Source organism: Peromyscus eremicus, chromosome 23 (genome assembly GCF_949786415.1).
Source record: "Peromyscus eremicus chromosome 23, PerEre_H2_v1, whole genome shotgun sequence".
NCBI lineage: Eukaryota > Metazoa > Chordata > Mammalia > Rodentia > Cricetidae > Peromyscus > Peromyscus eremicus.
This window is the reverse complement of record NC_081438.1, coordinates 19,357,895-19,429,309: the sequence shown is the minus strand read 5'-3', so window position 1 is coordinate 19,429,309 and position 71,415 is coordinate 19,357,895. Positions and strand designations below refer to the sequence as shown.

Here is a 71,415-nt window from a genome sequence, read left to right as displayed (position 1 = left end):
TCACCAAAAGGCAGACCTTTCTGGGTTAATAGAAAAGCACTTTAGGAGCTGGGCATCGTGGTGCATATTTATAATCTCAGCACTCCCAGGAGGCAGAGGTAGGTGGATCTCGATGAGTTCGAAACCACCCTGGTCTACATAAGCAAGTTTCAGGCCAGCCAGGGCTACATAGTGAGACTCTGTCTGAAAAAAAGAAACACCTTAGACTGGGCAGTGGTGGCGCACGCCTTTAATCCCAGCACTCGGGAGGCAGAGCCAGGCGGATCTCTGTGAGTTTGAGGCCAGCCTGGGCTACAGAGTGAGTTCCAGGATAGGCGCAAAGTTACAAAGGGAAACCTTGTCTCCAAAAAAAAAAAAAAAAAAAAAAAAAGTACCTTCTGGGCCAGATCAGCAGGGTAAAGGAGTATGCTGCCCAGGTTGAGGCCTGGAGTTTGATCCTGACTTCTGTAAGTTGTCCTCTGATTTCTACACATACCCCACAAAGTAAATAAATAAATAACATGAGAAAAAACTTTAGGAATGAGGCTCTTATTTTACCACATGTAAGATATCAAAAAAGAGCCTGACGAAAATGAATGAAAATGTCCTTACGTTTCAAACCCAATGATCTCAAAGCCAAATGTGATACCCAAAACTACATTCATCCAGGCTGGAGAAAAGGTTCATCGGTTAACCAGCACTGGCTGCTCTTGCAGAGGACTTGGGTTCAGATCTTACCACCCAGACCATGGGGTACAATTCAAGGCGAGCCAGCGATATTTAGTAAAATCCTGTACCCATCCACTGACACTGTTGTGGCTAGAGAGACGGCTTAGCAGCTAGGAATGCTTACTGCTCTTTCAGAGGACCTGGATTTGGTTTTGGTTCCTAGTATCCATAATGGGCTACTCATAATCACCTGTGTAATTCTGGCTTCCGGAGCTCCAGCATCCCCTTCTGGTCTTTGAGGGCACGTGCACTCATATGTGCATATCCCCACGTAGATATACACATAGACATACAATTTAAGAATAACATTCAGGGGTCTCACTGGGTAGCTCTGGCTGGCCTCAAACTCACGGAGATCCCACTGCCTTTGTCTCCTACAGACTGGGAGTAAAGGCGTGCACCACGCCAGGCCAAGTAAGTTTCTTTGTTACAGCTCTTCAAAGGTTTTGTATTGTGATAGACATTATAAAATCCAGCAAAATCCCCATCAGGTAGGGAGCATGCTGATCTATATTGTATGTAATGTTTCCCAAATCCATTTAATTTGAAAAACATTTTACGCTATTTTTATGTTAAAAATTTTATTTATTAGTGTGTGTGTCTGTGTGTGTGTGTACACACGTGTGCACGTGTGTGTGTGCGTACATGCCATGGTATACTGGAGTCGGTGCTCTCCTTACACATTTACATGGGATCCAGGGATTGAACTTAGGGCAAGCACTTTATTCTTGGAACCATCTCATCAGCCCAAGTATTTCCATACTGTTCCTGTAAGAGAGTACATCTGAAAAGATTTTGACATCATAGACCTGGTGAGACACCTCCTTTACATTTTCCTGGTTCAGGAAGCACTTTTTCCCCCCTTCACTCTAACTATCTAGTGACTCATCTTCCTATCTCACCAATGTGTGAGGTTAAGTTTCATGATGGCGGCAGGAACTACATCTGCTTATTCACTGTTTTATTTTCTTTCTTTTGTTTTATCCTTTCTTCTTCTCCTCCTCCTCCTCCTCCTCCTCCTCCTCCTCCTCCTCCTCCTCCTTCTTCTTCTTTCTTCTTTTTGGTTTTTAGTGACAGGGTTTCTTTGTGTAGCCCTGGCTATCCTGAGACCAGCTCTGTAGACCAGGCTGGCCTCGAACTCACAGAAATCCAGATCCATCTGCCTCTGCTTCCCAAGCGCTGGGATTAAAGGTACGCGACACCACCACCACCTAGCCACTGTTCTGTTTCAATGCCCAGTGGCTGGTAATAAATACTCGCTAAATGAATACACGAAAGGGTTTTAGTTTCTGTGTTTATATATTTTTAATTTGTTTTAAATTTTTATTTGTTTATTTGAGGCAGAATCTCATGTAACCCAGGCTGGCTACAGTGATAGAGAAATGCCAGACCTGCTGTGTATCTAACAGCAAGACACTGACGCAAATTATAATTCAATGAGGCAGTGTACCAGTGAACCACTAACTTGGTCTAGCAAATGCTCCAGTTCTACACGTAATTACCAGTGATGGAAGGGTTTATTATACCTCTAGTTTTATTATGATTTATATTAGACTTATCTCAAACACACAATATAATGTATTTCAGCAAAAAAAAAAAAAATGAGAGTGGCATCAGTTTTCTACCCGGTGTATACAGATGTTATTTATTTATTTTTATTATTTTTGTTTTCTGAGGCAGGACCTCATGCAGGTCCAGCTGGCTTCAAGTGTATCATTAACTGTCATCTGATACAGAAATGTCGCACAGCATGGTAGCGATACTGGTTAGGTAGTTAGCAAGGCGCTTCGCTAGGGTTGATCTGAGCCACGGGGTGGCGCAGTCTGGTTAATTCCAGCATTCAGAGAAGTTGCAAGAAAACTGCAAATTCAAGACCAACCTGAGCAACTTAAATCCTACTTCAAAATTTAAAATATAATGGGAAAAAAAAAAAAAGCTGAGATACAGCTCTTAGTCATAGAGCAGCTGGCTGCCTTGCATGCTGAAAGTTCTGGGTTCAATCCCCAGCACCCCAAACCACAAACAAACAAAAGATCTGTTTAATAAAGGTTAAACCAACCACGGTCACTTAAGACATATACAGAGACAGAAAGCACAGGGTCAGGCGTGGTGGAGAGAAGGGGAGCGATTCCAGGTCCCTTCTAGGAACATCATCCAGAAAATATGGGGAAAAGGTATCTAATAATGGGATAGGGAAGACTTTACGTGTGAAAGACCCAAGTCCCCAGGGTGACACCGGGGTAGGGATGTCTTGGAGAGGGGCTCGGCGGGCCACCCAGAACAGTGCGCTAGGAGTCCACCGGCTCCATCCTCTCCCGGGGCCCTTGGCACTCTCCAAAGACAAAGGGCCCTGGGGCGGCTCCGCCCTGTGACGCCGCCGACGCCGTCGCCGCCTGTCTGGACCCGGGAGGGAGAAGGTGCTGACGATGCTGACGATGCTGACGATCCTGACGTTGGAGCCGATGATGCCCGGTGACTGGGTCCCTGGGGCTGGACCAGCTCTGCTGGCCCCTGGCCTTTCCACTGCCCGGACGCAAAGGCTACAGCGCTTCTGGCTTCGGATCTTGAGCGCATATGCGCCAGGATGTCTGGCCATGCTTTTCCCACGTTGTCCTAGCTTCGGAGGGCTCAGCTAGACAAATCTGCCTTTCCCTAAGGGGTCTGTAGACTTCGGACACCGGTGTCTTCTCCCTCAGTCTTCCAGAGGAGTTTCTGTTCTGAGTGCCCCATATGGGTGAGCCCAGGACCTGGCGGACAGACAGCCCTTGTCAATCAGAAACCTTGCAGATGTCATTACTCCCAAGACGACAACTCAGACATAATTCACCTCATCCTGGAGCCATTCCCTCACCAGCCCCCCTCCTGCCACCTTTACGTAGACTGAAAACTAAAATATACGAAAACTCTAACCTCGGGTCGACTGAATGGAATTCATTTGTGTGTGTGTGTGTACATGTGTGTTCGTGCGTGAGCTATCGAGAATTAAGTCCAGGCCTAGGCAAGCTCTTCTCTACTGAATTATATCCCTGGTCCTTTTTTTTTAAATTAATTTTTTTAAAGATTTATTTTATTTGTATGAATCTTTTGCCTGCCTGTAATGCGTGTGCACAATGTGCCTGGTGCCTGCTGATATCAGAAGATGTCTTATCCCCTGAAATGGGGGTTATGGATCTCCACGAGAGCAAAAACCACTTTTTGTTTGTTCTGTTTTTTTGAGACAAGGTCTTCCTGTGTAGCCTTGACTGTCCTGGAACTCGCTCTGTAGGCCAGCTCAAGGTTTGAACTCACAGAGATCTGCCTGCCTCTGTCTCCTGAGTGCTGGAACTAAAGGCGTGCACCACCACTGCCCAGACAAAAACACTCTTAGCCACTGAGCCATCTTTCCAGCCCCATGATTCTTTCTTTTTTTCCTTCCTTCTTTCCTTCCTTCCTTTACTTTTTTTTTTTTTTTCCTCTTGTGAGACAGGTCTCTCTAAGGTACCCAGACAGGCCTTGAACTTGCCATTCAGCTTCAGCTTCTTAACTTGCACTCCAGGCCAGGTTCGCTACGAAGGAGTTCTTGTTTAGTTAGAATTCAGTTAGTGAATTCTCAACGTTCTTTCTCTACCTCACACCAGCCCCTCCCTCCTTTCCTATTTGCTTTGAGACAGGTTTTGACTACCCCAGGCCAGCTTGGTATTCATGGCACCCTTGTTCAGCCTACCATGTGCTGGGACTACAGGTGTGAACCACCACAGCCATGCTAAACTTAGCACTCTTTATTACTAGAATCCAATGTAAAGAGTGGCTCGCCAATTAATGCTAATTATAAACAGGTTTTTACATATTTCATCTTTGAAAAGCTTTTCAGAGAGGAACTGTCAAATACTGATCCACAAGACAATTTAACTGGAGTATGTTAAAGTCCTTGCTTGGACTGCATTTATGTAGCTCTGTAAAGTTCTTCTGTGGATGCTTGCCCTTTAAGCACGCCGTTAATGCAGATTAGTGACATTCACTTGAAGGTTAGGTGGGAGCTCATCAGGCACAGAAATGGAATTTGAAATACTGTAATATCTTTTCACTGTAGAGAGGAACCTGCCCAACTCCATTTTAAAGGCAGGGGCCATTATGCTGTATTTTTAAAAATAAGTTTCTATTTATTGTGAGAGTTGAGTTGCTCTCTGTTTCCTGGAACCTGACCTTCCCCAACTCATGACCTTGATTTGTTTTTGAGAATACCTTGACTCTCCCTAATCACATGGTGACCATATGATGTTATTTTTATTTTTCTATTTTTTTTTTTAGGATTTTCTTGTATTTCCTTATTGTCCCATTATTTCCCCTCTGTAAAACAACTCATGATTTTAGTCCTTCAAAGGGGCCAAAGAGATGTATTTGGGGCTGCTCTCTTTAACTCGACTTAGGAGGCAGTCGCTGACCATCAAGCTTGCTTCAAATTTGGCTCAATTTGTGGTAATGGTCTTATTCTCACCATTGGGATTAACATTAAAAGGCTGAAAATGCTATAAGAACTGTAGTTTGAGCTTGGAACTTGGAAATAGTCTTTATTTTAGGTGTGTGTGTGTGTGTGTGTAATGTAATGTATGCCTGTGTGTGGAGGATAAAGGAGGACATTGGATGTCCTCTCTCTCTCTCTCCACTTGCTCCCTGGAGATCTGGCCTCTCACTAAAACAGAGCTGGCTGCTAGTCAGCAAATCCCAACAATCCCCGTCTCCATTCTCTAACACCAGAATTACAGGTTCGTGGTGGGTAATGGAATCTGTCATGGGATAGAATTTTTGTAAAACTATGTAAAGACGTATTGCTTTTGTTTATGCTGCATTTGTTTAACGATGTAAAGATGTGTTGCTGTTTCACCTTGCCCGCCTAAGGCACCTGATGGGTCTAATAGAAAGGCGAATGGTCAATAGCTAGGCAGAGGAGGGATACGAAGGGCAGGTGGGCAGAGAAAAACGGGGGCCAGCCATGGAGGCATGGAGGAGGAGGAAAGCAGGATGGACAGTATGTAGATGAGGTAAACGAGCCTCAGGGCAGTATATAGATTAATAGAAATGGGTTAATTTAAGTTTTTTTTTTTTTAAAAAAACTAGCTAGAAACAAGTGAGCCGTTTTCAGGTTCCTCGTGGCTTTACCCAGCAGGTCCGCATAGAGAGGATGATTAGACCACGGGCCTGAGTGCAGGTGTCTGAGATGGTCTGCACTTGGCTGTGCTTGGGGGGAGGTCTTTTGCTCCACCCCTTGGCGTCTCTGTAAATACCCTAGGGCAGAGACAGTCAGGGCTCATTAGAATAGGCTCCAGGCCCTCTCCAGGCTATCCTTTATTTTCTGTTTATCTCCACAATCCATATCCTTCTATCTAATATTTCCTGCTGCTTGCACTCAAGAAAACTCTGGGGAACTATGGGGTTGGTGGGTAAATGCCCTGCAAACAAGGCTATGCTAAGGCCGAGTATTTATAATTAATAATAAGTCTCCGAGTCTTTATCTGGGAGCGGGTTGGTGGCCCAAAGAAAATTCCAGTGGCAGGCATCTGAGCTCAGATCCTTATGTACATGTAGCAAACACTCTTATCCACTTATTTACTGAGTCATTTCTCCAGAACCTTCTGTAACAAACAAGCATGGTTTCATAGAGCCTACAATAGCCTTGAACTCACTCACTAGTCAAGGATGACTTTGAATGTCTGGTCCTCCTGCCTCCACCTCCTGAGTGCTGGGATTATAGACATGCACCACCATGTCCTGCTTATGTGGTGCTGAGGATCAAGCCCAGGACGTCCCATATGCAAGGCAAGCACTCTGCCAAAGGTTGTCCCCCCTTCTCTGCCTTTGATAGGGGAGGGGCTTGTTCAGGACACCTTTCCTCTGGTTCCAACACAGAGAGGGAGGGAGATTTCTCCTGAACAGCGATAGCCTGGTTTTCAGCACTTGTCTCTGCTGCAACCTCAAGCTCGTAGGTACCTTTTTTCCCCCCCTCTCTCTCCTAACTGTACATTTTCTATATCCTTCTGCCTGGCTCTTTGCCCCCCTTCACTGTACCTAGACAAGCCTAGTAAAAAGTAGCCACACCACAGCCTGAATGTTCTCCTATCTTGGCATTTCCTCTACGGAACAACCAGTTCATAGTTTAAAGCTCAACCTCACTACATTCTCAGAACACTGGGAGAATGCAGCCTGGTTCTTGGCCAGAACGTCACACAAAAGCCCAAGCTCACTTCCAGGTTTTGAAAACTCACCAATTCCTGAGCTCAAAGCCCACCAATTCCCTGGCTGGCACCAAGCTCAAGACTTGAAATCCTACCAATCCCCACCCTGGAAATCTCCATCCTGGAAAACTCTACCCCCAAGAGACCCGCCTCCCACTCAGTTCTCAGCTGCTTCTTGCCTGAGCAGAGGCGGCCACCCTTTGGTGTTTTTCCCAACATGAATCTCTCGTGTGAGGCTTGTTGTGTGACTTTGTGGTATTTCTTGGCTCCCGGCTGCCAGGATGCCTTTCCGTTTAGAGCTGTGACATTTCCACTGGGGAAACCTTTTCCCGCAGAGATGTCCCATTTCCCCACACCACCTTCCACATTACTTACTGTCTCTGTGGCTGTGATACATTAGCAGCAATTTAAGGGAGGAAGTGTTCATTTGGGCTCACCGTGTGAGGTCATGGTCACCTTGCATCTTGTAGCCAAGGCTTCCTCTTTTCTGTGGATCGCAGGACCTAAGGCTAGGGAATGGCATGACCCAATTTTATGTGGTTTTCTCACCTCTACAGGAATGCTCAGAGGTCAAGCTGAGCTAGATAATACTGTACAGGCATCAACACAGGCTGATCTAATTTAGATAACTGCTCACAGGCATGACCATTGGCTCATTTCTTAGTTGGTTCTAGAACTGTTGAGTTGACAATTAATTTAAACCATTATACCCACCATGATGAACTATATCCTCAGATTGTTAGTCAAAAACAACAACAATTCACCCTTAAGGTGCTTTTGTTAGTTGAGAAAAAATAACTAATACAAGATAACTAATACAAGGGGTTTCTTTTTCTTCTCTTTTTTTTTTTTTTTTTTTTTTTTTTTGAGACAGGGTTTCTCTGTAGCCTTGGATGTCCTGGAACTCACTCCGTAGACCAGGCTAGCCTCGAACTCAGACCTCTGCCTCCTGAATGCTGAGGTTAAAGGCGTGGGCCACTGTGTAATAGCTGCAGCAGCTGATGGAAATAGATTCAGAGACCCACAGCCCGTCATTAGGCGGTGGAGCTCGAGGAATCCTGCGGAAGGGGAGGAAGGCTTGTAGGAACCAGAGGGGACAAGGACCCTACAAGAAAACCCACAGAATCAACCAACCAGGGCCCATAGGGGCTCACAGAGACTGAACTGACATTCAGAGAGCCTGCCTGGGTCTGACCTAGGCCCTCTGCATGTATGTTATTGGGTAGCTTGGTCTTTTTGTGGGACTCCTAACAGTGGGAGCAGGGGCTGTCTCTGACTCCTTTTCCAGCTGTTGGGACCCCTTTCCTCCCTCTGGGTTGAGCCCCATCCAGCCTTAATAAGAGGGTAGATGCCTAGTCATATTACAACTTAATATGCCATGTTTGGTTGATATCCCTGGGAGGCCTGCCCTTTCCTGAAGGGAAATGGAGGAAGAGTGGATGGGGGGGTGCGGTGGATAACTGCGGTCGGGATGTAATCTCTGGGGGGAGGGAAGTGGGGGGCAGGTGTTCAGAGTGCAGTTCAGAGTCAGTCAACGGCTTCCTTCTTAAGGTGGCTCTGGCTTCAGCACTCTGGAGCTTTGCTGGGAGATCTTTTCCCAGAGAAAGACAATTGTGCCTATTTCGATAACTCCCCAGTCTGTAAGGCTTTGGAAACTCCCCCAGGGCCGGGATCTTCAGCTTCTGTCCCGATAGTGTGTTCCCAGACTCCCCTTGTGAGCTTATCCCGACCAGAGGGAGCCAGCCTCCCCTCTCTTTACAGATAGGGAGCAAGAAAGGCAGACGCCAGGATAATCCGTTTCTCTCTGTATGAGGCGGTAGTCGTGTTTCTGAATCCCACAAGCTTCCTCTCGCGTTGGTGTCCAGTTGGTCTTCCAGGGTCATGGACCCCAGAGTGCGGCTCTAGAATGGATTCCTCACGGTGGTGGAGGAGGTGGCGAATGATGGAGCCTCTGCTCTGCGGTCTGAGATTCTCATCTCTCGTTCCCTTCCTCCTCCATTTTTTCCCAGAGTCTTGTTCCGCAGCCCACGAAGTATCTCAACTAAAACTTGTTAAGAGTCTCAAACTGGCTTCCAACTTTCAACTCTCTTGCCTTGACTGGGTTTAACTGCTGTGGGCCACTAAAGCCTGCGCGGGGGGTGGGGGGGTGGGGGGTGGGAGGTGGGGGGTGGGGGGTGGTGTTACTTTCCTTGAGGTTACAAAACACATTCAATTCCTGAGAAGCTGTCTTCAAAGTACCCTAGACCGAATAAATAATCAAGTGTCTGTCAATTGCCCTGGCAATGAAAACTGCGAAGTGCCTGAAATGGACCCACTGAATGGTTCCTATTTTTGTCCTAACTCCATCACAATGATGGTTGCCCTCCAGACACCATCATACTAGGCATAGGACAGAAGTGCTTTGTAATGACTCACTCTGCTTTTCTTCTTTTCAGTCCACATAACAAGATGATCAATAACACAATTTGGCAGGCACCGGGTGAAAGTCACAGCAAATGTATCCACCACCACTTTTGAATCACGGGTGTAAATTTCATCGCGGTGGAAAAGGCAACTCATATCCTAGCACTGTTAGGGGGAACAAGTGATCTCATGGGTACTCCAAAAGAAACTTAGGAATTTCTAGGGGCATGGCGATCGTATTTTGAGAAGTTCTGCTGTATATTTTTTAAAGATATTTTCTATTATTTTTAACTCTGTGTGTGTGTGTGTGTGTGTGTGTGTGTGTACATGTGGGTATGTGCACATGAGTGCAGGTGCCCATGGAGGCCAGAGGTGTTGGATCACCTGGAGCTGGAGTTACAGAGCGTTGTAAGCTGATGGATGGGGGTGCTGAAAACTGAACATGGGTCCTCTGGAGCAGCAGCAAATGCTCTTATCCACTGGGCCATCTCTCCAGCCCTCTTCTGCTCTAGATTTATGTGCTGGGAAAATACCTTTATTTCTTCAAGGCATTGGTAATGAGGCTTTTATTATTCATTTGTTATTTTCTAATCAGACAAAGTTGGTGTTTATTGGATTTGTTTGTTTGTTTGTTTGTTTTTCGAGAGAGGGTTTCTCTGTGTAGCTTTGGAGTCTATCCTGGAACTCACTCTGTAGCCCAGGCTGGCCTTGAACTCACAGAGGTTCACCTGTCTCTGCCTCCTGAGTGCTGGGATTAAAGGCCTGCGCCAACACCACCCGGCGAAAGTTGGTGTTTATTAAAACACATTTTCAGCATAGGTTTTAAGCACAAGGGTTAAGAAAAAGAGAAGCCATTGGGAAGGAAGTAAGACTCACGAGAGACCATAGGTGTGGGCTTCTCAGAGGAGAGTTGTGATTACATGACTAGGAATTAGGCTTTAATTTAATTTAATTAATTAATTAATTAATTAATTAATTAATTTATTTATTTATTTATTGTTTTTCGAGACAGGGTTTCTCTGTGTAGCTTTGCGCCTTTCCTAGAACTCGCTTTGTAGACCAAGCTGGCCTCGAACTCACGAGTGCTGGGATTAAAGGCGTGCGCCACCACTGCCCGGATGGAATTAGGCTTTTAAATACAAGCTTACATTTCTAGTTTAGCAGACTTACCATAATGTCACCAGCTGTGCAGAGGTAGTCATTCTTTAATTTGTAGTTATGTACTTAAAATTTATTTTTTCAGACAGGGTCTCAGATTGCTCATGTTGGACTCGAACTGACTGTGCTGGATAGTTTTATGTCAACTCGACACAAGCTAAAGTCATCTGAGAGAAGGGAACCTCAATCAAGAACATGTTTTTATAAGATAGAGTTGTAGGCCAGCCTGTAAGGCATTTTCTTAATTAGTGACGGATGGGGAAGGCCCAGCTCATTGTGGGTGGTGCCACCCTGGGCCGGTGGTCCTGGGTTCTATATGAAAGCAGGCTGGACAAGTCATGAGGAGCAAGTCAGTAAGCAGGAATCCTCCATGGCCTCTGCGTCAGCTCCTGCCTCCAGGATCCTGCCCTGTTTGAGTTCCTGTCCTGACTTCCTTTGATGACGAACAGCAATATGAAGTGTAAGCCAATAAACCCTTTTCTCCTCAACTTGCTTTTGGGTCATGGTGTTTCATTGCAGCAAGAGCAGCCCTATCTGTGACGTGGACTAATACTGGAAAATGACCTTGAACTCCTGATCCTCCTGCCTCTGTCTCCCAAGTGTTGAGGTTATAGACATATGTCACCAAATCTGGCACTTAACTTTATGTTATAAGAAGTTATGGAACAATCCCATTTTTAGCTTTTGAAACTATGGATTCAGTGAAGGACCGAAAATCATGACAATGGTCAACATTAAGTTTCTACTAAATACACACAGAAATTTCACATGTGCTAGAGTAAATCGTACAGTAGAACAGAGGCCATTTGTGAGAGAAACTTGTTTAACATCAAGGAAATATGAGATGAACTTACGTAGTAGTGGTGAATAATCCCCAGGTATGTCAGATGAAACAAAACCACTCTTGGTTTTTGTTTCGCCCACACATAATATTTCTTTTAAAAACATGTCTTATGGGGGTTGGAGAGCTGGCTCAACAATTCAGAGCATTTTTCTGGTTTTGCTGAGGACCTGGCTTTCCTAGCACTCATATGGCAGCTCACAAGTGTCTGTAATTCCAGTTCCAGGGCATCCAGTGTCCTCTTCTGACATCTAGAGCACCAGGCTTGCGCATGGCACACGTATATACACATTCAGGCAAGACACTCAAATGCATAAAACAAAAACACATAAATCCTTTTCAAAGGCCGCATAGTCTTAGCATCTTTGCGCTGTACTCAAAAGTAGGGTAGCGTGGCCTTCTCGGCCCGTTCTGCTTAGAAATCAGGACAGCACGCTCTTTCGTCGTACCTTAACTCCCTTGTTCTCAACTGTTGCAAATACAGTGCCTATCAGTTTGGTCCAAATCTGCAGATAGCAAGGGAGAGCACATCAGCCCCGGAGTCAGTTCAGACTGTGCGCATCGTGCAGCTGAAGCCCGGGGCAGGTAAGTCACTTGAGATTTCTGAGTCTGAGGATCTTAGATGTCTTTTGAGTACTGCAGGAGGTAAAACATCCAGCACAATGCTTGGTGCATAAAGGTGCTTCGTAAAGGAAAAGTTTGTTTTTGGATTGGTTCTGAAAGAATTCGTGTTGATTTTAAAAGCCTGTTTTCCCTTATCAATGTCCTAATTTCACCCTTTTAGAATTCTCCTTCAGCCTCTGGGTGCTTATACTCCAGCTTCAGTGGTAAGGTCCTTTGGAGCTGGAGTCATTCTGAGTGTCTTTCTTCTTGACCTGTCCCTTCCTTTTCTCATGTTCAAAGCTGTTGGAATGGAGGACTGAGTATGGTGTTAACGCATGGATGGAATATCACAGTGAGATTCACTGCTAGCTAACGCAATCCATAAAAAGACGATCTCTGTCACTCCTTGATTTGAAGCGAGTTTATCTTTCTCTTTGTTTTGTGTATTGTTTGTCAAGTGATGTTACTTTATGCATTGACTTTGTTATTGAGCACACACAAGCTTGTTTAGGATGAAAGATACAACTTCAAACGAGTCAGAAGTATGAATGGGATTCTATATTGGATTCTGTATTGATCTAAGTTAGGTTAAAGAATATAACCATTGTAGGTAGAGCTGACCAAGTTTTCTCTCTTTATTTCAGCCCTTTCAGTCTGGCATGGCAGAAAAACCAATGAACATGTCGACAGAAATGCCTAGCAATGAAGATACAGTTAAGTATATCTTTCAAACACAACTATGCATTGCGTATTTCAATAAGTAGTTTCAAAATATTGATGCTAAGTTGATTCAGGTATGGCTAGCAAAGAAGTCTTATTATCTTTGGAAATGAATGAACGTTACTACTGATTAGATTTAAATGTAAACAATGGTTTCAACAATTGTTAACATGTTTCTTGACTCATTGATCTTTTTTTTGGGGGGGGGTGCAAAAACATTCTCATTTAAAAGCAAAGGAGACTAAATCAAACTTTAAAGTCTCCCTGGAGGTGATATTAGTTTGGTATCACCGTAGCAAGGTACTTCATGGTGAAAGATGTGTAGAGATCCACTCACTGTTGTCCACTATTTGTATTGCCCCCACACCCCCCTGCCCCTTCCTCCCCAGATGAGAAAGCTAAGGAAGGGTAGGAGGCCCTGTTACAGAAGTTCAGGATCTGCCTCCCTGACAGCTACCTACGGTGGCCTCAGGGTCCCTAAGACCAGGGGATTCTAGTCAACCAGTCTCCTGTCATAGGAACAGCGGGAAGAGATTTTCTCCCATGCCATAGTTTGTTTCTTCGTTGTCAATCATTTCCTTTGCTGTGCAGAAGGCTTCTAATTTATTGCAATCCTACCCATCAATCCGTCTTCCACAGCTCTGGTATTCTGGGACTTAATTCGTAAGTCACGGTGGAGCTGCCGGTCTTAAAGGGACACATGCCTCTTTTACTTTATGTGTCACAGACCAATTTCCCACTGCAAGATGTTCTCCGTGGGTTCATATCAGATGTTTTCCATCAAGGGCAAACTGGGTCTCAAGGTTGATGCCTGCTGAGTCTCAGTATAATACTGCTGAAGGTTCCCAGTGACAAAAAAAAAATCAGGAGTCGTCGACTCTTAGAGAAGCAAGTTCAGGATCTTCCCAAGATAGCTCCCCGTTATGTCACTGTAAGTATGGTTTTGGAGAACACACAACTTCCCGAGAGCCAGATTTCTGTGGAGATCCCACAATCACTGTCTGCTGAAGTACATTTCAGCACAGCATCACTCCTGTGCTGGGTTCGCTCAGGCACGCTCTCATCTCTGACCATGGTCTCTGTGGCTGCGTAATCAGTTCTGGGGAGCCCGATGTTCCACTGTCTAAGGTCTCTTGAGTTTCCCCAAGCTTGTCTGAACTTTTTTGGCTGTTCTCCAGTTGTTTTGGTTTCACCTGCGGGAGAAACTGGTGAGTGCTGAGGTCTGCAATCTGCCATCTTGGATCTATCTAAACGTCCTTTTGCATTTCTTCGGGGTCTGTTGTAATGCATCCCTTTTCATCTTCGATTTTGTTGATTTAAGTCTTCTCTGTATTTTTCTTAGTTTAGCTAAAACACATACCAGATAAGTAAAATAAAACATAAAAAGTTCTTTGTCAGACATTTCTTCAATATCATTTTCTTTAGTAACAGTTGCTGGAGAGTTACTGTGTTCTTTTGAAATTGCCAGGTTACTTAAAAAAATATTTCCTTTTTTTTTTTTTTTTTTTTTTTTTTGAGATAGGGTTTCTCTGTATAACAGTCCTGGCCATCTTGGAACTGACTTTGTTTGACCAGGCTGGCCTTGAACTCAGAGATCTGCCTGCCTTTTCCTCCCTAAAGGTGTTTGCCATCACCACCTGGTCTTGGTCTCTCTCTCTCTCTCTCTGTCTCTCTCTCTGTCTCTCTCTCTGTCTCTCTCTCTCTCTCTCTTTCTTTCTTTCTTCAGGGTTTCTCTACACAACCCTGGCTGTCCTGGAACTCACTCTGTAGACCAGGCTGGCCTTAAACCCACAGAGATCCCCCCTGCCTCTGCCTCCTGATGCTGGGATTAAAGTGTGTGCTACAATGCCTGGCCCTGTTCCACTTTCAGCAATTGGGCTCTTGTCCCATAGTATGGTACCTGAGGTTGGGCACCGTCGGTGAAGACAGCCTCTTGGTTATCATGGCTGTTTCTAAGCTGGTTTATGCCTTCAAGGACCTTCACAGTCTTAGGGGTGCACCAGGGCCCACATCTCAGATGGCAGTGTTGCAGCCTAAAAGATGAGTCTATCCCACTGGGCCATGTCACAGAATATTATTCAGCCATGAAGAAAATTGTATCACAGATTGTCTCATGGGAAGAAACTAAATAGCCTAGAAACAGAAAATGAGAAGTGTAGTTGGAAGTGTTCCTGTGTCCCACCTGGCCCATGGTCAGGACAAATCTCTCACCTACAGTCCTGCAGCCTTTTGTAAAATAATCATTCAGAGGCTTGATATTATTTATAACTCCTTGGTCATTAGCTCAGGCTTATTACTGACTAGCTCTTACACTTAAATTAACCCATAATTCTTATCTATGTTTAGCCATGTGGCTTGGTACCTTTTCTCAGTTCTGCCTTGTCATCTTGCTTCCTCTGTGTCTGGCAGCAACTCCTGACTCAGCCCTTCCTCTTCCCAGAATTCTCCTCTTCGGCTTACTCTGCTTATACTTCCTGCCTGGCTACTGGCCAATCAGCGTTTTATTTATCAACCAATCAGAGCAACACATATTCACAGCATACAGAATGACATCCACAGCACAGAGTATTATTCAGCCATGAAGAAAAATGTATCACATATTGTCTCATGCGAAGAAACTAAATAGCCTAAAAACAGAAAATGGGAAGAAGTGGCAGGAAACGAATGTAGAGCAAACATGTATGACCAATATGTATGCCACGACAGCCAGGCTATCAACTTAGTTTTTTTTTTTTTTTTTTTTCGAGACAGGGTTTCTCTGTGTAGTTTTGGAGCCTGTCCTGGAATTCACTCTCTAGCCCAGGCTGGCCTCGAACTCACAGAGATCCACCTGCCTCTGCTTCCTGAGTGCCTGGGATTAAAGGTGTGCACTACCACTGCAGGCTACATAGTTTTTTTTTTAAAGGTTTATTTTATTTTTATTTATGTGTATGTGTGTGTGTATGTGCATGTGCATGTGCATGCACATGCTCTTGGAGGCCAGAAGAGGGCACCATTTTCCTCAGAGCTGGAGTTACAGGAACCCAAGCTCCAGTCCTCTGAAAAAGCAGAAAGTTCTCTTAACCACTGAGCCACCAGCTAGTTCCCCACTTGCTTAGTTTTATGCCTCAAATTGATTTTGTGTCACATATATTAGCATGTAATTGTTTTGCTTTGTCTTCTTTTCTTTTGTTTTGAGACTAGGGCTTACTCTGTAGTCCTGCCTGTCCTGGAATTCACTCTGTAGACCAGGCTGACCTTAAACTCCCAGAGATAAACCTGCCTCTGTCTCCCTCAAGTGCTGGGTTTGAAGGCATGTGCCACTATGCCAGGCAGTGATTTTTTAAAAATTATTTTTCGGGACTGGAGAGATGGCTCAGTGGTTAAGAGCACTGACTGCTCTTCCAGAGGTCCTGAGTTCAATTCCCAGCAACCACATGGTGGCTCACAACCACTTGTAATGAGATCTGGTGCCCTCTTCTGGCCTGCAAGGACACATGCAGACAGAACACTGTACACTTAATAAATAAAAATAAAATAATAAAGATAAAAATCTTTAAAAAAATTATTTTTCTTCCCTGCTGCCCCCCCTTTTTTTTCTTTAGGAAGCAAAGCTTCTATGTGTAGCCCAGGCTGGCCTGGAACTCGCTCTGTAGACCAGGCTGGCCTCCAACTCACAGAGATCCACCTGCTTCTGCCTCCCAAGCACTGAGATTAAAGATGTGCACCACTGTATCTGTCTAAAAAAAAATTGGTACACCCCTTTAATCCCAGCGCTTGGGAGGCAGAGGCAGATGGATCTAGCCTGGTCTACAGAGTGAGTTCCAGGACAGCCAGGGCTACACAGAGAAACCCTGTCTCAAAACAGGGTTTTTTTGTATGCTTGTTTTTCGAGGCAGGGTTTCTCTGTGTAGCCTTGGCTGTCCTGGAACTCACTCTAGAACAGGCTGGCTTTGAACAAAAAGAAAAACAAAAAATAATGAAAAATTTTTTTTTCTAAACGTGATCTCATGTAGTTAGGCTGGCTTTTAAATTACTAGGTAGTAGAGGCTGCTCCTACTGACTTCCTGAGTGTTGGGATCACAGTTGTATACCACCACACCTGCCTTAGGTTTTCTTTATATAGATACATGCTGAAGTAAAATGAAAATTTTCTTTTAACATAGCAAAGCCATTACTATTTTAGATTAATACCCCGGAGTTTCTTTCTTTTTCTTTTCTTTTTTCATTTTGGTTTCAAGACAGGGTTTCTCTGTGTAACTCTGCCTGTCCTCGAACTCACAGAGGTCCGCCTGCCTCTGCGTCTCCAGTGCTGGGTTTAAAGACATGTACCACCACCCACCAGCTTCCCTGGGGTTTCTAATGGTGCTTTACTGTCTTCCATTTCTTATTAAATTTAGAAATATACCCTCTTAGAGTGTGATCAGAAGTTGATTCAATTTATTTATAACAATGACATCAACATTTGAGTTCTTTTTACAAAAAAAAAAATTCACTTCATACACCTGCATTGAGTAGACAATGCGGGGATAACCAGTCCTGTTTTTTTATTTTTATTTTTATTTTGCATAATCAGTGTTGTCCTTTCAAAGGATGTTATTTCTGATTCTAATGAGAACGCTTTTATTTGTTTTCTCTCAGCACAAGGAAGACATCCGTTGCTTAACCACCCTTAGCCACTTTGGGTTTGAATGTTTCCCCACCCAGATGGTGAACAAATCCATCCGGAAAGGATTTTCTTTCAATATTCTCTGCGTGGGTAAGTGCCAAACACCGCATTTAAATTAGTTTGGTTTGTCTCCCACTCATTTAAACTGATACCAAAGAGCGTACTATTGATGTTAATTCAGGAATATTTCTTCATGGTTATATTGTTTTTCCTCTTCTTAGCTACATTGTTTAAACATTTAAGAACCTTTCAGCCTGGCCTGGGGACATATTTTGTTTGTTTTTGTTTTTGTTTTTTTTGTACGCTTGTTTTTCGAGACAGGGTTTCTCTGTGTAGCCTTGGCTGTCCTGGAACTCACTCTGTAGAACAGGCTGGCTTTGAACTCACAGAGATCTGGCTGCCTATCACGGCCAGGAGGACCAGCCTCCAGCAGCTCAGGGCTCAAAGGGAAGCCACTGAGTTGGCATGTACTAGACTTTTTTTTATCTGAGGGGTAAGGGAAAAGACCCTCACACATGATCTTGATGGTTTCCTTCAGATCTTTTCTTTATTTTTCTTTTGCATTCTCTGTTCTTTATTTTCCTGGTGATTTCCTTCTCTCATTCTTGATGTTTTCCTTCTAGCCCATTTTATCTCTCTCTAACTCTATCTCTATTCTTTCCCTTACAGCTTATATACCCCAGCAAAATCTTTCGAGCAGTATAAAAATTACAATGTGGTGACATTTTATTTTTCAAGTGAATGATTACAATGAATACAAGCAAAAAACAGCATGTTTTCCATATCCCTTACACAATTAAACATTTTACATATTACAAGTGAACAACAAATTATCCCAAGAACCTACATACATTCCTACCCAAGCAACTTGTTACAGATTAGCCATGTGGGCCAGCAAGGTATTTTTCTCAGTCAGGTTTTTTTTTTTTATTTTTTTTATTTATTTTTTTTACTGGCAGGCTGTGTTTTGCAGTTATAAAGAAAGGGCCAATTACTTTATTACTTATCTTGAAAGGTAATCTTATAAGGAATCTTAAAGGAATCACAAACCTAAACTTTTATATGTGAAAAACAATCAGTCAGCTGTACTTTAAATTTTTAGGGTGCATGTCCACTCGTCAATAGTTTTTTATATCAGGAGATTGAAGCAGGAATGGATATAAGTAATTAATCATCACCTTTGGTCATCAACCAATCCTAGCAAGAAAGCCACATCAGCTAATGATAATCGGGCTGCTTTGCTCTTGTTCCTTGACCTTAACAAGTTTCTCATTCAACTATGTGCCTTTAGATACCTTCTTGGGTTTTTCATCTCAAAGCTTTTTAACAAAAACCTCTTAGCCTGGCAGTGGTGTTGCATGCCTTTAATGCCAGCAGTTGGGAGGGAGAGGTAGGTGGATCTTTGTGAGTTTGAGGCCTGCCTGGTCTACAGAGCAAGTTCCAGGACAGCCAAAGCTACACTGAGAAACCCTGTCTTGAAAAACAAACAAACAAACAAACAAAAACAAAAAAAGAAAAAAACCAAACAAACCAAAAACATCTTAGTCTAACTTTATTTTCAAAGCTTTGTTTCAGCTGTTATGCACTCTGAAACTTGTGAACACATCTCCCAACATTAAGGTTAAAAGAATTTAAGCTAGCTGGGCTACTGGGACTCAATTGTTTTTCTTAATCATTAACTTAAGTTGCAGTCTATACGGCTCCTCAACAGAAGCTCATGTGTTCTAGCTGCGAGACAATTCCTTGTTTATATTTTTTTAATCATCAAAACTCTATTTAAACTAACATTATTATTATCAATTAGCATAGCTTAGGAAGAAATCATCTTCATAATAACCCACAGGTAAAAATCCCAGTAGGACAGGACGTTTCCATGAGATAAGCACACTACCTTACAGGCAGTGGGGGTCTCTCCACACCCATTCACACTATGCCGGATACCAGAGAAAGATGGCAGCAGCAAACATGTGAAGCCACAGCAGAAGCAAAAGACACTTTGATCTTGGGGGGCCTTGTTAATCTGATTTTCACCCATCAGGGATTCATCTCCTGGTGGGCTGACACCCTGATATCAACTGCCATCTGCTGCTCCTCTGACATGGCTTCTGGCACCTGCCTCTGCCTCCCAAGTGCTGGGATTAAAGCTGTGGGCCACCATCTCCCGGCAGTGACATATGGTTTTCATCCCAGCATTTGGGAGGCTGAACAGGTTGATCTCTGTGAGCTTGAGGGCAGCTTGATCTACATAGCAAATCTCAGGGCAGCTAAGGTGATGTAGTCAGATCTTGCCTCAAAAAATTTTTTTTCTTGTTTTTGATTTTTGAGATAGGGTTTCTCTGTGTAGATTTGGTGCCTGTCCTGGATCTTGCTCTGTAGACCAGGCTGGCCTTGAACTCACTGAGATCGCCTGCCTCTGCCTCCCGAGTGCTGGGATTAAAGGCGTGCGCCACCGCTGCCCAGCTGAGCTTATGTTTATTACAGGAGAAACTGGAATTGGAAAATCAACACTGATCAACACACTGTTCAACACTAATATGAAAGAGAGCAAGTCTTCCCATTTCTACTCCAAGGTCGGACTCAAAGTAAGGACATTTGAACTTCTGGAAACAAACATCCCACTGAAATTGACCGTGGTGAAAACAGTGGGGTACGGTGACCAAATCAGCAAAGAAGCCAGGTTAGTGTTTTCCTACTGCTTTTAAGTTAATATTGAAAGTTAGCATGAAAGGTACTCGGTTTCATTATGATGTATTTTCTTCTTTTTCAAAAGTAGTAGAGATAATTCTTTCTCCTTTCTTTTCTTTCCTTCCTTCCTTCTTTTCCTTCCTTCCTTCTCTTTCTTTCTTTCTTTCCTTCTTCCTTCCTTCCTTCTCTTTCTTTCTTTCCTTCCTTCCTTCCTTCCTTTCTTTCTTTCCTTCTTCCTTCCTTCCTTCCTTCCTTCTCTTTCTTTCTTTCTTTCTTTCTTTCTTTCTTCCTTTCTTCCTTCCTTCCTTCCTTTCTCTCTTTCTCTCTTTCTTTCTTTCTTTCTTTCTTTCTGAGACAAGGTCTTACTATATAGCCCCAACTGGCCTGAAACTCTCTCGGTAGAATCAGTGTGACCTTGAACCCACACTTAACTGCTTGTCTCTGCTTCCCAAGTTCTTGGATTAAAAGTATGTGCCATCAGACAGTGAGTTTTAATATCTTATTTAAAATCTTTCTCATTTCAACAAATTGCCTTCTTATTGCTAGACTAAATTATACTATCTTAAAATTTTTATTTTCATCATTTTAATTATGTGTGTATGTGTGTGTGTGTGTGTGTGTGTACATACCAGGTGCCTGCAGAAACTAGAGACATTGGATCCTCTTGTAGCTGCAGTTAGAAAGGGTTGTGAGCCATTAGACGGATGCCAGGAACCAAATTCAGGTCCTCTGGAAGAGCAGTATATGCTCTAAACCACTGAGCCCTTTCTTCAGCCCTAAATTATAATATTCTTCTATGGTTATTGATGTCTTTCCTTCTAGCTTTTAACTCTTTCCTCATTAAGTAATATTTTTATCAAATTGATGCTTTTATATATCTAGTGTAATTGTCTTATTTAAAATTTCTATTTTATGTAAATGGGTGTTTTGCCTGTATGTATGTCTACACACTAACAGGCATGCCTGGTGTCCATGGAGGCCAGAAGAGAGTGGTTAGATCCCCTGCAATTGGAGTAACAGAGAGTTGTGAGCTGCCATGTGGATGCTGGGAGTCAAACCTGGGTCCTCTGGAAGAGAGGCAAATGGTCTTAGCTGAGTCACCTTTCCAGCTTGTTCTACCTCAACTCTGCATTTAATGACATCATGTGATCAGCATGAAATTAGCCAAGATGGGACTATTCATACCACGGAAGCCAGCAAATTCTCTCTTTCTCTCTCTCTCTCTCTCTCCCCCTCCCCCTCTCTCTTTCTTTTTCTTTCTTTCTTTTTTTCCTCCCTTTCTTTATTTTTCTTTCCTTTTTCCTTCCCCCCTCCCTTTTTTTTTTTTTTTTTTTTTTTTTTTTTTTTTTTGAGACAGAGTTTGTCTGTGTAGCTCTGGCTGTCCTAGAACTCACTGTGTCGACTAGGCTGGCCTTGAACTTAGAGATCCACCTGCCTCTGCCTCCTAAGTGCTAGGATTTTAAATGAATGTGCCACTGTGCCCACCTTGAAGCCAGCAAATCCTAAAAACCAGTATTTTTTTCTTTACAGAGAAGACCATTTTAAATACTCACCATTATTTTGCTGTTTCGGGACAAGATTTTGAACAAAGAATATGTCAGAAAAAGGATGAAACAAAAGCACATGGCTTGTTGCTTTAAGTAGTTGTTCTTAGAAAATGAATATCATTTTAATAATCAGCTTAATTCTCCTAAACGCTACACCCTTTGTTCTGTGGTAAAAAATAAGTCTCTCAATTCGCCTTGCATTTGCTGCAATTGAGTGTAATAAATCACCCTAAACTGATGCTTAAGACAGTAGAAACATTTTTTCACAGTTCTACAGTCCAGAAATCCGGAATCAAGGTGTCAGAGCTTGTGAGAAACTGAAGCAGGAGGATTTGCCGTGAGCTTCAGACCAGCCTGGACTGCTCTCCTAGTTCCTATTGCTGTGATAACAAAAAAACACGACCAAAAGCATCTTGGGCAGGAATGGGTTTATTTGGCCTCCGCATACCAGGACATAGTGTGACGTTTACTGGCTTGCTCTTCGTGGCTTGCTCAGCCTGCTGTCTTAGACACTCAAGGCATCATCCTGAGCGAGCTCTGCCCTTCCACATCGGTCATTAAGCAAGAAAATGCCCTGTGGACTTGCGCACAGGCGGTGTGATGGAGGCTTTTTTCTCAGCTGAGGTTCTTCTTCCTAGATATGTATAGCTTGTGTTGTTAGGATCTGAGAGAAGTCCCCAAGAAAGACCAACAGTCATGTGCGCAATTTAGCAAGAGCGTTTATTGTTTCCAACAGATTGGGTAGCAAATAGAAAGCCCAAAGGGAGGTTGCAAGCTCCTTTTAAGCGGAGTTAGGGGGATTTCAGGAAGGAGGGATTAATCTGGTGCTGATTGGTGGAGGAAAGATTAGTCTGGGGGCTGATTGGTGGGAGCTCTAGTGGTGAGGGACCTTCCATCTGTAGGGTAGGAGAAGCTATCTTCACCTCGCAGAAGGCTGGGGGGGCTCCTGCTGAGCCAGCAGAAGGCTGTGGGGCGCCTGCTGATTGGTTTCCCCTGAGTTGTGGTCTTTCCGAGAACTGCTTGCTCAGCTCCAGCCAGTTCAGTAAACTGAAACTGAGGCCTGGTCCCTAGCAGGGCTATTAGAAACCTATCATGGCTCTGGTCTGGCTCCTGGACCCTCTCAGTGTCAACTGGACAAAAGCCCAACCAGGACAGCTACAGAGCAAGCGAAAAGGTGCCTTCTAGAGTCCACCCAGACTAGGGCTTTAGGAAAGCAGACCTTCTTTGTTTATTATAGCTTCCGGTGTCAACTGTCACTCATGGCTAAGTCCCTCCCATCTGTACCTCAACACAGCAATCTCTTCGGTCTTTATGATATCTTGAAGGACACTTATCACTGGACTAAAGATGTGTATAGAGGGTCCCAATGACCTTTTTTTTTTTTTCAAGTTTCTATTTTTTCTCTCGCTTGAGACTAGATTTTGCTACGTATCCTAGGGTAGCTTTGAATTCACTAAATAGTCCAGGCTGACTATTCAGAGCAATCCTCCTGCCCCAGACTTCTGGTGTTGGGATTACAGGAATGTGCCACTATGACCTGCTTCAAAATTTCAAAATTACATCTATAACCTTATTTCCCCTAAAATAAAGCCATATTCTTTAGGGATTAGGAGTTGGATATCATGCATTCTACCACTGAGCCACACCCCTAACTTGGAATATTTTATGGGTAATAAAATGCATCTTTTTTTTTATTTTTTTAAAGACAGGGTTTCTCTGTGTAGTTTTGGTGGCTGTCCTGGAACTCTCTGTAGACCAGGCTGGCCTCAATCAAACTCACAGAGAGCCTCCTGCCTCTGCCTCCCAAATGCTGGGACTAAAGGTGTGCGCCACCCCAGCCACCACCACCCAGCGAAATGCATCAGTTTTATCAAGTGACACACTATTCATTGAACACAATGTTGATTAAATAGTGAGACACCAGATTCAGATTTTATTAATCTGTTGCGCTAAATGTTTAAATGTTGATTTTTTTTTTTCAGCTACCAGCCAGTTGTTGACTACATAGATGCTCAGTTTGAGCTGTATCTCCAGGAGGAGCTGAAGATCAAACGATCCTTGAGTGACTATCAGGATTCTCGCATCCATGTGTGTTTCTACTTCATCTCACCCACCGGACACTCCCTCAAGTCCCTGGACCTGCTGACGATGAAGAACATCGACAGAAGGGTGTGTTTGATAACCCCACCAGATTTTCAAGGTTCCACGGATGTTTTGAGATGACAACAACGTATCTTGAAGCATTCATGGGCAACTTCCTGCTATTTGAGAATATGTGCATATTATTTAAATATTTTTTTCTGTTGCTCTTGAAAGCATTTGAATGAATTTTCTGGGGCATTCCTAACAAAATGCCAGAGAGTAGATGGTTTAAACAATTTTTTTAAAAATCATTTTTCATGTAGTCCTGGAAGCTAGAAAATCAAAATGCTAGCATTTATCTTCTTGGCTTGCAGACGGCTGCCTCCTTACATCTCACATGGCCTATCTGCTGGTGTCTGTATGGACAACATTCTGGTTTTTGTTTTTTGAGACAGGGTCTTATGTAGCCCAGGCTGGCCTTGAACTTGTAGCTGAGGTTGGCCTTAACCTCCTGATTTTCCTGCTTCAGTTTTTACAGAGTTGGGGTTAAAGGTATGCCTTTAAACTAGGCCACATTTCTCTTTCTTTTAAGGCTGATAATCAAACTGGATTAGACCCCACTATAACAGTCTAACTTTAATTTAAACTTTCCATCTTCAAGTACTGATACTGATATAGAGGGTTAAGACACCAATATATAAAATTTAGGGGAGGGAAATTTTAACATTTGATGGAATTCATTTTTAGCTATCATTCCAGGTAAATTTAATTAAAGCAATGACTGATTAGAGCTTAGTTTGCTGATATCTCAGGATTTACAGGGATGAGACAGGAGGACAGCTGTGAGTTTGAGGCCAGCCTGGGCTACATAGTCTTTAGGCAGCCTGCATTGCAGAGTGAGACTATGTCTTTAAAAAAAATCAGCAACAATAACCAAAAATAACTGAAAAATCAACAACTCCCCCAAAATTTCCCATCCCTAAAATAAAACTTGAAAAAAAAAATTTCTGGTTTTTTTTTTTTTTTTTTGAGACAGGGTTTCTCTGTGTAGCCCTGGCTGTCCTGGAACTCACTCTGTAGACCAGGCTGGCCTCAAACTCACAGAGATCTGCCTGTCTCTGTCTCCCTAGTGCTGGGATTAAAGGTGTGTACCACCACTGCCTTGCTAAAACTTGAATTTTTTTTCTGTTATTAAATCCTAATCAGGTGAGTTGGGCATGGTGGCACACTCCTGTGGTCCCAGCAGAGGCAGGTGGATCTCTATGAGTTTGAATCAGACTGGTTTACAGAGTGAGTTCCAGGATAGCCAAGGCTACAGCTGTACAGAGAAACACTGTCTTGAAAAACAAAACAAAACAAAACAATTCTAATCAGATCACAGCCATCTGTATATATTTAAAAAATTAAACTTTCTATATGGTACTATAAAATAATTCTATGAACCTTTTACTGATATTATTGATACAATGAAACATTTCTGGTTCTGGCTTCAAATTGTCTCCAAGAAGACTCAGAATATAGGACATGCAGAGAGCTGTGGCTACTATATAAAAAGACCCCAAAGCAAAACACCGAGATACTAAGAGACTTGCTTTGTTCACAGAGGGGCTTGCTATGTAGCTCAAATTGCCCTAGAATTCATGATCCTCCTACCTCAGCTTCCTGGGTGTCAGGATTACAAGTGCTACCAAGCTGGACAGACTTCTTCTTCTTCTTCTTCTTCTTCTTCTTCTTCTTCTTCTTCTTCTTCTTCTTCTTCTTCTTCTTCTCCTCCTCCTCCTCCTCCTCCTCCTCCTCCTCCTCCTCCTTCTCCTCCTCCTCCTCCTCCTCCTTCTTTCTTCTCCTCCTCCTCCTCCTCCTTCTTCTTTCTTCTCCTCCTCCTCCTCCTCCTTCTCCTTCTCCTCCTCCTCATTCTCTTCCTCCTCCTCCTTCTTCTTTTTGGTTTTTCTAGACAGTGTTTCTCTGTGTAGCTTTTGGAGCCTGTCCTGGAACTCACTTTGTAGACCAGGCTGGCCTCAAACTCACAGAGATCCACCTGCTTCGGCCTCCGGAGTGCTGGGTCTAAAGGCATGTGCCACCACTGCCCAGCGACAGACTTCTTCTCCCTATGGTTTTAGAAAAATCTTCAAGTTTTTGTGAGTCTCTAGTATAAGGACAAGGTAAGCTTGCTCTAGACTTGAGAACTGATGGTACAGTTCTTGTGAGGGAGAGGGCATTCTGTGGTTGGGGCATGGAGGGACTCTAGGTTCACGCCCACAACACATGTCTACAGTCACAATGATGTGTGCGACTTTCCCTCTTATCTAGAATGTACCACAAGAATGGACAGGTCCTTGAAGGCATACATGACCCTGTGCCTCAGCACCAATGTACTCAGCCTGTTCTCCAGTTTGCTCAGAGGGACCATTGCTTTTTGGAAGCATTTGCTGAAGTCATTGTATTCATGAGGATGCTGGGTGTTAACTCAAGTTTTCTCAGTCTCTTTAACACTTTGAATTTAAAGCTTTCATCTGCTTCTTGGAGACCGTTCAGTTTTTAATTTTAAAAATACCATTTATAGTCTAGTTGCATAAAGACACGTTCTAAACTGGTGTAGTTCCTCAGATTCTCCCCAAGACCATAGCTCCTGCCAGAATACTTTCGTTTCTAACCTTATACATTTCTCCACTGCTTTAACTTATCATGAGCATGTGTTGTCATAGAGGGTCAACTAAATAGGGGTATATATGTGTATATATATATATGTATATATGTATATATATGTGTGTGTGTATATCTCTATATATCACAAGTTTAGATTAAATTTTGTTCATTTGATTAAATTTTCTAGTCATTTACTAGATTCCCTTCTCCCCCAGCTTAGCATAAGTGTTTGCAAAAACATGAGATTTGCCCAAGGATTTGAAAAAAATGTGATTTGACAATTCTAAATTAAAAGCAACTGACTTCAAGCTGATATTTATTCATCCATACCTTATTATAGGCTTAAACAGCTATGAATTGGGTAGGACAAGGGTGAATGAAGGAGGAACATTGGTTAATATGCATTTATGGAGAGTCGATTCCAGGAATGATGGCTGGGAGAAAAACTCTCTCTCCCAACGTTTTCAGCCAGTTTGATAAGTAATCGGTCTACTGAATCCTACTGCTTAAATTATGCTGATTACAGAGGCACTGGGGGCATGGGATTTTTAGAAAAGGAACAAGGTCAAGGCTTCTAAGCCTGAGTTCTGATAAAAGGTGAGGGCTGAAGATGTAACCCAGGGGTACAACATTTATCTGTAACATTCAAGGCTTGAGGTTTTAATCCTCAGCACTCCCCCAAACAAGGAGTTCTCTGTGGCTGAGCACAATGGGGCACACCTGTGGGTAACTTCAGCCCTCTTCCTGGAATGCCAGCAAAGACCCTGTCACGAACAACACCAGCAACAACAAACCAGGGGCACATTTTTTTTTCCCCCAGGTGTAAGGTTTAGACCGAAAAATAGTAAGATTTGACCCACCTTCCTTCCTACTAGGTGAATATCATACCACTGATTGCCAAAGCCGACTCGCTTTCCAAAAGCGACCTCCAGAGGTTCAAGAGTAACATAATGAGGGAGCTGACCAGCCACGGCATCCAGATATACCAGTTCCCAATAGATGATGAAACCCCGGCACAAGTAAGCACCTCAGTAAATGTAAGCTTGGTCTGTTGAGCCTCAGCTCCCTTTACATGGGAGACTGAAGGACAGTTGGTGATATGATCGGTACTTTATTGTCACTTGTACCAGACAAGAGACAATAAGCAATACATTTTTCCTCAAAATACGTTCTGGGGGAAATGTTTCCTCCCTTCCTTCCTCCCTCCATCCCGAGTCCCCTCCTTCCATCCTTCCTTGGCAGGGTTTCATGTCATCCAGGCTGGCCTTGAATTTACTACATAGATGAGGCTCACCAAACCTAATCCCATCTCCTGAGTGCTGGGATTACAGGTAGATGCCAGCAGGCTTGGTTTATACAGTGCTGGGATTCAAACCCAGGACTTTGTGCGAGAAGGCAAGCAGTCTCTCAACAGAACTATTTCCCCAACTATTTAATTTCTTGATTTTGAAACGTGTTTACTGTTGTGGGACTGAGGCGCCAGAATAATCTGAGCCGACGCAAGAGGTTACACAAAGCAAGATTTTATTGGATCGGGCAGCATGGCAGAAACTGACCGGTCAGGGACAATAGTACACCTGTGCCAAGTTATGGTTACCTTTTTCACCCATCGGGACTCAAAGATTAGAGACTTGCCTAGGAACATTGTTCTGTAGTACACTTATTCTTATTGGTTGGTTCATTCAAGTAGGGCAGGGTAGGTTGCTCACCATTCATGTCTTACCTTGCCAACCAGGATGTTGGTTACCAAGGGAGGTCTGGGGAACTTAAACTCTACTTAACCCCTAGTCAAGATGGAAGTTTTATTCAAAATGTCTTCAGTTTGGTTCCTTCTTACGTACTAGGATACAAATTCTTTTCTTTTCCTTTTTTTTTTTTTTTGTTTTTTGTTTTGGTTTTTCGAGACAGGGTTTCTCTATGTAGTTTTGGTGCCTGTCCTGGATCTCGCTCTGTAGACCAGGCTGGCCTCGAACTCACAGAGTTCTACCTGGCTCTGCCTCCCGAGTGCTGGGATTAAAGGTGTGCACCACCACCATCACCACCACCACCACCACCACCACCCGACACAAATTCTTTTCTTTAAATAGCTTTATGAAGATTTAATTTTTTAAAAATTAAGCTGGGCGAGGTGGCACACAATTTTAATCTCAGCATTTGGGAGGCAGAGACAGGTGGATCTCTGAGTTCGAGGCCAGCCTGGGCTACAGAGTGAGTTCCAGGACAGGCACCAAAGCTATACAGAGAAACAAAAAATCAGAGAGAGAGAGAGAGAGAGAGAGAGAGAGAGAGAGAGAGAGAGAGAGGTGTAGGCTACCTCTGGTGAGAAGGGGGGGCTTCCTCTTAAGGGGGCTTTAATGTAAGAGGACATCAGGACGCTGGGCGGGTCTCCAAGGGGTGGGTCAGAATACTAATGGTTAGTAGGGATTATACTGGTTTAGTGAAGTGGTGGCTGTAGGGTCTCCTCCAAGATCCATGACATCACTGGCCCTGGCTAGCTGGCTGGGTTTCTGTTACCAGGCACGAGCTCCCTCTTGTTAATCAGATCTTACGTCCAATCAGAGAACTGTTGGTAACTGCCAAGGTGTGTGTGCCACTGCTGCACTTTGGGTTCTTTTTTCCATGCTGGTTATTATTGTGATTCCTTAGGCATCATAGCTGGCCAGACTGGTGGTTGCCTCCCTCCTTTGGAAGCTTGCAGGGCATCTTCTGGAACCGTAAAAGCTAGTCTTCAGGAAGAGGCTTTTAGGTCAGTTCCAACTCAGGGAACTCGGGCCCGATGTCGGAAGTACATGGCGTCTTCAGCAACAAGGACTTTTGTTCCACCTCTTAGGGACATCCAAAGCCAACAACAATTGCTTGTAATGTTATGGGAGTTGCTTGGAAAACCCTGACCAACAACACAAAAGAGGGCTTCTTATGCCTGGTGTTGAGTTTTTTGTTAGATGGTCTTTGTATCTTGGAGGGAGCATTGCCATCCCAGATGGGAAAATACCATTTAAGTTAGATGTATAAATTTATGCACCAATTTATGTAATATTATAGGTATTTTTTATTATGTGGCTTCCTTTTCTGGGTATTTCATGTGAATGAATCACAGGTCCTCTTTTGTATCTGTTGTCTTCAGTTAGGATGATGTTTTCAAGATTTACAGCATTGTACAAGTATCTGTTCTCTCTCTCTCTCTCTCTCTCTCTCTCTCTCTCTCTCTCTCTCTCCCCCTCTGTGTGTGTGTGTGTGTGTGTGTGTGCACGTGCGCGTGCACCTAGATACCATCGTGTGAATATACTACGCTTGGGCTTATTCCACATTTTTGCTATTATGAACAATGTTATTATAAACATTTATGTACAAGTGTTTGTGATGTTAGATACTCTAATTTCTCCTGGGTATGTATATCTAGAAGTAGAATTCTTAGATCATATGACAACTATATCTAATCATTTGAAGATCTGTTGTATTGATTCCCAAGGCACCTGCCCCAAGAGTTTTGATTTAATTTCTTTGTCTTAATTCATGCTATATAAATGTTAAAAAAAATCTGACTACATTACTTAGTATGAGTGGATCCGACTGTGTTTTTGATTGGCATTTTGGGTAATAACAGATATGGAATGTTTTTCCATAACTTTATGTATATTTTTATGTCTTCCTGGGGAGAAACATATATTCAGAATCTTTGTTCATTTTTGATTGACATTTTGCCTTTTTTCTTGTAAGTTACAAAGGTTCCTTGGATTCTCTTTTTCCAATTCACTCTGTTTTCTGTTATGCTGCAGAGTAGCCTAAATTATTCCACCCATCTGTCTTTACATATTCATTATCCAGTCTCTCTGTATAGCCCCTGACTCACCCACTTCCCAGACTCCAGTCATCACTACGATACATTTAAGCTGATTTCTTTTTCAGTAGTGTGGATTGAACCCTGAGCTTCACACGTGCAAGTTAGCAACTGACAGGTCAGCGTCATCCCAGCCTGCGGCTGAATTTTCTTTCCTTTTCCTTTTAAAGACAGGGTTTCTCCGTGTAGCCCAGGCTGTCTTAGAACCAGCTTTGTAGAAGAGGCTGGCCTGGAACTCAGAGATCCACCTGCCCCCTCTGCCTCCCAAGTGCTGGGATTAAAGGCTGCATCACTGCCACCTGGCTCGTACCTGGTTTTTGGTGTGGGATCAGATTCAGGTCCTCGTGTTCACAGAGCAAGCACTTTATCGAAGATGCTATCACTAACTTAGCCCTCCTGAGGACACACATAATATTGTTTACTAGCATATTTTATACTGTGTACCCATAAACTAACTATAATTTTTATTTATTTATTTATTATTAATTTTTTTTTTGAGATGGGATCTCGCTATGTAGCCCTGACAGCCCTGGAACTCACTCTGTAGACTAGTCTGGCCTCAAACTCAGATCCACATGCCTCTGCCTCTTGAGTGCTGGGATTAAAGGCGTGCACCACTCTGCCCAGCTTAATTTTTATTTTTAATAGTTTCATCTGTTAACTTATGTATATTATCATTAAAGTAGTTTCCGTATCAACTCAGCAATATTGTCTTTGTGTTTAGTGTAAAGATAATGTGAGAAAACTATGTGTATTAACAATCTTTTTTATCTTTTACTGCACGCATCATGATGCCTTGCTTTAGGAAAGGTAGTGCTACTAGGCAGGTAGTCTTTAATTATATGTCAGCCTGAGATTAATGCTTAACAAACTAATTAGCACATATTTTCTGCTAAGCATAAAAGTCCGACATGATAGATTATTTGTGTAATTAAATGTATTACACTAGCTTCACTTTGCTCCTTGTTATCACAGAAAAAGAACAACATAGCAAGCCATAGTGTTTGAAGGGAGTTTAACTTGTATCATTTTTATCTGTTTAGGGGCTGTTACCTTTTGCTGTGGTAGGAAGTATGGAGGAGGTGAAAGTTGGAAAAAGAATGGTCAGAGGTCGCCATTACCCTTGGGGAGTTTTGCAAGGTAAATATGAGATCGTGGTTCATGACAATTAAATCCAGTATGTACTGTGTCATCCCTAGTCTCAAATAGCATTTTGATATTGAGGGTTGATAACTCTAGCTAACTTGTATGTTAGTAGTTGCTAACGAGGGACACAGATTCCATTTTGTTTAAGCTCCCCCTTAGAGTGACTATGATCCGCCCCACCTTTTTTGTTGTTGTTGTTGTTTTGTTTTTTTCCCGAGACAGAGTTTCTCTCTGTAGTTTTGGTGCCTGTCCTGGATCTTACTCTGTAGACCAGGCTGGCCTCGAATTCACAGAGATCCACCTGCCTCTGCCTCCCAAGTGCTGGGATTAAAGGCGTGCACCACCATCGCCCAGTTTACGATTCCTTTTTATAAGACAGTTGTTTTCAACTTTCCTAAGGCTGCGACACTTTAATTCCTCATGTTGTGGTGACCCCCAACCCTAAAACTATTTTGTTGTTATGTCAGAACCGTAATTTTGCTACAGTTATGAATTGTAATGTAAATATCTGATATGTAGGATAACTAACATGAGACTCCCAAGGGGGTCACGACTCACAGGTTGAGAACCATTGCTATAGGCATTTGCCAGAAACTAACGTAAACCCACACCTACAAAATCTCCTTGTTTTACCAGTGTGTCACATGCATATGGTCTCTGTCTTCCTGAAATATGCCATTCAGAATCCTGGGACACACTCGAGCAAAACTGAAGAATAAATATTAGTGCCTACAAGAAAAGATTAGTGCCTACCACCTAGATCCATCTGCCCAGCATGGCACCGCCCACAGTGGAGGTTTTCACTTCCCTGGTGTGTCAGGTTGAAACCAAGATCAGATATTACATAAGCTAAATCAATAGGAGAAAAATAATCAGTGAGTTAAAAAAAATATTTTTGATTGAGAATAACCAAAATAGTAGAAAGCTTATTCAGCAAAATAATAACAGAAATCCTCCATAATGAATTTATAATTTTTTTTTTGACTAGTGGAAAATGAAAGTCACTGTGACTTTGTGAAGCTCCGGGATTTGCTTCTGTCTACTAACATGGAGGATCTGAAGGACCAAACCCACGTTCAACATTACGAATGTTATAGGAGAAGCAGACTGCAGAAACTTGGCTTCAACGACACGGGCCGAAACAATCAGCCAGTGAGGTGAGCGAAGACGTTGTTATCGGGGTGGAGAGATGGCTCAGTGGTTAGTTCGGAGTGCTTGCCGCTCTTGCGGAGGACCCGGCTCACTGGCCCTTTGTTAGCGTTTTTTTAAAATACAGGAATAACCGACTTTCGCTTTTAGTTTCCAAGAGATGTATGAAGCCAAGAGACAAGAGTTCCAGGCTCAGTGTCAGAGGGAGGAGGAGGAACTGAAGCACATGTTTATGCAGCGAGTTAAGGAGAAGGAGCTGACCTTTAAGGATGCCGAAAAGGAGGCATGTATGACCAACCTCGCGTCCGTTCTCTGTGTCCTTTTCTTCGGGGGATGGACTCTAGCAGATTCTTGTTTTGGAAGAAACTTTCCATCTCTCTAAAAGTAGCTATTCATACATGGGATCCCCCCCCCCCCCCGACAGGTTTTCTCTGTGTAGTTTTGGTGCCTGTCCTGGATCTCGCTCTCTAGACCAGGCTGGCCTTGAACTCACAGAGATCCGCCTGGCTCTGCTTCCCAAGTGTTGGGATTAAAGGCGTGCGCCATCACCGCCCAGCCCATATGTGGGGGTCTTAATGTAGCATTTATGAAATTAGGAGCATTTTGAGAGTTTGTCTTTTAAATGCTCCGTGTCTCTGACCTCATCGGGCAGGGACTACCCTCTCAGTTCACCCAGCGCCTCTTCTGCTTATAGCTCTCCCAGCATGGAGTTGTGTGCTGGGAGCCCTACAGGGCATCTTGGGGGCTGCCCCATCTCCATAGTTCCACTAGGCATTGTCCTAAGTGGAGTCCCTCTCGAGTAGCTATGATCCTGTGACAGAGCCCCCCGGGGTACCTATGGTATCTTTTGAACTCTATGTGGAGACATCTTGGCCTCAACAGCTCTTACCTTGTAGATGCCCACAGAATTAGCATCACGTGGTAGAAGCCAAGACTCAGAATTTGTACCTTCTAGAGCATCAAACGGAGCCATACCCATTCCCACTTGATATTGGCTGGGGTGACTAAGGAGTACTGTGGCAGTTCATGCCAGTGAATCCTGAGGCCACCCGGACACCTGTCCAGATAGCTTGCCTTGAAGAACCTCCCAACCCCCTCTGGGCCATTTCCCATTGTATTCATGAATAAAACTGATTCCTAACTATATTAATCTCTTTAGCAAAGGGCTGCTTGGACATATCTTGAGCATTCTTTTGAAAACTTCCTTATATTGTAATTTCAGTTTTCAATAATTTTGATATTTCCACTTAGTTATGAATTCAACCTTGAGTTTTGTTTTTGTTTTTCCAGACAGGGTTTCTCTGTGTAGCCCTGGCTGTCCTGGAACTCACTCCATAGACCAGGCTGGCCTCGAACTCAGAAATCTGCCTGCCTCTGCCTCTCAAATGCTGGGCTCAGCGGCATGTGCCACCACCGCGTGGCTTCAATCTTTAGTTTCTGTTCTCTCTTTTTACTATATGCAGTTTTATAAAAAGCCATACCACACCTTGAGTGCTCTGCTGACTAACTATCTCTTTGCCACATATTTTAACCCTAAAGCTTGTGTTCACTAAAGCCCTTGACCCCAGAAACAGTTCATCTAAGTTCCTTCCCATGGTGTGAGGAGGACGAGCTTTTGTTCAGTTTCCAATACCTTGTCCTGCAGTTTTGAGACCACACCACCAAGTCCTTTGCTGTACATGTTTCCAATGACATTCTGATGGTGACCAATTAAGTACCCCCACATACACACTCACATTGTGGCATGTGCTTTTACCCCACCCCACCTGGAATAAATCAATAAATGTAACCTTTATTTTTCACGAATTAGGGGAATTTAGTTTTGCACTAACTTTCTATATTAGATTTTAATGTACAGACCAAACCAGAAGGGAATCACCCATGCTAAATGATGTATAATCAAATGAAGCTTCAAAACAGACCAGTTTGGGGCCAGCAAGGTGTCTCAGGAAGTCAGGGTGTTTGCCATTCAGCCTGAAGACCCGAGTTAGATCCTGGAACCTCCATGGTGGAAAAGAGAGAAGGAACGACAGACAAAAATCTCAAAAGAATATAGTCAACTTGAGTTAGTGTAGTAAAACTTCGCTTAAAACCTCTAAGAAAAGCAACTTTCCAATGCCTGTCTGGATTTGGCTCCCATTTCTGCCTTTTGTAGCCTTCTTCTGCCTTTAATCCCCTCTTTGCTTGTCTCCTTGGCACCCTCATATTTCATCTAATATAATAATATAAAAATATAAATATGCCGGGTGGTGGTGGCTCACGCCTTTAATCCCGGCACTCAGGAGGCAGAGCCAGGTGGATCTCTGTGAGTTCGAGGCCAGCCTGGTCCAGGACAGGTACCAAAACTACACAGAGAAACCCTGTCTTGAAAAATATATAATAGGCTTAGAATGGTCCACTGCCCACCTCTAGAAACAGAAATAGACGCCAATTACACTACGAAGTTTAGGTTTTGTATTTTTATCTTTTGACAGTTTTGGGCTACTCCAAAGGTGACTGATACCAACTTCTAAACCTTTAGGAGAACAGGAGTGGTACCCTTGACCCTTTTTTGTTGGTTTGTTTCTAGATAGTGTCTCTCTGTGTAGCCTTGGCTGTCCTGGATCTCACTCTGTAGACCAGGCTGGCTTGGAACTCACAGAGCTCACCTGCCTCTGCTTCCCCAGTGCTGGGATGATAGGTGTGTGCTACCACCCCCTGGTCCTAGACCCCTTTTAAGGGCTTCTGAGGATTTTAAATAAGTTTTTCTCGGGTCATACTCTGCCTTTTGGATATCGTGAATCTTTGTGACTCAGAGTGGCTGCTGCTGCTGCTTCTTCTTCTTCTTCTTCTTCTTCTTCTTCTTCTTCTTCTTCTTCTTCTTCTTCTTCTTCTTCTTCTTCTTCTTCAACAGCTGCAGGACAAATTTGAACACCTGAAGAGAATCCAACAAGAGGAGATCCTGAAGCTGGAAGAAGAGAGACGGAAGTTAGAAGAGCAAATCATCGATTTTTACAGGATGAGGGCTGCCTCGGATCCGCCACAGACTCCGGCGTGCACCAATGTAAAGAAGGACAAAGATCGTAAGAAATGATCTTTTCTTGCCATTCCGGCTGATTCAGAGCCCCGTTATCCTCTATGCGTATACCTGTGAGCTTGTCTTCATAGCACTTCAACTTTGTGACTGGAAGTCTAATGTTTTCTAAAGTTATTTAGCACATGTCATTCTGTACTGGAGTGTCAAATTCTTGGGAGGAAGATGCCTTGTGTGTCTTGGTGGTGCAACATAGACTAGCACTCCACAGTACCTAGTAAATATTTTATTAATCAACATAGCCAAGAAGTACATAGCATAGTATAAAACAGGTATGGTCAGACAAGAGGACATTCCTTTAGCGTAGATGTGCCTTTGACCCCAGTAGTGATTTTTACAATTTCTGTCTCTTGAGAGTTTTTACTTTGTATGTGTGTGTGTGTGTTGTTGTTTGTTTATTTTTATTTTTTTTCAAGACAGGGTCTCACTATGTAGTCCTAGCTGTCCTGAAACTCTTGGTGTTGATCAGTCTGCCCTTGAACAGCAATCCTCCTGCTTCTGCCTCCCAAGTGCTGGGACTGTAAGCATAAACCACCCTGCCTAGCTCTATTGAATTTTTCTTGAGGATGCATAGTCATCAAGTATTGTTATAAAAGGTAATTATTGGTTATTCCCAAATTCTATTTTTAGCAATCCTTGATAACTTTAATTGCAATGAAGCATCATGTTTTGATTAGAACTCCTATGCTTTGGTGCTAGACTTGCAGAAGTATAAAATGAAAGATTCAAAATCTAGATAGCAACAGACTATAGTGAGAATAGTAAGCTTTAAAGATTTTGGCTATATTGCTAAGAAGTTATCAAAGTGTACAGTATGGGATGTGTTTTTTTCTTCTGTTTTTAAAAACTCCCTTCTGATTTTATATACTAAGGGATTTTTAAAATTTAAATTTTTTTTTTTTTGGTTTTTCGAGACAGGGTTTCTCTGTGTAGCTTTGTGCCTTTCCTGGAACTAGCTCTGTGGACCAGGCTGGCCTTGAACTCACAGAGATCCGCCTGCCTCTGCCTCCCGAGTGCCGGGATTAAAGGCGTGCGCCACCACTGCCCAGCTAAAATTTAAAATATTTTTATCAGTTACTTATTTGGTGTTTTGGTTGTGAGCCTAGCTCTCTCTCCAGCCCCAGTTATTTATCTGAATGTGATTGATCTTCACCAGAACTCACTCTATTACAACACAACATTTGTGGGACTTTGCCACTATGCACTTCAACCACACTGGGATCAATTATTTCTTGATAGTCCTGAGTAAAGTACAGTTCTAATGGAATTTTAATATTGCCTCCATTTCAAATGCAGCATTTAAGGCTATCACTATATATACTCAAAAATACTTAATAATTTATACTTACAATATCTTCATGGAAAAGTTTTATGTGAAAAGGGATGAGAAAGAGAAACCAACCCACAATTAGTTTCATATATGTTGGTAAGTCATCTTACAAAGGGGTGAGAAAGAAATATAATACATGGATAATGTAGTGGCAATTATGTAAGAACAAAGATCTTTGTTCTGATCATTTATCTAATGTATATATTCATTCCTAGGCTTAGGACAATTTTTAATGCACAGTAGATACTATTAGTTGAATAAATAATTCCAGTCATAGTGTGTTACCTGTGTTATATGCATAGATAGTTTAATTTAGATAATTGACTTTTTTTTTTTTTGAGAAAGGGTTTCTCTGTGTATCCCTAGCTATCCTAGAACTCACTCTTTAGAGCAGGCTGGCCTCGAACTCCACATGCTTCTGATTCCCCAGAGCTGAATTAAAGGCATACACCATCACTGCCCAGTAAGATAAGTGACTTTCAAACATAATATAGTGTATTACTGCTTTTCAACATGACTGTGAATTATATCGCTGAAATGCTTTCATATTATCATTCTTTAATCTTAATTCAGGGTTTGTAAAATTGGAACTGACAACGTTATACAATAGATAAAATCAATAAAATTCATGGTGTGTGTTACTTTTCCTCTTATGAAATTACTTTATATAGGTAACTTAAAGGAGAAATCTCTATTTGAACTCATGGTTGTTGTGGGGCGGGGTGTGTGTGTGTGTGTGTGTGTGTGTGTGTGTGTGTGTCCAGCGTATTGTGGTTGGGAAGGAATTCAGGACAGCTCAGTTTATATCATGGTAGGTTGGGATAGAGATCAAGATAGAAAGTGGCTAAGATACATTTCCAGTGACCAACTTTTTCTAGTTGTTTCACATTTCCTAAAGCTTCCTTAACCTCCCCAAATGACATCACTGAGTCCCAAACATTAAAAACATGAACACAGAGGGAAATTTTCAGATTCAAGCCGCAACATTCTGTCAGTGGACCAAAATGGTACGGCTATCTCATAATACAAGATGGATTTACTCCATTTACAAAAGTCCCCAAGCTGTATCAGTTCTCACATTTTCCCCAAGTCTAAGTCCAAAGTGTCTAGTGTCTGAAAAAAACTCCTTGTAAAATAAAATTAATTTTAAAAAATCCCCAAATTTTGTATATCCAAGATAAAATACCAGAGATCAAACCTCTTTAAAGAGGGAGCACAGATCGGAGGGATTGGGGCCAAACCAAGACTGAAATCCAGCAGGGCAATCTCCATGTTCAGCATCCGGGGCACATGTTAGCATCATCTGCACTTCAATGGTTGTGGGCAGCCTCATCTCTGTGGCCTTCGTGGCCTCTCTCTGAGGCTGGCTTCATTCATTCTGCATTCTGTACCTTTGCTCAGAAAACATTTCTTGTTTCCAGCATCTTCAACGTTGATGTTTTGAAGTGTTATCCCTTGCTTTCTTTGTGACAGGGTCTCATGATGTATCCCTAGGTGGCCTGAAACTTGTTATGTAGACTGGGTTGGTCTCAAAAGTACAGAGATCTACCCAGCTCTGCCTCCCAAGTGCTGGGATTAGTGCATTCCTCACAACGCTCGGTTTTTAGCTTCGTTCTTACAGCTTCATTTACTGCCCTCTTCCGTAGTCAGTATGACCCTGATATATATTGTCTGGCTTCTAATTCCTTTCTTAAAAATCCCAGTGGGAGTTATAGTGACCCTGCATAGCTGCAAAAGTAGTACCACGTGAATGATGTCATAGTCAACCACCAGCTGGAGCAGTAGGATTCACTCTTGGAGTATTGTTGCAGCAACTTCTAAGTGCGTAGGAACCTGAACCCAGGAAAAGACTTCTTTGGGTGGTCTTGTGGTAGCAGGGTACCCGAGTGGCACTCTCTTCTCAAAGAAAAGACTTTCAAATGAGTTTATGATGTGAGATCCTGGATCCTAAGGTAGGTGACATTTGGCCAATTTCTTATTGTCCCACGCAAAGTGCTTGGCTCCTCTTCAACAGGTACAAATTTCCTTAACAATTAAATTTTCATGTTTATGACTTTTAATTTGAACCTTTTTCTGGCCAGGAACCATGTTTTTCAAATCATTATACTCTGTTTTTTCTTCCTAATTCTCCTGACTAAAAGCGGTCATCAATAATCATGCCACATTTGTATGTTACCCTGTCTTGAAATTTCCTCTGAAAATTTTAATTAGTCCAACATCTTTAAACTCAGCCCCTCACAAAGCTTCAGAATGTGAACAAGATATATACAAACTCTTTCCCAGTTGTTAAGATAAATGGCCTTTGGTCCAATTCCCAATAAAATTCTCTTCCCTTCTGAAATCTCATGAGCAATCTTTACTACAGATATTCTGGTTATATTACTTACTTTCTTTTACTGTGATAAAACACCACAAGCAAGGCAACTTATAGAAGGAAGAGTTTATTTGCACTTACATTTTCAGAGGAATAAGATTCCATCAGGGCAAGGAAGCTTGGCGGCAAGCAGATATGGCGGCCAGAGTAGGAAGCTCAGGAATCACATCCTCAACCTCAATGCCAAAGCAAGAGAGAACGAACTGGAAGTAGTGTGAGGCTATGACCTTCAAAGCCCACACCCTGTGACATACTTCCTCCAGCAAGGTTGCACCACCTCCCCAAATGGTACTGCCAACTGGGAACCAAGTATTCAAATGCTCCAGCCTCCAGGGGATGTTTTGTATTCAAACCACCACACTGGTCTTCTGAGCTCCCGGCAAAGTCATCTATTAAACATTCTAGGGCTTCCTCTATTAAGCATTCTAGACCATAACTCTAAATTCTTCCAAATGCCTTCTACAAACTAGTTCAATGGGCCTAAAAGCCTCATGATCATGCTTAGTCACAACAACCACACTTCTCTGGTACCAATTTCCTTTATTGGTCCCTATCTTGGCTATTGTTATGTTGCTGTGATAAAATGCCATTGTAAGGGAATGAAGGAAGGAAGAATTTGTTTGGGGCTTATGGTTCCAGAGGGATAAGAATTCATCATCAACAGGGTGGGGGAAGTGAGGTAGCAATCAGGCATGGCAACTGGAGCTGATCACTAAGGGCTTACATCTTGATCCGCAAACAGGAAGCAGGGAGCGCCAACTCAAAGTGGCACATGCCATTAAACTCTGAACACCCGGCATACTTCCTCCAGCAAGGTCATATTTCCTAGGTCACATTCCTAGCTTGAGCCACACTTCCCCAACTGGGGACCAAGCATTCAAATGCCAGACTATGGGGGACATTGTTCATTCAAGCCACCGTACTACAGACCCACATATGTACAAACCTCCCTTCTCCATCACTGTGGACAACTTAACTTGACACATAACTTACAAGAATAAAGATTTTTGGCTAACGGTTTTAAATAATTCAGTCTTTCGTGATGTGGAAAGTATGGTAAAGCAGTCCAGCTCATGCCATGGAAGGCTGGAAACAGGGATATGCCAGGGATGATACCCTCCAGAGGTTCCCTCCTTAGTCACCTACTTCTTCCAGCTGCGCCTCTACCATCTGAAGTTTTCAGCATGCCCCAACATAGCACCACAAACCAGAGAACAACCATTCAAAACATTACCTGTTGAGGACATTGCCTATCCAATCCACAGTGCTGTGTAAAAATTATCACTCTGCTACATTCCCATTACTTCATTAAGTTAACAAGTACACAAAAGATACACATGTGTGTGTTTATATCAATCCGCATGCTTTGGCATGGTTGCATGTATATACATGCTAGGTTGTATGTATAGGTGCTTGTGAGTTCTCATTCTCCATGAGCGTATGCATATGTAAGGTTATGTGTGCTCACATGTGCATGCAAGTGCTTTAGGGCCCTGAAAGCATCACCCAGGCTGGGAGGAACAGTTGCAGGGACAGAGGTTCTTGTGCACATCTCTTCTCTAGTTGGGTTGAAGAAGCCAGCACCCAGGTACCTGGGGTCTATTGCCTGAGAATGGGAAGTCCCTGCATCAGGACATAGAGATTGGTAAGCAACAATCTAGGCTGATTATTGGTTTGGTATTATAATTGGGTAGATTGTACAGTGGATAATTACCAGGTTATTCCTTTTTTAAAAAATTTTTATGTGTGACGATATTTTATTTGCGCTTTAACAAATAAATCTTGCCTGAAGATCAGAGTGTGGAGCTAGTCACTAGAGGCCAGGCAGTGGTGGCGCACACTTTTAGTCCCAGCACTTGGGAGGAGGAAACAGGAAGTGATATGGCTGGGCGGAGAGAGGAAGTGATAAGACTTGGTGGAGACAGGAGCTCAGCCCTTTCAGGCGGAGGATTTGTAGAGGTAAGAAGTCTTTCTAGTGGCTGGCTGCTCTGCTTCTCTGATCTTTCAGCATTTACTCTGATATCTGGCTCCAGGTTTTTATTATTAAGACCAATTAGAATTGGTGCTACGCCGGGCGGTGGTGGCACACGCCTTTAATCCCAGCACTCGGGAGGCAGAGGCAGGCGGATCTCTGTGAGTGTGAGGCCAGCCTGGTCTACAAAGTGAGTTCCAGGAAAGGCGCAAAGCTACGCAGAGAAACCCTGTCTCGAAAAACCAAAAAAAAAAAAAAAAAAGAATTGGTGCTACATCTGGTGTCCAACTTGTGGGGCACAGATTCACTAAAAAGCTGCTTGCCTGCGGCTTTGCAGCCACCTGTCTGCAGCCAGAGTCACTACCCCGCTGGCTAAGTTTCTGTTGCAGCCTATCTGCAGCAAACTCCACAGGCTTTTGGGCTCTAGGCTTTTGCAATTCCCCCATGCAGACAGCTGGCTCTTTGGCTTCTTCTCTCCTGGTGGGTTGTGGTCTCTCTTCTGGACCTCCTCCTCAGGCTGCTGCTACACTAGGTAGTTGCCTTGAAACCCACTTGGGCTTCTACTGTTCTACACAGAAGCAGTCAGCCTCACATCTGAATTGTCATTGCCGGCAAATTTGGTGAGAGAATTGGGAATTCTTAAAGGGAGGAATTAGTTAAAAGAGAGAATTTTTTTCCACATTAAAAAATGGGAAACACTATTACAATGGGGAGAGTTAGGTCTCTGTATGATAATATGCTGGATGGTTTGAAAGTGGAGCAATTAAATGAGAGGATAATTAATTTGGATGGGATTTATGTAATGTCAATTATAAATATTATCTATTTGATCATTTTTGTTTTATAGTTTAAAAAGTTGGCTAATATGAGTGCCAAGACAAAAGTTTTAGAAAAACTTATTAAAACAGATCATAGAGATATTCAGACCCAGACAGAGGAATTTAAAGGAGAACCAATCTCAACATTACATTATAAGGTTACAGAGAAACAGCCTAAGGCTTTCAAACAGCCAACCTTAGTTTATACAGTAACCTTACAGAAATTGCCAAATGATAGATAGACACAAGGTTGTATAAGAGCAGAATGGACTCCTGTACAAATGTTAGATTTAAGGAGATTCAAGGAAGTGATAGTCTCATATGGCCTGCATTCACCTTTTGTGAAGCAGATGTTAAACTCATGGTTAACTTGTAATAGAATTATCCCTCAAGACTGCTCAAGACTGGTGAGATTTGGTTACAGCAGTCTTGGAGGTTGGTCCTCAATTACAATAGAGGACCTGGTGGAAAGATGAGGCTAAGACCAATGAACAATGAAATAGGGCTAGAGGTATGGAAATCTTCCAAGACCAACTTCTTGGGGAGAGAGAGTATGCCAATATAGAAAGGCAATATATGATGACCACGCTCTGGCTTTATGCCATGCAGCAGCCTTGAATGCTTGGGACAGAACTGAAGAAGTAGGAAAGAAAATTGAATCATTTACCTAATAAAGTTATGCAGGGCCCAAAAGAAACCTTCACTGATTTCTTACAAAGACTGACTTCAGCAGTAAATAGAATGATACCAAATTCAGAAGCTAGACAAATAATCATTGAACCTCTGGCTTTTGAAAATTCTAATACTCAATGCAAAAGGGAAATTAGGCCATTAAAGGCAAGATCAACACCCTTGAAGGAATGGATCTGAAATACAATCAATATTGAATCTTATAACCATGATGATGCTTGGATAGGGGAGGTGATTTCCAGAGGTTTGAAGAAAAATTGAAATGTCAAATGTTTCAGTTGCAGTAAACAAGGTCACCTAAGAGGGAATTATAAACAGGGCCTTCCTAGAAACAATATTTTTTTCCTAAGGATAATCCCAATAGAATGCCCCTCTCTTCTGGAGTATACTGAAGGTGTGGCAAAGGCAGACATTGGACCAATGAACGTAGATCAACAAGGGACAGACAAGGTAACCCTTTGTCATCAGGAAACTCCTTGGGGGAGCCTCTTGCTGGTCCCCATGTCAAATTCAGTTCAGTCATTTCCTGTCATCATGGAGGAAACTCCTTCCCAAAGCAATTGAAGAACCTAATGCCTATTGTAAAAAAAACAGACTGCTCTGGATGATAGAACAGCAATAGAAGAGAAAACAAAAATTTCACAAAAAATCATAAATCAAAATTGAGAAAGATTAGATTTTTAACAAGAGAGACCTCCTAATTAGAAGAGATAATAGTTCATCAAACAGTATGGCTATTCAATCTAAACTAACCTATAAAACTAATAAATGCTTTTCATTTGATCAGATATAACTTGCCAAAGTTAGGGTTGGGGATGGTTTTGTTTTTATCTTTTCAGGATAATGAAGGCATCCAGCTAAGGAATCTGCCACTGGACAAATGACACAGGTGAAGAATAAGGACAAATCATCCAGAAAAAATGTCCTAAGAAAAAGAGTAAATTTGCCTATTGGTATATCACATCTCCAACAGGATAAAATTTCATAAATCTTCCCAAATGTTTGTTTCTGCTGTTCTCTACAGACACTAATGCAAATGGTCTTTTTGTAGTCTAAGTCTGATTAATAAATTAAAGCTGGCTTTGGAGTTGGAGTATGACTCTCTTCTTCTCTAAATCCAAGCATGCCTGTTGAAGTAAAATCCAAAATCTCTGTCTTATGTCAGAAGAGCCACCTGCTATGGGACAAAAGAAAAACCAAAATTAGGTACTACTCTATTGCCACTAATTTTATAATCCTTTAAACTTTTCATAAGGTATGAGTATTATCTCAAAATTTATAACATTAATATATATATATATATAGACTGGGCGGTGGTAGCACATGCCTTTAATCTCAGCACTTGGGAGGCAGAGGCAGGTGGATCTCTATGAGTTTGATGCCAGTCTGGTCTACAAAGTGAATTCAAGGACAGCCAGGACTGTTACTCAGAGAAACCGGTCTTGAAAAACCAAACCAAAAACAAAACAAAAGATATATATATATATATATATATATATATATATATATATATATATATATAATATACAACTTTTTGTCATTATATTAATGATCATATAGAGTAGTAACTAATTCTAGAAAAAGGCTTCATCTAGCTTCCTATACATGCTTTCAGGTTTGAGTCTCTATCGGGTAACTAGGAATTAAGTTTTTATACTCTGTATATAACAAATATTGATCCTTTAACCTGTTTGAGATCTGTTGCATATGACATTTAAAATGTTTAAGTTTTCTTCAGTGAACCATGACCACATCTAACGGCAACCTTTGAAGTCTCCAGAAGGAGGATGGGGTCCCACAATGATGATTCCACATGGACAATGATAATGCCACTAAGCTGACAAACACCACCTAAAAATCAGCTTTGGACTACAAACTGCTCAAGATAATTTTGAGGTGCCTAGCTAAGATGGTCCAACCTCACAGACTACTCCAGCCAGGACTTTAGACAAGTCCTGCACTTTCCTATTGCACAGAGACTGGACAAACAAATGATATATCTACCTCTCCTAGGACTTGACATTAACCTAATTTTTTTGTCAGGATCCCCTAAAGATGCCTTCACCCCCAGACAGCAGGAAGTAAACTTAATAACATGACACCCCCATTGCCAAGAGGTGGGGTGGGTGGTTTTTGGTCATTCAGTTGATTATAGATATTTGTCATTGTTTAGGGTGGTTGGTTAAAAATTGTTATTGGTAATGGTCAGAAAAAAAAGCTGAACAAAGGATATTAGATTTAGGGTTCTTGATTTGAAAAGAAAAAAGGGGGGATATAGAAATGATAGGATAAAAGGGTAGATTATTGAATCTACTTTTAAAAAGCCACTACTTGTTTCAAATATTTTACAGTGATATGGATTTTTGTATATTGATACAAACAAGATTATTTTTTTAGAACATACTGTACATACATTTCTAATCTTGTTCAAGATTATTACCTATACAACTCATTTGACAAAGTAATGCAATTGCTAGCCCTTCAATGTTATTATTACAAACTATTTAGTGTAATAAAGAAATGCAGGTTAGTAGTTAGTCACCTATTACAATCAAACTTGTAGTCATATTAGGTATGTTCTCAAGGTCAAACAGAAGTATATTTTAGATAGGTTGTCTTCAAACACTTTGGAGATTTATAGAATATGGCATTTAATTTTTTTTTAATAAATAGATTCTTTTTTGTTTTAATGACAATGAGACATGTCTACTCCCAGCAGCACTAATCTACTTCAGAGAAGATAATGAACATTGAAGAAGCTCCATATGGAGTTTACTTTCTTAGTGGCAAAAGTTAGCCACTGGGCAAGAAAGTGCCCTTGTCTTGATTGCTGATAGTATGCTGTCCAAATTGGACAAACAGGACACAAAAGAAAGTGAGTGCTGAACTTTGCCAAGACAAGGTAGGATAGTCCTTCAGAATATCCTGCTTCACAAAAAAGTCTGTCAGATATTCTAGGCCTGTAGGCTGAAGATGGATGCTCCAACATTACAGAGGAACCTTGGGTGATTGTCCAGGCAGCCAGCTGTTTCTGTCATTTCTCACATTCTTTTTGGAATTTGCTTGCTTCCACTTTCTGCTTAGTCAGGTAATATTATTTCCTTCTCGGATTTCTGATGGAGTTGAAGTCTAGGTAGTTATGCTTAGTTTTCCTTGGTAACAAATTCAGAAAAGAAACTCACTAAAGAGGTGTAAAGTCTATAGGGCTGAGAGATACCAAAATACAGTCTTGGGTTGGTAATATAAATTAGGATAGAAGGTGAATTAGGTGCAATTCTTTGGACTCACCAAGATAGGATAGATAATGGAGTATTTTCTCTGAATTTTTCAAATGTTAATGGACTAGACATTGCTAATGTAATTATTGCCTGTATATATTTGTATATACTTATTACTGCCTGTATATAACTATATACTTATTGTATATAGTTTTTCTGATAACCTTTTTTTATTTTAGACAAAAAGGGGGAAATGCGGTGATATTTTGTGCTCTAACAAATAAAGCTTGCCTGAAGATCAGAGGGTGGAGCTAGCTACTATTTAACCATAGAGGTCTGTAGATCTGTACAGAGAGGACATAGGTGGGTGGAGAGAGGAAGTGATAAGGTCAGGCAGAGACAGACGCTCAGACCCTTTTTGGTTTAAGGAGTCATGGAGGTAAGAGGTGACTTTGGCTGCTCCTTTACTTCTCTGATCTTTCAGCGTTTACCCCTATATCTGACTCCGTGTTTTTATTATTAAGACCAATTAGAATTCGCGCTACATTACACTGTTCACGTCAGTTAAATAAAAAGACAGGGTCAACTATATCTGACCTGGATCAGACAGAAGCATGAGGACATAGCTAGATCTCTAGCACCCGTATAAAAAACTATGGGAATGGTAAACCAAGCCTGTAATCCTAGTGCTGCAGAGGGGTCCACTGGCAATCAATCTAGGTCACTCCACAAGCTGCGGCCTAGTGGGACCGAGACCCTGTCTGAGAAAACAAGGTTGAATGGCATCATGCTGCTACCTGTAACAGCCTTAGGTAAAGTTGGGATATGAGACCCAAGCAGCAGCTTGGCTCCACTGCTCCATGACAGCCTCCATAAAAATCAGCTAAAAAGTAGGCCTGAGTTTCAGTTTACAGGCAAGCAACACCAGATCCAGGAAAAGCCTTATGCTGACACCACCCAGGGAACGCCAGAATCTAAGGGGAACTACCTGATGTTCCAAACATTCTAACCATTAGATAAGATTAGATGAGATCACCAGATGCCTGAGCCCAGCACACACCTATTCCCCTTTAGTCAAGACACCCCTTGACAAAGGTCAGCCAATCAGGATCCCGAACCCTGGAAATCCCCTCTTCCCCAACCTCTACTAAGATAAAAACCCTACCCTGCCCGGCTCAGTGCTCTCTGCTCTCACCTCTGTGTTGGCCATAGAGAGGGTCCAAGCTTGTGCTTGAAATAAAGGCTCTTTGCTTTTACATATGGGATTCAGTCTCCATGATGGTCTTTTGGGGGTCCCTGTGACCTGGGCATAACAGGACTTCTGCAGGAAAGACTGCCAGAATGCAACAGTGTGAGCAGAATTGGAGTTTAATAAGATTTTAGTGCGGAGTGAACATAGATGTGAGCAAGGGCTTAAAACAGAAAGGGAGGTTGCCGGGCGGTGGTGGCGCACGCCTTTAATCCCAGCACTCGGGAGGCAGAGCCAGGCGGATCTCTGTGAATTTGAGGCCAGCCTGGTCTACTGAGCAAGATCCAGGAAAGGCGCAAAGCTACACAGAGAAACCCTGTCTTGGAAAAACCAAAAAAAAAAAAAAAAAAAAAAACCAGAAAGGGAGGCACTTACTTAGGAAAAGGGGAGTACATGCTTGAGTGTGGGTATGCAAGGGGTAAGCATGAGGCATGGACAAAAGAATTTTTACAATTCCGAAGTTAAACTTTTAGAAACAAACTGTGTTTTAGGATGTACAATTTCCCATTAACCAAGTTTCAGAGGGTTTCAGCTAATTGATATTCATACATCTCTGCAGTCTTTTCTGACACAGCTCATTGATGTTTGCCCCAAACCTGCAGCTTTTCCTGACATAGCTGGGTTCCCGTGGCAGGAAGGGTACAAAACAATACAAGGTAGGCTGTCATGCAGAGGTCATTAAAAGTTAGCTTCGGTTTATGACAGTTGAGGTTGTGAGTAGTAGAGGTTATCAAGAGTAGCTAGCCCCCAGGCTGCTGAGCAAAAAACAAAACAAACAAACAAAAAACCCCCCGAGTATTTGGGTTGCTGCCAGCACCGCCCGTCCTAAAACAACCAAGCCCCTAGTTAAAGATGAATCCCTGTTTGCAGGCAAAGTGGATGGCTGTCAGTTTCCATCTCTCAAGCTTACGACTTTTTATTCCTATATTCCTCTCTTATTCCTATACTTTCAGACCCTCCAGAGTGAGACCCTGTCTATCAAACACCAACAACACACTTAACCCCAACGGTGAGAGTAAGACCCCTGTCAAAATCTGAGCCAAATTTGAAGTAAGTTCGATTTTTATTGGGGTGCACCCAAAAGCTGGCCAGCGACTGTCTCCCTAAGAGCAGCCTCGAATCCACCTCTTGGATCCTTTTTAAGGAGGAAAATCATGAGTAGTTTTACAGAAGGGAGACAATTGGGGCAATAAGGAAATACAAAAAAACTTCAATAAAACTTTATTCGGTCACCCACCATGTGATTAGGAAGGGTCAGGGCAGGTCAAGGAGAGTCAGGGTATTTTCAAAAACAAATTAAGGTCATGGGGGATTGGGGAAGGTCAGGTTCCAGGAAACAGAGCAACTCAACTCTCACAGTAAATAGAAACTTACTTTTAACAATACAGCATAATGGCCCCTGCCTTCAAAATGGAGTCAGCCAGGTTCCTCAAAACAACTCCTCTCCCCCCCCAACTCTCCCCCTGACACCCCCTCCCTCCACAAAACAGACAAACAAACACCCCCCCCCCCAAATTAACAACAAAAGAGTTAAGACATTCTTTTTTTCCTTTTGTAAATGGAATTCATAGTCTTGTTTGTATAATTCCCAGAAGTTTTATCACTGCATTTTAACATTCTTATCATTCTTATTTGAAATGTCTTTTTTTTTTTTTTTTTTTTTTTTTTTTTTTTTTTTTTTTTTTTTAATGAAACAGCATCTCGCTATATATTCCTGGCTGGTCTGGAACTGGCTATGTAGAGTAGCCTGGACTCCAACTCACAGAGAGATTCAGCCTCTGTCTCCCGAGTGCTGGGATTAAGGGTGTGAGTCACCCCTTGAAATATCTTACTATAAAAGATATATTGTCTTTAGGTAGGTAACCTTTTAGCAAATTTTGCTCTTTGTGCTGGATTTTTTTTTTTTTTTTTAATGGTGCTGGAATTCTTTGTTTTGAGGCGGCAAGAGTTTAATCAGCTAGGGCCTTCTCTTTCCTTCCACTTCCTCGGATTGCTAATATTCATTATTAAATGCAAATATGTCTCGGGTGGCTGTTAGCAAACATGGAAGCTGCCTTAGAGAAAGTGTAGCTGGGATCTGTCATTTTTGTCCTGACTCAGTCTTAGATTGGTAACACTCCTGTCACTCAGGGCTTAAGGGCTCGAATCCTGGTCCAATCAGGCGTGAGAAGGGCGCAGCTTAGCAGGCTTTGTGTGGGTGTCACCGCGTGATTGGTGCCTGTCTCCTCCCTGGAGTTAGGGCTGGGAGAGTCACCGTGAGGATGCTGGGACAGTCGGAACCCGGAGACCTAGGGACCTTGGCACCGAGACTCCGCGGAAAGGGACCCCGCGGAAATGAGCCGTTCCGGAATCCGGACATGGTGAGTGGGGCCCGGCCTATGGATGCGCTGCAGCTGCACCGGTTCCCAGTCGATTCCTTTTGGGGTGGCTTCCTCGGTCCCCTCAGCGAGGGGACAGAGCTGGCGGCCCGCTGCCCATCTGTGACCTTTGCACCCCGGCTATGCGGTGATGGCGGGATCTTGGGGACGACCCGACTCCCAGTGTGTGGGTCCTTCCGGAGGGGAGCTCTGGGCTGGGGTCCCCGCCCCACCCCGTCCTGAGCATCTGAATTCCTGGGCGTCATCCATGCAGGACTCTGTCCACGCAGCCTGCGGGAGCAGTAAAATTTTCTTTGATTTTTTTTTTTTGTATATACATATGTATATTATATGGGTGTGAGGATATATGATGTAAGTGCAGGTGCCCTAAGGCAACAAGAGGGCATCAGATTCCCCTGGATTTGGACTTGGAGGTGGTTGTGAGCCTCCTGGTATTTGGGCTGGGAACTGAACTGGGGTCCTCTTGGGATAGTAAGTTCTTAAGATCCCTTTCCCACCTGCAACTGTCTGGCGTCCATTTCAAACAGATCCGTGTTTTATATTTTTCGTAAATTACTAGTTGGCATTTTTTAAAGGTACCTGGTGTTCGAGATCACACGGTCATTGTGTTAGTTTTTTGGCTGCGTTGTGTTCTTACCCTGCAAGGAAGTGCCACGAAACACGACAGAATCCGCTAACAAAGAGTTTTATTAAAGGTAAAGGGACAGAGAGTGAACAGGCCTGCGGGAAACACGTGTGTGGAGAGGGAAACCGGGAACATGCGCCTGATTTTAAAGGCTGGGCGTGGACAGATCAGCGTCACTACTATACGCAAGCGCGTAGATCACATGGCCACATTGCGCGCTTACGTGGCTAGTGAAACGTCACGCATCTCGGCCACTCGAGATGCCCTGACCCGGAAATGGCTATCCTGACCTGGGCCTGGCTAGGCGGAAGTGTCCGCCAGGCATATGCGAACACGCCTGACCGTGGGGGCGTGTTGTAAATCTTTCACACTGTACTGTCTATTTTTCTGTTTCAGGAGCGGTTGACATTTGAGGATGTATCCATTGATTTCTCCCCAGAGGAGCGGGAATGCCTAGACCCTGCTCGCTGGAATCTGTATAGGGATGTGATGTTGGAAAATTACAGGAGCCTTGTCTTTCTGGGTGAGGATCTCTCCCCTACTGAATTCTTAACTGACTTCCTTTGTAGAATATCTCTCAGGAGCTTCCACTTCTCACAAAGAGAGAGATCCTTCTAATGGTATTTCCTTTTAAAATCTCCTTTCTTGAGGGAGGATGTTTCTTTCACTCTAGATTGGTGGTAATTTGAGCAGTTTGATGGCATGAAGTATCATTATCATGGACTGTATCTTAAAGTCCAAACGTTCCCTTTGATTTACTCCAAACTGAAAATTCTTCGTGTGTGTTCTAATATGTCTGGTAGGAAACAATTGGTGAAATAACTTCCTAGAGTCTCAAGAACAGTGTGGGCTGAGAAAATCCCAAGCAAGCATCATTTCTGTCTTTCAATGAACAGATCTTGCTGTGTGTAAACCTGACCTGGTCACATTTCTGGAGAAGAGAAAGGAGCCTTGGAATGTGGAGAGACAAGAGTCAGTAAACATATGTCCAGGTAGGTTGGCGTGAAAGAATCTGAGGACGCAGGTGAGCGGTCCAAAGATCCAGGAGTTAAACCGGCTTTGAGATAGAGAGTGGGAACTCTGAATTAGTGGAAATGATTTTGCAAGGGACTCCATTTGCTTCTTTTGCTAACAGAGAAAGACAGCTGCCCTGTGTCTATCACACTGCTCAGTGTTCTGAGTCTCCTTCTCTAGTGACCTTATGAGGTCACATTAATGGAGACAGCAAAGTCCTTCCTTTGAAAGTCTGCATAAATCCCCCGATTTTTCTTTCTTTTTTTTTTTTCTTTTTCTTTTTTGTGGGCCTCAGAAAATCATGCCCATTCTAAAGCAGTTTTTCAGGGCTGGAGAGATGGCTCAGAAGTTTCTGGCACTTGCTGTCCCTTCCAGATGATCCGAGTTTGATTCCCAATGCCCATATCAGGCAGCTCACAACCGCCTGCCCAGGGGATCGGACTCCCTCTTCTGGCCTCCATGAGCACACTCACACATGCGGCATACATTCACACAGATATACACATACATGTCAGTTAAAACGTCTTTTTTTAGCTGGGCGGTGGTGGCGCACGCCTTTAATCCCAGCACTCGGGAGGCAGAGCCAGGCGGATCTCTGTGAGTTCGAGGCCAGCCTGGGCTACCAAGTGAGTTCCAGGACAGGCGCAAAGCTACACAGAGAAACCCTGTCTCGAAAAAAAAGAGAAAAAAAAGTCTTTTTTTAAATGTCATTCCTATATTTAATCATTACAATTGCTTTACCAAAGCTTTGTATACCTGATTTTAGTGCTTTGTTTGTTTGTTTGTCTGTGGGTATGAAGTTTTTTTTAAACCTTGAATTTCAGTCTTTAGAACACACATTCTTTATGAACATATTGTCAAGATTGAAAATTGTACATTTTTCATAGTATATTGTTGTTTACTAAGAATGTTATGAGGTAGTTTTTTTTTTTTCTTGTTTTTTAATTCCGTGGTTTGGGTGCTATTTTATTTTAGACTAGGTTCTTTTACACCAGCTGATAATAATTTTAGTTTTTAAGTTGTTTATTATCATTGGCTGGCAGTTTTTAATATTGTATACATTAGGACAACATAAGTTGCTGGGCGGTGGTGGCACACACCTTTATTTTAATTATTTATTTATTTTTTTAAGATTTATTTATTTATTATGTATACAGTGTTCAGCCTGCAGGCCAGAAGAGGGCACCAGATCTCATTATAGATGGTTGTGAGCCACCATGTGGTTGCTGGGAATTGAACTGAGGACCTCTGGAAGAACAGCCCCTGCTCTTAAACTCTGAGCCATCTCTCCAGCTCCCGGCACACACCTTTAATCCCAGCACTCGGGAGACAGAGCCAGTCGGATCTCTGTGAGCTTGAGACGAGCCTGGTCTACAGAGCGAGATCTAGGACAGGCACCAAAACTACACAGAGAAACTCTGTCTTGAAAAACAAAACAAAACAAAACAAAAGACAACATAAGTTAACAATAAATGAAATTCAAAAGTCTATTCTTGCAACAGTTCCAAAAAGGTTGCATATACTTTTATCTACTTCTATAAATATTCTCTGTGTGTGAGAATGTGTGTGTGTGTGTGTGTGTGTGTGTCTGAGTCTGAGAGAGAGAGACAGAGAGAGAGAGAGAGAGAGAGTGTGACTTTGCTAAGGATATAGCTCTATTTGATTACATTTGCTTAACATTAGCAAGTACTGTAGGAAATGAAATAAATAAGTGAATGAAAATGGAACTATCATTTAATCTGACTATCTTACTACAGGATTTATAGACAAAGAACATTAAATCACACACTGAAGAGAAATCTTCACTGCCATGTTTAGGGTGACATTGTCAAAGTCATGATACAGATCAAATCAAAGTTTCCCTTCAGCACGGATAGCCATCAAAAGACAAAATGTTGTCATTTGGTGCAATGTGAGAAAACATTCAGAGGGTTTTTTTTTTTTTTTTTAATTGGATTTTTCCAGACAGCATTTCTCTGTGTAGTCCTGGCTGTCCTGGAACTCACTCTATAGACCAGGCTGGCTTCGAACTCACAGAGATCCGCCTGGCTCTGCCTCCCGAGTGCTGAGATTAAAGGCGTACGCCACCACCGCCTGGCTCCTTTAGCTTTTCTGTCATCTTTGCTGAGATATGATCTGAAATATCTAGCGTCTTCTATATGGTGTGGTGGTGCAAACAGAAACCAGTTCCCAGGTAGCCCCAAAGAATTTCAGAACTATGACAATACGTTCTTTTTTCTTCTTTCCCAAGAAGTAAGAATGACGTTGGAAGATTTAAAATCTTTTAAATTATTATTCTTATCATCATCACAGAAAATTGTATTGGATTGGGGGAGGAGCTCAGATTATGATCTATGGTTCTTCCTCCTCCTCCTCCTCCTCCTCCTCCTCCTCCTCCTCCTCCTCCGCCCTCCTTTCTTGTAAGTTTTGTTGCTTACTTGGGGTTTACTGAAATTCCAAATAGCTTTCGGAGTTTTGACAATGTTCATTACAAGGACAATTATTTACAAAGTAATTGTCCCTTGGTTGGTCTTATATACCTGTGGGAAAAGAACAGGAGTGGACTTCTGTTTACTATTCTCCTAGCATGAGTGCAGGGTAACAACTATTCCTTCGAAAAGGTCATTAGGGGAAGGTATGGAGATTGTGACCTTGACAGTTTACATTAAGGAAAGAATGGGCAATTGTGGGTGAATATGAAGATCAGAGAGTTTGGTATACTGGAAATAATAGTGTGATAACTGTCCATAATAATCACTTCACTGCTAACAGAGCTTTACTACATAGAGCAGTCCAGAAAATAACTCAGTTTATGGCAATTATTAAGGAACAATATGTTTATGTAAATAAATGTATGCTCTGAAATACATTTTTCAAAGAATATTTGGGAATTGGTCAAAAGGAGCCTATTTCATGCTTTAATTAATATCTTTAGCAATTTTAAGTACAGTATTGCATTAAACATTTATTCAAACATTTCTATAGAAAAGAAATTTTGAAAACGATGAGTTGGGCGGCTGGAGAGATGGCTCAGTGGTTGAGAGCACTGGCTGCTCTTCCAGAGGACCCGGTTTCAATTCCCAGCAGCCACATGGTGGCTCATCGATGCTTGTGCTTCTGGTTTCAGGGGCTTTGACACCTTCACAGAGATGTCCATGCAGGTAAAACATGGATGCACACGAAATAAAAATAAATAAATCATTTTTTAAAACGAAGAGGAGGGGCCTGGAGTGACGGACTCAGGATCTCAGCTGTCATGTAACGAGACAGGCATCTCCCTGTAAGCCTCTGTCATGGCAGCATTCAGAGGAGCAGAGATGGGAGGATCACTGGGGCTTGCTGGGTGCCAGCTTAGACACAAGCCATAAGCTCCAGTGTGGGAGAGACTGTCTCGAAGCAAAAAGGCAGAGTGAAGAGAAGGACTCCCAGGTCTTTCTCTGGCCTTTCTGCACACGCATAAGGGCATACATCTCTCTCTCTCTCTCTCTCTCTCTCTCTCTCTCTCTCTCTCTCTCTCTCTCACTCACTCACACACACACACACACACACACACACACACAGAGATACTTCTAAATGTGATCCGATTCTTTTGAAAGAGTCATTATTCTGCCATTAGCAAATGAGTTTTCCTCGTGCCGAAAGTACACATTGAACAACTATAGGAAGTCCCCCTTTAAAATAGGGTCTCACTCTGTAGACTAGGCTGCTCCAGAGTTGTCTGTGTACTTCAGGCTAGCCTTGAACTCAATTCTCTTGCCTTAGCTTTTCAAGCGCCAGTATTTTAGGTGTGGGCCACCACACTCAGTTCAATCCTTCATTTTTCCTAACCAAAATGCAAATAAGGACGTTGTGAAAGTTTTGTTCATGTGAAATGAAAATAGGAAAGTCATCCAGGAGTGTCCTATCCTAGGTAACTATAAAGATTTTTTTTTTATTTTATTTTATTTTATTATTTTTTTATTTTTCGAGACAAGGTTTCTCTGTGTAGCTTTGAAGCCTGTCCTGGAACTCACTCTGTAGCCCAGGCTGGCCTCGAACTCACAGAGATCCCCCTGCCTCTGCCTCCCGAGTGCTGGGACTAAAGGCGTGTGCCACCGCCGCTGCCTGGCAAGATATTTATATTGATGAGAAAAACTTGTTAGTACAAGAATATTCACAACTGGAATCATGGTCCAAATCCCAGTAAACATCAGTGTACTCTTTTTCCAGAGAACCTCTACAAATATAACCAGTCTGGGAAAGGGTTCATTCAACACTCAGAACTCGCTACCCACCCAAGTCTACATGTTCAAGAGAAGCCTCACAACTATCAAGAATGTGACAAAGCTTTTACTGATAACACAACTTCTAATCAACAACAGAAGGCTCATAAAAGAGAGAAGTTTTACCAATGTCCAGAATGTGGCAAAGCCTTCAATAATAGTTCAAACCTCACTCGACACCAGATCATTCACACAGGAGAGAGACCCTACACTTGTCCAGTATGTGGCAGAGCCTTCAATAATTCTTCAGCCCTTACTCGACACCAGATGATTCATGCTGAAGAGAAACCCTTCAAATGTAACGTATGCGGCAAAGCCTTTCACTGTTCTGCATACTTTAACCAACACCAGATCATTCATACAGGAGAGAAATCCTACAAATGTCATGAATGTGGCAAAAGTTTTTATTATCGTTCAACCCTTACTCGACACCAGATCATTCATACAGGAGAGAAACCCTTTAAATGTCATGAATGTGGCAAAGCCTTTAATAATAGGTCAACCCTTACTCGACACCAGATCATTCATAAAGAAGAGAAACCCTACAAATGTAACGAATGTGAGAAAACCTTCCACTGCTTTGCCTACTTCAACCGACACCAGAAAATACATTCGGAAGGGAGTGTATACAGATGTCCAGAATGTGACAAAACCTTTAGCTATATTTCACACCTTAACCAGCATCTGAGAATTCACTCTAGAGAGAAGCGGTACACATGTAATGAGTGTGGCAAAGTTTTTAGTCGCTCTTCATACCTTAACCAACATCAAAGTATTCATATTGGAGAGAAACCCTATCGGTGTAAGGTATGTGGTAGAGCTTTCAGCTGTTCCTCAGAGCTTAGTGTACACCGGGAAAGTCACACTGTGGAGAAGCCCTACAAATGCAAGGACTGTGGCACAGGCTGTCACTGTTCCTCGTACTTTAATCAGCACCAGAGAATGCATGCTGGAGACAGCCTCTACAAATGTCAAGAGTGTGGCAAGGTTTGGAGCTGCCCTTCACACATTATTCAGCACCAGATGATTCATACTGGAGAGAAACCCTATCGGTGCAGAGAATGCGACAAAGCCTTCACTTGTTCTTCTCACCTTCATCGGCACCAGGCAACTCATACTCGAGATAAATCCTACCCGTGCACAGAGTGCAACAAAGTTTTTAAGGACAGCTCAACCCTCTACCGACACCGGAGAATTCATACCGGAGAAAAGCCCTATAGGTGCAAACAGTGCGGGAAAGCCTTTAACCACTCTTCAAATTTCACTCGCCATCAAAGGACTCACTTGAGGGAAACATGACGAAGGTAAAGAATGGATGCAAATATTACCAATTTTCATTTACTCAATAGCCTCACACTGTTTAAAGCTGTACAAGACCCAACTCTCAGGTCCTTTCCAATAGAAACGCTGAACTGCTTCCTGAGAATTATTGATCTATTTTCTTCATAGATCACACAGTGAATTTTGGAATGTTGTATAGATTGTATGTGAAGTTCGTTTTGATAAACAGATAGAGATTCTTAATGTTTTATCACTGGTATATATTGAATGACATCTCATTGTATGTGAAGTTTGTTTTGGTAAACAGAGATTCTTAATGTTTTATCACTGGTATATATTGAATGACATGTCATTCTATCACAGTCATTGAACCACTGTGCTCAAGAATGCAGGTGGCAGATCCTACTTAATATGGTATTGAGAAATATTGAATGTTTCATAATCCATTTTCCCAGTGCAATCATTTATTAACAAATTTGGAGGAGCCCCCCCCCTTTTTTTGTTTTTTTTGAGACAGGGTTTCTCTGTAGCCTTGGCTGTCACTCAGTAGACCAGGCTGGGCTCGAACTCACAGAGATCTGCCTTCCTCTCCCTCCCAAGTGCTGGCATTAAAGGTGTGCACCACCACCGCCTGGCAAAATGTAATTTATTTTTATTTTATATTCATTGTTTTGCCTGCATGTATGTCTGTGTGAGGGTGTTAGAAGCCATGGAACTGGAGTTACAGACAGGTGTGAGCTGCCATGTGGGTGCTGGGAATTGAACCCAGGTCCTCTTGAAGAGCAGTCAGTGCTCTTAACCACTGAGTCATTTCTCCAGCCATGAGACTTTTCTTATATGAATAACTTTTATTCATTCTTTTTAATAATTATCCAGAAAATATGAGGGTTATAGGAGTATAATAATGTGTCATAGTATTCTGAATCTTGAATTGTTATTTATAAAATTTTACCAGACCCTCCCCCACCCCGTATCACCTTCTTGGTCTCAAAGCACACATAAATATTTGCCATCCATTTATACAGACTCAGGTATCCAACTATTAAGATCTATCAGTAAATTTTAGGGGAATTGTAGATGGGTCTGTTGGAATAATGATTGTGAAGAGAATTATAGAATTCTACATAGAATTAACAAATTGTTAATTTTAAAGGAGTTGACCAATTATAGCTAACTAGAATCCTTACATACTATGAGGGCAGATTTTTTACTTTGGTTTGACTGAACATATTTCTTTAAAATGACAAAGTTCTTGGTTTAGAATATCCTGTTATTAATTAGTCTTCATTTACTTGTTACTCGTGGAAGACATAATATATGATTTGCCTCATGAAGTTTATGACTTTGTTTGTATAACCCTTACCATATTTGAGAAGGCTTAATTAAATTTTATATTAGAAACTAATTCTAAGATGCTATGCCATAGTGAACATACACAGAGATGCTGTAGGATATTATTTTAACTAGGCAAAGATGTGTTATATTTGTCTATGCTGCTTTTGCTAATGATGTAAAGGTGTGTTACATTTGTTTACGCTGTATTTGTTTAACTATGTAAAGATGTATTGCTGTTGCACCTTGCCTGTCTAAGGTACCTGACTGGTCTAATAAAATGCTGACCATCCAGTAGCTAGGCAGGAGAGAGATAGGTGGGGCTGGTGGGCAGAGAGAATAAGTAGGAGAAGAAATCTAGGCTTGAGAGAGAAGAAAAGAGGAGAGAATGAGATAGAAAGAGCAGGAGAGCCGGGAGGTGGTGGCACACGCCTTTAGTCCCAGCACTTGGGAGGCAGAGGCAGGCGGATCTTTGTGAGTTCCAGGCCAGCCTGGTCTACAGAGCGAGATCCAGGAATAAGGCACAAAGCTACACAGAGAAACCCTGTCTCAAAAAAAACCAAAAAAAAAAAAAAAAAAAAAAAAAAGAAAGAGCAGGAGACGCCTAGGACCAGCCAGCTAGCAGACAGATTAGGCTATACAGAAAGAAAGGTTAAAAAGCACCAAGGCAAAATGTAGATGAAGAGAAACAGATTAAGTTAAAGAAAACTGTTAGCCAGAAACAAGCATTAAGCTACAGCCAAGCATTCCTAACTAATAATCTAAGTCTCTGTGTCATGTTTAGCAGCTGGTTGGTGGCCCAACAGAGAAAAAGCTTGCTATATTTGGTGTTCCAGTGTGGATGTGTATTTCCGTGTAGGAACTGAGAATGGTGAGGGAGAGAGAGAGGGAGAGAGGAGGGAGGGAGGGGGGAGGGAGAGGGAGAGGGGGAGGGAGAGGGAGAGAGAGAGAGAGATTCTCTAAAGATGCCTTCACCCACAGAAAACAGGAAGCAGTCTAGAGAACACAATGCCCACATTTCCAAGTGCTGGGGTGGGTGGTTTTTGTCATTCAGTGGGTTATAGATGTTTGTCATTGTTTAAGGGGGGAATAAAGGAATATAGGATAAAAAGACAACTATTAATCTCAAATATTTTACCTTGGTATGGACTTTGATATATTGATACAAATTTAAAGTTATTTTGTTATGGTGAATGTATGTTTCTATTCTAGACTGGGGTATTTCTGCTTACGCAGCTCATTTAAAAATGTAATGTATAATGAAGAAATGAGAGTTAAGCTGGGCGGTGGTGGTGCATGCCTTTAATCCCAGCATTTGGGAGGCAGAGCCAGGCGGATCTCTTGAGTTTGAGGCCAGCCTGGTCTACAGAGCAAGATCTAGGACAGGCACCAAAACTACACAGAGAAGCCCTGTCTCAAAAAAAAAAAAAAAAAAAAGGGGGCTGGAGAGATGGCTCAGCGGTTAAGAGCACTGGCTGTTCTTCCAGAGGTCCTGAGTTCAATTCCCAGCAACCACATGGTGGCTCACAACCATCTGTAATAAGATCTGGTGCCCTCTTCTGGCCTGCAGGTGTATATGCAGACAGAACACTGTATACATAACAAATAAATCTTTAAAAAAAAAAGGAATGAGGGTTATGAGGCTTAGTAGTTAGTCATCTATAACACTCAAACTTATTGTTATGTTAGGTATGTTTTCAAGATACTACAGAGATGTATTTTAGATAGATAGATGGTCTTCAAACACTTCAAAGACCTATAGACTATGACATTAAGATGTTTAATAACCTGAGACTTTTTATGACAGCGAGACACATCTGTTCCTGGCAGCACCAATTTACTTCAGAGAAGATGAAGAGCATCAAAGAACCTCCATATGGAGTTTGCTTTCAATGTGGCAAAGCTAGCCATTTGGGCAAGAAACTGCTCTTGCCTTGACTGTACAGACTGGACAAGCAGGACACAAAGGAAAAAGACTGTTGACCTGTGCTAGACAGAAGAGTCCTTCAAGTTTCCCACTTCATAGAAAAGCCTGCCAGACGTTCTGCAGGACACATGGGAAAACAATTGTCAAACTTTGCCAAGACTAGGCGGGGCAGTCCTTCAAAATTCTGCTATATATTCTTATTGTATATAGTCTTACTATGTTAAAGTTAAAACTTTTTTTGTTTAGATAAAAGGGGAAATGTTATGGAATATAATTTTAACTAGGCAAAGATGTGTTACATTTGGTTATGCTGTGGAATATTACTTTAACTGTGTAAAGGTGTGTTATTTTTTTATGCTGCATTTGTGTCAAGGTGTGTTACTTTTGTTTATGATGCATTTGTTTAATGATGCAAAGATGTGTTGCTGTTGCACCTTGCCTGTCTAAGGCACCTGATTGCTCTAATAAAAAGCTGACTCGCCAATAGCTAGGCAAGAGAGGGCTAGGAGGGGCTGGCGGGAAGAGAGAATAAGTAGCAGGAGAAATCTGGGTTTGAGAGTGAAGAAGAGAGAAGAGAATGAGGAAGAAAGAGAGATGCCTGAGGCCAGGCAGGCAGCCAGCAGATACAGAGTAGGACATTCAGAAAGAAAGATAAAAAAACCTCAAGGTAAATGTAGATGAAGAGAAACAGGTTAATTAAAGTTTAAGAGAAAAGGCTAGCCAGAAACAAGCATATGCTAAGGCTGAGCATTCATAACTAATAATCTAAGTTTCTGTGTCATGATTTGGGGGCTGGTTGCTGGCACCATCACACCAGACATCATTTTTCCTTAACAATAAGATGATAATTCTTCCTTTCCATTACATAAGTGACGTGAAATTTGCTGACCCAGTTTCCTCAGATGACAACTAGTGAGACATCCTTTACAGGGTTCTGACCTTTGTGTGAAGCAATCAAGGACACAGAACAGTAATATATAACAGATGGCCCAGAAGCAGTACACAATACTCACCACTAGAATGAGTTTGTTGCTGGGTGTAGTGTTTTATACTCTAATCCCAGACTTCGGAAGCTGAGGTGGGCCAGCCTAGGCAGGCTCAAGTATGCCCTGCTCTGTAGAGTGAGACTACCTCAAAAACAAAACAGAAAGTATGTTCGTTTTCATGTAGCTGCTGAAAGTGAATGTATGTTAATGTGGAGTGAGTGTGCCTGTGTAAGGCTTCAGTGTGGACACTCCAAAGTTTTTTTTTAGTGGGAGGACTGGAGAGATCGCTCAGTGGTTAAGAGCATGGCTGTTCCTCCAGAGGACTTGGATTCAATTTCCAGAATCCACATGGCAGCTCACAACTGTCTGTAACTCCAGTTCTTAGGGATCTGGCATCCTCATACAGACATACATACAGACAAGAACACCAATGCACATAAAAATCTTTTTTAGAAAATTCCAGCACTGCCTCCCATGTGCTGGAATTAAAGGCATACGCCACCACTGCCTGGCTACATATTTGCATTTTTATATTAGCCATTCCATTCGCAGTAGGGTGTTAGTTTATTGTGATTTCCTCATAATTGGTGGTGTTGACCTTTTTTCATGTGTATTTTTTGATATTAGGTCTTTATGCATTATTGTTTATGCATTGTGTGGTGTGTGTGTGTATGAAGTGTGTACATATAGTGTATTTGTATGTGTATGTCTATGGTGTTTGTGTGGTGTGGGTAGTTATTTTTAGTTATTCATGTTGTCTCATAGACTCTTGGTTTCACCTTGAGCTACATATGCACAGTATAATCCTCTGTCACAGTTTGATGGTTTTTACTTTTCCTCTTCTGTTTCCAACTCATGTAGGAACTTCCTGTTCTGATTCACAGTTATGAATTTCTATGGTACAGTTGTATTTTGGGGTTCTAGGAGTTCTACGTTTAAAATATTTGTTATAGACCCATAATAATTGTTATATGAGGTATGGTTTGAAGTTTTAAAATGTATAAACCTTGTAATCAAATGTATAGTTAACATATGTTTTGCCTAACCCTTTCTCATTTCTCATCCTAAGAGTATTGAGAATGTCTTCTAGTTAATTTGTGAAGGTAGCATTACCTGAGTTGTGCTATCATTTAAGACAGAGGTTCTCAACCTGTGGGTTGTGACCCCTTTGGAGGTTGCATATCAGACATTTACATTACAGTCATATCAGGTTGCATATCAGATTCATAACATTAGCAAAGTTATATTTATGATGTAGCAGTGAAATAATTTATGGTTATGGGTATCAAAATTTCCTTTGGGGCCTGCCCTGAGGAGATTTCTCCCAGAGTCCTGGGGAAGACGCTAAGAACGGCAGTGTGTGTGTGTGTGTGTGTGTGTGTGTGTGTATAATCTGAGGGAAAAGAATCTAAGTACATGGTGCTCTTATGTCCATCCACTTTATTCCTCTAAGACAAAATTCTATCGACAGAGCTTCAGTTTTATTCTCCCACTCAGCTCCTCTCTGTCCCTTTTCTTCCTCCGAGTCCTAACTAAGCTCTTTTGCTCTGGACCTCATCTTTCTCCTCCAATCCTCCATTCATTTCATCCTTTTTTTCTCCTGCTCTCCTGATCTGACTCAGTCCACCTACAGTCTGAAAAACTCTCCATGCTGCTTTCTCCTTGAGCCAAGAAACTCTGCTCTGAATCTTGCCTCAAAGGCTTCACTGCACCAAGTATGCAAAAACCCTTTTCTTCTTAGTCAAATGTTCTGGAATGCCATTTGGCCTTTGAGAGGATGGAGGGTCTGAGCTTCATTTGCACAAGAAACAAAAGCCATGCAGTTAGGGTCAGGCAGTGTCTCTGGAAGGGTGTTTACCTTAATTCAGGAGACTGTTTGCTGTTATGGCCTAGGATGCTTCAGGAGTATTTCAGATAAATACACTGTTAAAGTTCTTGGGGATGTTATGAGCACATATGAAATTCATGGCAGGAAATAACGGATACATTAAAAGCCGAATAATACCAAATACTCCCTGAGATTTGGCTTTCTCCTCTGGAAAGAATTCCTTGATTTTTTTCCAGGTATAGCTTTGTCACATACAGCTGAATTTCTACTTTGTATTTCTGCTGTGGCTCGGGTAACAATAAGGAATTGCATTGAAGGGTTGCAGCATTAGGAAGGTTGAGAACCACTGATGCAAGAGGGCAGGAGAAAGTATTTTTCCTCTCTAAGTGTAACTATCAAGCCCTCTGACCATCAGTCCCTTGTCTTCCACTCTTCACTGAGGAAACAGCTGTTCTACTTCTATTTTGTGAAGAGTACTTTTTAAAAATGTGTTGGGTAAGTTGTCATATCTTTAACCCTAGCATCCCAGGGGCAGAGACAGGCATATCTCTATGAGATGGAGGCTGGCCTGGTTCACATAGCATTCCAAGACACCAAGGGCTATGTAAGACTTGGTCCCTGTCTCTGTCTGTCTGTGTCTCTATCTAGCATGCGCACGCTCACACACACACACACACACACACACACACACACACACACACAGAGTTTTCTTATTTGATAGCATATGGTGCTCTCTTTATGTGTTATTCTTTGAGGCCATTCATGTTGCAAACCAAGGAATTTAAGTTTTAATGAATAGTATTCCATTTTGTCCATATAACGTGTGTCCTTTCTGATTCATCTGTTGATGGATACTTTGTTCCCATGTCTTAGCTATTGTAAGTGGCACTGCAGTGTATGGGAGTACACACATCTATTCAACATGACGCTTTCACTCCCTTTCAGTATATACCCAGTAATGTGCTTATTGGATCATCTGGTATTTTTTTGTTTGTTGAAGAACATTTATACTATTTTCTGCAATGGCTGTCCTAATTTACATCTCCATCAACATTGTATAAATAATCCTTTTGCTCCACATTGTTTTCAAAACATATTTGCATTTTTTTCCCCAGGCAGGGTTTCTCTGTTTAGCCTTGGCTGTCCTGGAACTCTCTTTGTAGACCAGGCTGGCCTCAAACTTAGAGAGATCTGCCTACCTCTGCCTCCCAAGTGCTGGAATTAAAGGTGTGCACCACCACCACCTGGCTACGTTTTTGCATTTTTATATTAGCTATTCCATTTGCAGTAGGGTGATATTTTATTGTGATTTATACATAATTGGTGGTGTTGACCATTTTTCATGTATATTTTTTATATTAGTTCTTTATGCACTTGTGTTTATACATTGTGTGTGTGTCTATGAAGTGTGTGTATATATAGTGTGTTGTGTGTGTGTGTGTGTGTGTGTGTGTGTGTGTGTGTGTACTCCTGCATGTGTATGTGGACGCCAAAGGTTGAGTCTATCTTCCTCTATTGGTCTCCAGCCGGTGCTGACCAACTGGCTAGATTAGTTGCCAAGTCAGTCCCCAGCAGCCTCCTTTGCCACCTCTCAGCACTAGGTACAGTAGAATGTGTCAGAGACACTGCCTCATCTAGCCCTACACTATCCACAGTCATTTCCACAAACCATTCAGCCTCATCCCAGAGTGTGGCCACTGCAGAGCTTCCTACCTGCCAGTCTCTCCACAAGCAGCAGCTTGGTCTGACTCAAGCTGTGAGGGGAGTAAGACTGTACTCCATCCCCACACATGCTGCTAGAGCTGGCGCTCTTGTTCTGACAGGTGCTAAGCCAACACCATAGCTCTTTTTTTTATTGACTACACCTGGAAAGGGACCTGGGTTGAGTGAATAACCTCCACACCTAGTATACTTTTTTTTTCCCAAATGAAAGATGTGCATAACATACTGAGGGGATAATGCCGACCTCTAAAACAACACTACTAAAAATAAAAACAAAAACAACCTTAATTTTTCCCTCCAGTGCGGTCATATAATTTATGCTTTTGTGACCCATGGCCTAGGAAATAAGATCTTTTAGGAGTGCACTAGTACCCTGTAATTTCTTCCTTATGAACTTTGGGAAACAGTCCTTTGAACTGAAATACTCAAGACATGTACATCAGGGCTTCTTGGCCTTGGGCCTGCAATCTTTTACACTGTTTACACAGGGTAGTGTGGGGGTTGTAGAAAAGTTTCACCTCGGTAAAAGATGTAAGGACTGAGAATAAGTTCAGGGACCAACACATTTGCTCAGGAGCTAGAGGTGTAACCTGAGTTTGATTCCCAGAACCTATGTAAAAGTGTAAGGACAGAATCACCTGGAAGGTTGTCATCTGACCTACGCACATACATCTTGGCATGGACAGCCATGCACACACATTGTACACCTTCAATATGCTAATAAAAAATAGAAATTAAAGCCAGGCGGTGGTGGCGCACGCCTTTAATCCCAGCACTTGGGAGGCAGAGGCAGGCGGATCTCTGTGAGTTCGAGGCCAGCCTGGGCTACCAAGTGAGTTCCAGGAAAGGCGCAAAGCTACACAGAGAAACCCTGTCTCGAAAAAAACAAAACAAAACAAAACAAAAAACAAACAAACAAAAAGAAAGAAATAAAAACTCAAACTTATAACTAATGTGAGGTGTTTCCTACAGTTCTAACCTGACTTTGGCTTTTATCTTCAAATCCAACATGACCATCTTCACTGTACTTGCTGTGGTGCCAGCATCCCCAGTGAAACTACGGCAAGCCCTTGGCTCTGATCAAGACTGAGACATGAGGCTGTGACGATGACCCAGTGGGTAAAGGGCTTGTGTTTGCATGTACGAGGACCTGAGCTTAGCCTCCCAGATCCCAGGTACAAAAGTTTCCTACTTAGGTGTCTATCAATATCATGAAATTCCATGACTAGAAGCAACTTGGGGAGGAAAGTGTTTATTTCATCTAAAAACTCCCAGCTGCTATTTTTCAATATAGACCTGCATAAGAGTGATCACCAATAACCATTTAAAAGGGTCATTATTAGACTGTCTTGAAATCTCCACCAAAGAATTACTCCATTGCTTTTTATTAAACCCAGCAAATTCTTAGGACCAGGGCAGAAAACAGCTACATCCTTTGCAAGAATGTAAGCTCAGTTGCTTCATTCCCCTGTGAAACCTTTTGATCCCAGCCTCTACAGTCCACATAGCCCTCACCACTACTACCTTCCTGTCTCCTACTAGGATGGTCCATTAAGCTCTGCTTACAGTGTTCATCTACTTTTCTACTCCAAAATGTCAAAGTCCTCCACAAAACAACATGGTCAGTTTCTTCCCAGCAGCACCCCACTCCTGGTACCACCTACTATCTGTTACTTTTCTATTGCTGTGGTAAAACACCATGACTGTGGTGGTTTGAATAAAATGTCTTCTGTGAGCCTCTGGCTTTTGAATATTTGGGTCTCTAGTTGGTGGCTGTTTTGGGAAAGATTTAAGAAATGTGGTCTTGTTTGAGGAAGGTGTCACTGGGGTGACAGGCTTTGAGGTTTCCAAAGGACTGGACCATTTCCCGGTGTGTTTCTGCTCTATGTTTGTGCACTAGAATGTGAGCTCTCAGCTGCTGCTCCAGCACCACGCCTGCCTGACTCCTGCCATGACCACCGCCATGATTGTGATGGATTTCTATCCTGTAACTGTAAGCCCCAAATAAATTCTTCTATAAGTTGCCTTGGTCAGGATTTTTTGTCACAGCAATAGAAGAGTAACTAAGACAATTAGTGTCCTAGTTAGCTTAAGCTGTCAACTTGACACAATTCAGAGTCAATTTGGAAGTGCGAACCTCAATTAAGGAATAGTTTTTTTTTTAAAGATTATTTATTTATTATGTATATAGTGTTCTGCCTGCTTGTATCCCTGCAGGCCAGACAAGGGTACCAGATCTCATTACAGGTGGTTGTGAGCCACCATGTGGTTGCTGGGAACTGAACTCAGGACCTCTGGGAGAGCAGTCAGTGCTCTTAACCTCTGAGCCATCTCTCCAGCCCAGGAATAGCTTCTGCCAGACTGGCCTAATTGCTAATTGATGTAGGAGGACCCAGCTCACGTCTGGTGGTGCCATTTGTAGGCAGGTTGTGCCATTCCTCGGTAGGTGGACCTAAGAACAGTAATTGAGCAAGCCCTGGGAAGCAAGGCAGTAATCATTTTCCTTTTGTAACAGGCTCCCCAGACCTTAGCATGACTGACTCCATGATGGAAGTACCATTCAGGCCCTAAAATTGATCGCATAGATAGCACCACTAGCCAAAATGAAAACAAAGACCTAATCCATGAAAGTCTATAGTTTTGGGAAAGGCTTTAAATGTACTAACATTGCTTTTTGGTTTCTGTAGTTCTGCTTCTAGCTAACTGTTCTTGCATCTGAAGTATGTCAACTGGGATATGGGTTTTGTGTGTGTGTGTGTGTGTGTGTGTGTGCTTAAAAGCTCACCCTGAGAAAGGCTCAGGGTGACACTGGGATTCTGAACACCCAGTGCAATCGCTAGCTGGCTAACAAAAACCTTCTATTGGCTTAAACCCATGTTCAAACCGTCTTCTCTGGTGGGTACCCCACAACATTTCTGAAGGCTTTGCAAATGGGTCTAATGATCTGTAGTATAAATTACTGGCATCCTATCCTCCTTGTACCTCTTTGAAAGCCATTCTTTATGTGACTCCACTTTTCTGTACATCATTTCTTAGAAATCAAGCCTTAATCTGCATCTGCTTAAGAGGCTTTCATTTCCAGTCAGCTTGTCTTTCTCAGTGAAAGCTGATGTTTGACTTATGATTTGAAATGCCCCAAAGCCCACTGTGTTATTGCCATCTTCTTCCTCTTCCTCCTCCTCTTTTCTTTTTTTGTTAATTTCACACAATACAGAGCTATCTGAGAAGAAGGAACCATAATTAAGAAAATACCTCCACATGACTGTGGGGCATTTTCTCAATTAGTGATTGATGGGAGAGGGCCCAGCCCATTGTGGGCTATAATCCTGGATTCTTAGAAGAAACCAGGCTGAGCAAGCCAGTAAGCAGCACTCCTCCACAGCCACTGCATCAGCTCCTGCCTCCAGGTTCCTGTCCTGTTTGAGTTCCTGTCCTGACTTCTTTCCATGATGAACAGTGATGTGGAAGCCTGAGCAAAATACACCCTTTCCTCCCAAGTTGCTTTGGTCATGTTTATTACAGCAATAATAACCCTAAGACACACACCGTAGTCAAACTGGTAAGATCCAAAGATTAACTGAAAATTAAGAAAGATGCAAAATCAATACATATATAGGGAAGTATGATCTCAGTTACAGAAATGTGTAATCAAAAATAGAAATTAAAAAGTGAAGCCGGGTGTGGTGGCATATGCCTCAAATCCCAGCACTCTGGGGAGGCTGAGGCAGGCTCTGAGTTTGAGACCAGCCTAGTCTACAGAGTGAGTTCTACATCTAGTGATACACAGAGAAATCCTGTTTTGAAAAAACAAACAAGTAAACAACATAAAGTTACATTTTTAAATTCAGAAAAAAAGAATGTCAATATAAGATTCTGTATTCAAAAAAAAAAAAAAAAAAAAAGGTTCTGTATTCATCAGAGTATTCTTTCCAGAACAAAGCGGAAGTTATGTTGACATGCCAATTGCTTATCACAAGGCCAGAAATGAAAATTACAATTTGCAAGTATTTAATAGGGACTTGAAGCAACTATAAGGGAATGCAAAATATACAAGTTGGTCAAAATACATTGTAGGAAATTCTCAGAGAATTGTCCAAAATATTTAAAAATAAAATAAATCTTAAAAATAAAAATCAGTGCAGCAGAGACCTGTCATTGTGTCCTTACTCAGCCTGGAAGTGGTAACTTGCACTGTCTATCAGGGATGCAGGGAGCCCGGAAGCGTTCTCCATGCAGGGCTGCTAGGCTGAGAACTGCCCCTGAGATGGGCTTCAGCCTTGGGCGGGCTTTGTGTGGGGCGCCGCCAAGGTGGGATCTGTTTCCGATCTGCACTTCCGGTCTCGCTGTCGCCGGTCAGCCTGTGACCTCATCACTTGGACGTCACACGAGGAGTCCTAGACACCTCGGAACCCAGACACTCGGGAACGACTCTCCAGAACGGGAACCCAGAGACCCCGGAACGGGACACTGCGGACCCCAGAGACCCGGGAACCCGGACTCCCCCGGAACGGGACACCGCGGAAACAATTCGTTCCGGAATCCGGACATGGTGAGTCGGGGCCCGGCCTCCTAGTAGCGAGTAGCTGCAGCGGTTCGGGTTAGCGGAGGGTCTCCGATCGATTCCTTCTGGGGCGGCTCTGGGGCACAGGCCTGGCAGCCCGATGGCGGGGTCTTGGGGACAACCCGACTCCCCGTGTGCAGGTCCTGACTGACAGGAGCTCTGGGCTGGGGTCCCCGAGCCCCCTTCTGAGCATCCTAATGTATGGGCAGTCGGGACAGTCAATTCCTAAGACTTTCCCACGCCAGCTTCCTGTCTTCACATCAAACTGTCCCCGCGTAGATTTCAAACAGACTCCGTGCTTTTTATTTATTTTTCTTTACCCCGGTGCACATCGGGTGGCAAATTTGAAAGGACTTGTTTTGTGTTCGTGAACGTTGCGCCGCACCTGAAAGCACAGGACAGTTAAGAGTCCTGGTAAAACTTTTCATGTCACACTTCCCTCATCGCACAGACACTTTATCATGGTATCTTTCAGAGGTGGTGTGTCTTCGTTTCATCCTCCAAATGTACTTTTTTTTTTTTTTTAACTGCATTTCAATGCTTCCTGGCATCAAGTGCTGATACTAGGTGCTCCCAGCTGCCTCGTCTCAGGATAGGAGTTGTATAATAAAGGGGGAGTCCCTGGATTCTGTTCTAGGGTGGATCTGTGAGCACGCAGCCTTTAAGAGGAGCGGCTGGATGCCAAGGGGAGTGGGGGGAACCTTTGGTATATTGTATATGAAGACACTGCATTTTGTTTACATATTGGCTACTGTACTATAACTATGTCCTCATCCTGGTATACTTATTCTGTATTGTGACTTTTGGGTCATACGGTAAGACAATTTTAATTTTTTTTTGAAGAGCTTTCAAATTTAAAAAAAGTTCTGATAGTCAGTTTGTCATCTCCAATAGTTTCTGAGGATTACATTTACATCCCCCTTCCCCCCCTCCCCCCCTCCCCCCGTGTTTATGTTCCTCTTTCCTCCCTTTTTCTTTCTAGTGACAGACTTCTCTTCTTGTAGTTCAGGCTGGCCTGGAAGTTTCCTTGTTTTTGCTGATGTCTCCTGAGGGCTGGGTTATCTTTTTGGTGACAGCCCTTCTAAAAGCTGTGCCCAGCCGTGTGTTAAATTGCTGTTTTTTTTTTTGGGGGGGGGGGTTGTCGAGACAGGGTTTCTCTGTGTAGCTTTGCGCCTTTCCTGGATCTCGCTTTGTAGACCAGGCTGGCCTTGAACTCATAGAGGCCTGCCTGGCTCTGCCTCCCGAGTGCTGGGACTAAAGGCGTGCGCCACCACCGCCCGGCTTAAATTGCTGTTTTAAATAAATTAGAATCCATGCTTTTTTTTTTTTAGCTCCTGGAAGCATATACTAGAAACGATTTCTAGGACTGTACAGGGACCTGTTTGTTTTTTTTTTTTTAAACCCCTTTTCTACCTTATGACTACCCCGTGGATGTGCTTACACATTTTTATAGTTACTCCCCTGCCTGAGGTCTAGGGACATTTTCACCTCCTTTGTTCCCAAAGCTTGGAAGTTTATATATAGTCCCTTGAATGAAGCATGGAAAATTTGGATCACTCAGTGTTTTTTTTTTTTTGGGGGGGTTTGGTTTGTGTGTGTGTGTGTGTGTGTGTGTGTGTGTGTGTGTGTGTGTGTTTCTGTGTCTGACATCAGGGTAGTAGGCACCCATTGTAGACATATCATCCATGTTGTGAGTTTTAGAATTCTCTTCTTTGCAAAAAATATACACTGCCTTTTCTGGGCCCATTTGTAGACTGGGTCTCTGTTGTGTTTTGCGACTACTTCAGAAAAACTGTAATGTTGAACATCCTCACATCTGGAAATGAGGCTAGTACCCATTCAAGTGCCTACTTGAGTATAACTCCATGAAGTTTAAGAATGCCCTATTCCAACGAAAACCCAAAAGATCTGAAATTTCCTCTTTTTGTAGTATTTATCTTCCTTGACTTACTGATCCCCTGGTCAATTCGATTGCCACGTGTTCTTTGAAATAATCGGTCACATTTGCATATAGTTGTACATGCCTGTATTTCTAGCAATTGGGATGCTGCATGAGGGATTGAGTTCGGGGCCAGCTTGGGCTGCACAGGGAGTACCAGGCCACCTCAGTTACATTGCAAGACCCTGTTTCAACAAATACATCAGCCAATTATCTGTGCACAGTGTGAAGTTGATTCTATTACTCTGAGTTCTGTTTTGGGTACCCTTTCCATGGCAGGTCTTTCATCCTGAGCATGAAGAGACTGAAGAGAAACATATTTTTACTCTTTACCAATGTTTTCTTTTTTCATTAAACTTAACTTCTCATGCTATAGATATTCAGGAATTGTCAGCTGTCATGAAGTGAAAACTGTCCATATGTGTGATGTTTAGCCTTGGTTGTCATTTTAACTGG

General features: G+C 42.4%; 2 protein-coding genes across 4 annotated transcripts; both read left to right on the top strand.

The window, feature by feature from the left end:
- The first annotated feature begins 12,516 nt into the window (after positions 1-12,516).
- On the top strand, positions 12,517-43,724 carry Septin14 (septin 14). Of its 3 annotated transcripts, XR_009375822.1 has the most exons (10): positions 12,517-12,635; positions 17,263-17,380; positions 19,772-19,967; positions 23,505-23,691; positions 27,123-27,266; positions 31,129-31,225; positions 32,220-32,388; positions 32,531-32,667; positions 35,274-35,442; positions 43,477-43,724. XR_009375822.1 is itself a non-coding variant. In XM_059248918.1 (9 exons), exons 1-9 carry the CDS (start codon positions 12,582-12,584, stop codon positions 35,451-35,453), a joined length of 1,278 nt encoding a protein of 425 aa, XP_059104901.1. In that variant the 5' UTR covers positions 12,517-12,581; the 3' UTR covers positions 35,454-35,536. The 3 variants fall into 3 exon arrangements, 2 of the variants coding, with proteins under 2 accessions (XP_059104901.1, XP_059104900.1); XM_059248918.1 differs by lacking the exon at positions 43,477-43,724 and having other exon boundaries at positions 32,531-32,663; positions 35,274-35,536; XM_059248917.1 differs by lacking the exon at positions 43,477-43,724 and having other exon boundaries at positions 35,274-35,536.
- A 5,629-nt stretch (positions 43,725-49,353) lies between these two features.
- Positions 49,354-58,104, top strand: LOC131898153 (zinc finger protein 708-like). Its single transcript, XM_059249258.1, has 4 exons — positions 49,354-49,464; positions 50,504-50,630; positions 51,004-51,099; positions 55,331-58,104. Exons 1-4 carry the CDS (start codon positions 49,366-49,368, stop codon positions 56,680-56,682), a joined length of 1,674 nt encoding a protein of 557 aa, XP_059105241.1. The 5' UTR covers positions 49,354-49,365; the 3' UTR covers positions 56,683-58,104.
- The last annotated feature ends 13,311 nt before the right edge of the window (positions 58,105-71,415 follow it).

Excerpts from the sequence above, each read along its gene's own strand:
- Septin14 (XM_059248918.1), top strand. The coding sequence starts at position 12,582 with ATGGCAGAAAAACCAATGAACATGTCGACAGAAATGCCTAGCAATGAA. Across the intron at positions 17,381-19,771 it reads TTTCAATATTCTCTGCGTGG|GAGAAACTGGAATTGGAAAA; the intron begins GTAAGTGCCAAA and ends TGTTTATTACAG. Across the intron at positions 32,389-32,530 it reads CGAAACAATCAGCCAGTGAG|TTTCCAAGAGATGTATGAAG; the intron begins GTGAGCGAAGAC and ends TTTCGCTTTTAG.
- LOC131898153 (XM_059249258.1), top strand. The coding sequence starts at position 49,366 with ATGCTGGGACAGTCGGAACCCGGAGACCTAGGGACCTTGGCACCGAGA. Across the intron at positions 49,465-50,503 it reads CGTTCCGGAATCCGGACATG|GAGCGGTTGACATTTGAGGA; the intron begins GTGAGTGGGGCC and ends TTTCTGTTTCAG. Across the intron at positions 51,100-55,330 it reads GTCAGTAAACATATGTCCAG|AGAACCTCTACAAATATAAC; the intron begins GTAGGTTGGCGT and ends CTCTTTTTCCAG.